The following is a 62,519-nucleotide window of genomic DNA, read 5'->3' on the forward strand; positions in this document are numbered from 1 at the left end:
GTGTGGTTTACGCCATGGCCATGGACCGGACCGGACCTGACTCAATGTTCAATAGTTTTAGATTAATTAAATATTATACTTTATACATAGCCAACTTAGCCAATAAGGTGGCTACTGTAGTCAAGTTTCAGCAATATGACCAATAACAGATGTATAACCAGATCAGATACTTTTTGCTGAAAAACTCTACACTAGACATTCTTGAAATCCTATAAAATTCTAAAAGATGTGTGAACAAAAGACAAGGCAAATAATAGTAAAATCCAATAAGAGATTTAAGAGAAAACATAATAGTAAGAGTGTAAGAGCATATTAATCCTAAACCGTTCACAGTTTCTTAGGCAATTTTTTTTTTGTCTAAAAGAAAAAAATAAGTTTAAAAGCGAACCAACCGCGGCCACCACATATCGGTAGGGTCCGCGAACAGTGTAAAAAACCTCCACAATCGATCCTTATTTTGTTGTTTCTGTCACCGGTTTCAAATTTTGATGGGGTCTATGCACTAATTTGTTTTAAGAAACCCCATTAACTACCGCGATAATCATGGTCTAAGACAGTAAGACCTAATAAAAAAAGTTTGATAGTTCTTTTAAGTGAAAGATATTTTTGAAGCGAACGCTAAAAAAATAAAAGTTTTTGAAGAACAAAACTTCACTTTGAAAATAGATAAAATGTGTATATAAGTTTTACTAGATTAATAGATTGTGTTTCTATACCTCTCAAAAAAATTCTTTAAAAAACTAGATTTATGATTAGTTGCCGATCAACTTTGTTGGCTTGAACAACACCAGAGCCAATTCTTTCACTTTTGTACTTGTAATTTTTTTTCTTACTTCTACATCTTTTCTCTATCTCTTAGCATATTTGAAACTTTTGCTATGATTTATTCTCAGATTTGTGGATTTAGCTTTTGTCGACGTGACAACTTCTGTTTGGTATTTGATCTTGTATAGTTTTGTTTGTTTGCTTTGGCATTTGTGTTTCATTTGTTCTGTTTTTTTCCTTTTTTGTTATTTGCTTGTTGATTTTAGAGTTTGTCTTAGTTTGTCTTTATCTCAGCAACGTCGAAGCAATGACTTGGTGGTCTGTGGGTTTGGTTTCTAGAGATTCTATGTATTTCACGGTCCTTTGATATTTTGATCGTGTATTCTATCTATCCAGTGTTACTAATGAAAACCCGATGATGAAAGGTCTACTCATACAAGTTCAAGATCAGTCTGAATCAAGTATCAAAGATTCTGAAGCCAAACAGAGAAGTATGATATTGTCTTTTCTTTTTTGATCAAGCACTTATTCTCGAGTTTCATTAGCAAGAGGCTTGAATCAAACGAGCATCCGGTTTTCTATTCGAAGCAGGCTTATCGAACGAACCATCCGGTTTAATATTTGACCCACTTGGTTTAAGTCTGGATTACGTTTAGCAGTTCAGCTTATTTTTTTCGCCAGATCTATTTTTTTAATCAGCTTATAAAAACTTTAGAAGAAAAAAAAAATCCAGATTGCTCTCCACACAAGCATTTTTTTTCTCCGTCGATCAACAGTGCGTTCAGGTACGATCTCTCTTCCCTGTGTTCTCTCTGACTCTCTCTCTCGGTCGATATTGTGATTGATCTTTCCCACCGTGATCGATTTTAATTTGATATCATGACTCTGACCTCGTGCTACGTCTAATTTGAAAATTTTCAACGCAATCGTCTTCTGCTTTGCATTCGATTTGTGTGTTAGCAAAAAAATAATGCCTTCATGATCGGCGGGTCGAGTTTCGATCTAAGAGTGTTCTTTATATAACAAACAGTGTTTGATTTTAAGAAGAAGCCATGGCGGGGCATAAGATTGAAACAGGTCACGAGGACACCGTCCACGACGTGCAAATGGATTACTACGGGAAGCGAGTAGCCACCGCCTCCTCTGACTGCACCATCAAGATCACCGGCGTCAGCAACAACGGCGCATCCCAGCACCTAGCTACACTAACCGGCCACCGTGGTCCCGTCTGGGAGGTCGCTTGGGCCCACCCGAAGTTCGGGTCAATGCTAGCCTCATGCTCCTACGATGGCCAAGTCATTCTCTGGAAAGAAGGCAGCCAAAACCAGTGGACTCAGGCCCACGTCTTCACCGACCACAAAAACTTCGGTCAGCTCCATCGCCTGGGCTCCTTACGAGCTCGGACTATCCTTGGCCTGCGGTTCGTCTGACGGGAACATCTCGGTGTTCACGGGGCGTGGTGACGGCGGCTGGGACACGACGAAGATTGACCAAGCGCATCCGGTTGGCGTCACGTCGGTCTCGTGGGCCCCGTCCACTGCGCCTGGGGCTCTTGTCAGCTCCGGGTTGCTTGATCCGGTTTACAAGCTGGCTTCGGGTGGGTGTGATAATACGGTGAAAGTGTGGAAGCTCTCTAACGGGTCGTGGAAGATGGATTGCTTCCCGGCTCTTCAGAAGCACAGTGACTGGGTGCGTGATGTGGCTTGGGCGCCCAACTTGGGTCTCCCTAAGTCCACCATAGCTAGTGGCTCGCAGACGGGAAAGTGGTTATATGGACGGTGGGGAAAGAAGGTGAGCAGTGGGAAGGTAAGGTTCTGAATGACTTTAAGGCTCCGGTGTGGCGGGTCTCCTGGTCCTTGACGGGTAACTTGTTGGCTGTGTCTGATGGGAACAATAATGTGACGGTGTGGAAAGAGGCGGTTGATGGAGAGTGGCAACAAGTCACCGCCCTGGAGCCGTAGTTTTTTTCCTTTTTAATATGATTCGCTATTTCTTACAAAGGAACGGAATAAAAGACTCTTTCTATCCTGAGCCTTTACGAGGGAATGTGGATGTGGTTTTACTTAATTTTGGTCGAGACATTTGGTCTTTTTTTAATCTTTTTCCTTGGCGATTTTCAAGAAATAAATTCTTTTTTTTTCCTGGTTAAACAGTTTATTGATTGTATTAGGTAATATCATAATACAAATGTTACAAGTTGTAATACGTAAAAAATATGATGTTAAAGGCTATTTCTAGATTATAGAATAAGAAAATGTTACGAGTTAGTATAACAAACGAGATTATTTCAAGACTTTGGAGTAATGAATTTATTTTTAACTTATTATTCTATCTCACTCAAAAATGGAGTAAGCTTGGAGTGAAACTCAACTCCACTTTGGGAGAATAATATATTTGGAAATGCTCTAACAAAATTTATCACGTGAATCAGAAACCTTTGTAGTAGTATTATGGTTGTTGCTTGATATTTACCTTAGTGGCGGCATTCAAAAATTCAAAAAGTTACCTATATAGCTTCATCTGCAAAGACAGAAGCAGTTCGTTCAGTGCTCTAGTATAATAACTAGTATCTCAATGTAGACTTGTATTGAGCTGTGTAGTGTTGGAATCTTGTTTCTCTGAATCTTGTTTTATTGTTTGTGTTTGTGAAACCTTTTCCCCGCTGTTTGATCCCCTGATAAAGTCATTTTAGAGCTGCTTAAATAATCAAGTGTTTATTTACATCATCAGACTGCAAAGCATCTATGGAAAAAGTTCAAAGAAGTTGCCAAATTTGAAGAAGCGAAAGAAGAGAGCAAAGACGCCTCTCAGGCCGCTGGTCTGCTTGAGAAGTTAACAGTGGAAGAGAAGGAGGAGAAACCAGTGGAGAAGGTAGCATCAGCAGAGGCAGAGAAAGCTGTTGAAGAAAAGAAAACTAAGGAGTCTGTGCCCTCAGCTTAAGATACATATGCATAGAATGTTAGAAATACACAAGACAACGCCAGGTACTATACAGCCTGGTGTGTTTAAAATCCATCCATGACTTGCCTTTCTTTAAAAAAGTTGATTCTTGTTTTATCAGTGTCATCATATTTACTTGCTGAGCCGTGTTGAGTCCATATGTTAGCGTAACAAGAGTATCTATCACATGTGACATTCGCATATGAGAGGAGATTTTCGGGGTTGTTTTGGGATTCGTCATCTAAAAGTATATATCCCTTCGTTTTTTTTCTGGAAACAGTGTGCAGTCAGAACATGCTCCATTTTTATTCTACAAAATATATGCATTGGATTGCGCTTTTTTTTATTAAACTACAAGTCGTGTTACATCACATTAGAGCCTTGCATTTCGATAAATATAGTTCACTGTAAGTATCTCCAACCCTACTCTATTTTTACTTTAAAATAGAGTTTAGAGTGAAAAATACTCTAATGGTACACTATTTCTCACTCTATAATAGAGTGAAAAATAGGTTTACTCCAAAAGTAATTTTTTTTTTTGTTCATCATTCTATTTTATACTCTAAAATAACTCTATTATAGAGTTATTCTATTTTAGAGTAAAAAATAGAGTAAAATGGTAAACTAAAATTTACTCTATATTTCACTCTAAAATAGAGTAACTCTATTATAGAGTTGAATTTGCTCCAATGATTCACTTTATAATAGAGTTACTCTATAATAGAGTGAAATATAGAGTAATCTTATTTTTTCACTCTATATTTGGAGTAAAAAAACAAGATTACTCTATATTTCACTCTATTATAAAGTGAACCATTGGAGCAAATTCAACTCTATAATAGAGTTACTCTATTTTAGAGTGAAATATATAGTAAATTTTAGTATCCCATTGGAGATGCTCTAAGGCCATCTTCAACCTAACTCCAAAACACTATTTTAGTGTGATTTTGACACAAAAATCTTCTTCAACCCAACACTAAAAATCACACCATTTTAGTGCAACACTATAATTTCACACCAAATTTGGTGTGATACTATTCACTACATTAAAATACTATTCACTTATTTATTAATAAAATAGATAATTAAATAAATGATAATAAAAACATAAATATATATAATATTATAGAATAATTTTTAGTGTGAAGTTTAGTGTTATGGTTGGAGAAGAATTTTTTTTAGTGTTGAAATTATACTAAAATAGTGTAGTTTTGATACTAAAATAGTGTTATGGATTGGAGATGTTCTCAGGAGGTTCTTCAAAACGGTAAATCTGATTAAATAATGGCGAGATAAAACGGGCCCGATAGACCCCTAGTGTATTTCCAAGTTACTTGTTAGTAAAACGGTAATACTGGTAGGTAGCGACAAGGCCGGCTTATAGATTTGGATAAGACTCTTTGCACAGCCCTCTAATTGTAAAATTGTTATTTGTATTACAATGGGACAAATTACAATTCAGGTTCGGTCAAGTGTCACAGTAGTTGACCGGACCTACATAATGGTATTCCTGGAAGATTGTGGCACTGGCTTTAATCGGGCTTGAATCTATAAATTAGGAACCCCATTAATGCATGATGCTCATTCGTCAGCATGTAGACCTTTTAAGCCACATGGACTTATCTCTCTCTCCTTTTCGTACGCACATACATACATCTCAATGTTCTGTTCATTGTGTTTGTGTTAATTTCTGTCGTGGATTGGAGATACTCTTAAAATTATCACTCCATTTCAAATTTTCAAATACAACAAAATATCTAGGAATTTTGGTAGGATGCTTTGAGAAAAATATCAGGTACGCGAAATCTTTTTTAAGTGATATCTTCTTAGATATGTATTAGGTGATAAGTCGCATCATGTGCGGGATGAATTTATAAAAACAATTATATTCGGTGATTATAAACTTTACTATACATTTTTTATTTTAATAATAGTTAACAAATATATACATACCGGATAATAATCATGTATCGGCATCTTGTGCGGGATGCACATTGTATATACAAATAATTTTATATACTATTACTTATTTTATTTTATTTTACGTTATGTAATAACAAATAATAAAAATATATTGATTAATTGAGAAACATTAATTATTAAGTATATAATTAAATTGGTGAAAACACATAAATCAGACAAACCACTCTTATTTATTTACTATCATTTTATGGTAAGTAAATCTAAATAATCACATTTATCCATTTCGTATATAATTAATTTTAAATGATACTAATATATATAGTATATTTTAATATGGCTATCTATTAAATGAGACTTCATAATCATACGGTTTTATGATCATTTGTATTTTTATAACAAATTTTTTAAATCATTGAAAACAAAATTTTCAATGTGGGACTTATAATAAGTTTATAATTTATAAATATGCTTGAAAATTCATTAAAAATTTGAAATTAAAATATTTTATGTATTCTTATATGGTATATAGTTATATATATATATATATTAAATGAGATTTTTATTCATATGGTTTTAAAATCATGTGTATCTTGTTAAGTTGTTATAATAAAAATGTTAAATCATTGATCATAAAAAATTTAACATAAGAATTTTAACAACTTTAGTAATTTATAATCGTTTTTAAATTCAAAATATAACATATATAAAAAATCTAAATTTTAATATATATTCATCACTTTGAGAAAGTTAGTATGAACCCAGTAAAATCAAAACTATTTTCTCTTTTTAAAGTATTGAAGTGCACGATTATAGCATATGATATATGCATCGTAAATCACGAAATCAGTTTGGTCAACAATTCTATTACATATGGAAACTGTAATGAACTGAGTGTTTATTTCCAAATTTGTCAAATTGATTGTGGACCATGATATTTGCTGTGATGTGTCCGTTATATGAGTTGTTTCTTTTATTTTACAATACTCCAAATGATATATTAAGCATTCCAATTTAAGCTTAGTATAAAACTATTTTAATGATTAAATGATATCAATGGCAATATGTTATATTTCTAGTAATGAATTTTTAAATAAGGGCTGAGAGAGCATGTGGAACCGTCACGATAGCAAAATGGCAATAGTGTAAATAACTTATAAAACCAAAGTTACTTTTAATAATGTTTCTCCTTTAATATATAAGAGATTTTTAGTAATCTAATAATAATATTTGAGGGTGATCGCTTGGAATTTATCCTTTTTTTTTTTTTTTTAAATCACTAACCTTTACTGGATGTAGTTTTATTTTAAAAATTTAAAGCCTATATCAAATTTCTATTAATTTTTACCATTCATACTTTAGCTTTTATTTTTAAAGTAAAACCAAAAAAATAAAGCAAACTTTTTCTTATGTAGTTTAGGAAAACAATATACATCTTTTTAGGCTGTAGAATCTGTAAAAAGTTGATAATCATAATAAAAACATCTATAAATATTTTAATTTAATTTTGGGTATTATTAAAATTATTGAAGTATTTTAAATAACATAGATAGTATTTACATATCACATTTAGAATAACATTAAACAATGATAATTTATAAAAAAAAATATTAGTATACATTATTTTAATTGATAAAAATAATTATTTTATATATACATCACATCTTTCACATATTTGATTTTAAAATATCTACAGCATGTAACTTATAATTACAACAAATTTTACTACATCAAAAGTTTCTACAAGAAAGTATATATTAACAACTTTATAGCTAAAATCAATTTAAAGCTAAATTTTGACAGCTAAATTTTTAGAGGTTAAATGTAATAATTCTAAGAAAATAATAGTATTATTATCTACAAGTTGTAAAATAAAAACATTTTGCGTGTGTGGAACCTGGACCCAAATTATACGTTATTACTAAGTCTTCCAGTATATCTAGTATAATCACACAAAAACTTGTATAAGTATAATCTATATTCATATCAAACCTACCAAAAATTAACAAAAGTTAGTTTCAAACTTTCATGTTGTTTGCAATTTACAAAGTTTGAACTACCCATGTGCGGCAGTTATAACAAAAGCTAGGATGCTTAGTATAATCTATAGATCGTAATCAGGAAGATGATTACTTACGAGTATGGTATGAAGCCACCTTAATCGATCTATACCAATGACTAGAAAATATATTGTATAGAGTACGAATTCTGTAGTTGTTAAAGTATTCAGAGAACGTTCTATGAGGTTTATAGGATCCGAGTGTACTGATTAAGGTATCCAAACTAGAAGCTTCGCAGAAACATCATGCACAACTTTCAACACACACAAAAAAATAACTTTCAACAAAATAACATCAATCAAAGGGATGCGATTGCACTTTTTCTTCTTTCCTTTCTTTATTTCTACTTTACTTTTAATTTTAAAAAATTTATTCCTTTTTACTCACGCAATCTTAGGCTCCGAATGGTAACAGCGGATTCAGCGGGGCGGGACAAACAAATTGGTTAGTGCAATGCGGTTTAAGTGTGGTTTGTGTTAGAAAAACGCATATTGCAGGACAAGTGCGGTTCATCTAAAAAAAGCGGTTTAAAACAAAATGTGAATAGTGACATGTGCAATGAATAGTGTAACTGCGGGATACATAAAATATTTATTTTTATAGACTAAAAAATCATTAAAACTATTATTATTTATTATATATATACATATATATTAGTTTAAAAATATTATATATGTGAAATTTGATATTTTATTACTCACTAATTATCTTGAAAATTAAAAATTGTAGAAATAATGTATTTATGATAGTGATTTAATGTGCTTTTAATATATGTTAAAACAATAATTTTTTTATATTTTACAAACTAAAAAATCAGTGATACTAATATAATTTTTAAAATTATATATATCTCAAATGTGAAAGTTTATATACTATTACTAAAATTTATAGCCTATTATTTTATTTTAAAATATAATAATTGCGCTAGTTTTCTTTAGACAAAATTAAATTAAGATATTTGAATTTTTTCTTCTTGTCATCAACATTAATAGATTCATGAAGACCCTGCAAACCCAGCTTTAAGATATCAATAATATTAAATTAAGAATCTGAATTTTCTTATTTAATTTATAAAAATATTTTAATTATCTGAAAAACTTTACAAAATCATATTCAATTATGCTATATTATTAGTGTTATATTTATTATTACTAATTATCATTTAAATTTATGCTACTTAATTTTGTTAATTAGATCATTTACATCTCAATTTATGTATATTATATGGACAAAATATTAGTGATTATATATGGGTTTAATGTATTTTTGATAACAAACATTTATTTTAAATAATTCTGGTTGAAACAGTACCTAAACCACACCTCATCTCTTTCTTTTCAAGCTTAACTGCGGTTCAGACCAAAAGTTGTCCCGTTACAGTTTTTTTTTTTTAATTTATAATATTTTATTTATAAAAGCACTAGCAATAAAATCATGTGAATGGTGACACTCTGCTTCACCCGCCATGCGTTACTCTTCTCCCGCACTTCTCATTCACAGCCTTACTTTTTCGTTCTCTTCTTTTATTTAGCCTTTGTTTATTTTTGAGGGTGTAATTATTCCGATCCACTTTACATGCATGTACTTTGAGATTTATACTTTAAAGGATGGTACGGATGGACCCCACAAAATGACAAGACACTTAAGAGATTTGTTTGTTAAGAAAGACGAGCGTCTGATATTATAATACTCGAAAACATTTCTTAAATTCGTCCCAACCGTGTGCATGCATATTTCCTTACGCCTCTTTGATGTGAAATCTACATTATTGAAGTTTGTAGCAACGATACGAATAAGACATAAGTAAAATGTTCACTCAACACGAATCAATCTCAAAATTTTACCAACGTTATAAGAACCATGTGATTACTATCGACTTGCTTTCTGAATACTACCGAGGCAAAATGTACAATCAACGTTGAATCAATCACAAACTTTTACCAACCTGATCGGAGTACTATTCAGTTACCTTCTATACAATAATAGGATGTGAATACGACAGTATCTAAGTGTAAACTCGATAGGGAAATCAATCACAAATATTTACCAACTAGATCGATTACTACTCACTCTCTCCAGAAGCATAGTCTTCTGTTATATTATATTATGTATGTCATAAAAGTTGATCGTTTCAGGCTTGACCTGTGAGGTTCATATTGTTTAATGATCTTGTAGATATGCAGTGAAATTCTTATAGCGAAAGTCACTATGATTAGTCTTGACTAGCTGTATGGAAGAACATCGGAACAGCAGAACAAAAAAAGCTGTATGGAAGAACAGCGGAACCGGGACTTAACACTTGAAATAACATGAATCAACCAAACAGTGAGTCTAATGATTGGGGACGAGTCTAAAATTTTAGAGACTATAGACATTTAATAAAAATTCTAATAATTTTTTTTTGCATAATTTGGAAGTTTATTTCTCTATATATATAATCTCTATAACTTTTGGGGATCAATGCTAATGTTTCATTAGCTTAGAGCATGATTAACTCCGGTCTCTTAGTCGGGGTTCTTAACTCATGATTTGACTTTTTTTTTTTAATATTTTTTGGTTAAGAGACAGCTCTTATATCTCTTATTTAAGAGACAGTTCTTAACTTTTTTGGGTCCGATTGGTAATGGCTGTAGCTTTAAATATTTTGCTGTAGAAAAAAATCTGTAGACTTTTTGCTGTGGCTTTAGATTTTATAGCTGTAGAATTTTATTGAAGCACTAAAAAATTGCTTTGGATATTTGGCTCTGCAGAGCACTTGTACAGCTGTAGGATATTTTAAGAGCTGTGGTTTCAAAAAAAAAATTAAAGCTTGATTGCTCTGAATTTGGTGCTGTGGAAATAAATAGGGCTGTGGACAGCACCTACAGCAACTACCAATCACCCCCTTTAGTTCAAATCTAAAAAAAACTAAAAACCGTGTCTCTTAACCGAAGCTAAGAACTCCAGTTAAGAAACTGAGGTTAATCATGGTACTATGCCTATATCGGGCACTGCCAATGATATGTGTAATTAGTTAGCCTAACGTGTAAATCTATCGGTTCTAAATACAAAAAATTATGAACTAAGTTTTACTGTTTAGCAAGATTAAGATGAGCCTTGTTTTAAATCTTATTCAAAAATCCAGAACTGGATTAGTCATTAATATTGTTTGATCGGAGATCTTTTGGCTATCCTCAAAGTAAAAAAAAAATAGAATGAATTCGTATTCATTATTTGAAAATCAGATTAATAATCCTGTTACAATTATTCTAAAACATCGACATCTCGGTATCAAATCCAGTACCTTTCAGAGTCAGAGATGGACCAGCCATCTAATATAGGCTACCGAGTGATAAGTGACTGATAACTAATAAGACATTTGAAATAGACGTATTATAAATAACAATAGAAATGAAGGAAAATGATGGTAATTGAAAAGTGAGAAAAACAGTAAATTCAATTAAACCGGAAGAGAACCCTCCCAAAACTGGTCGACAAGTTGGTGGATCCTCCATAAGGCCATAAGGACCTCTCACTCTTTGGCTTATTCATCTTCTTTTTTTTTTTTTTTGCTAAACTGTAAATATCATAAATGAAGAAAAGATTTTACAAAAGTATCATCTTTGGTCTGAACCAACTTGGCAAAAAGAAAGAAAAACAAGCTGGTTCAACAACTAACTAGAGACTAGGGACTCATCTAATCCACATAGCCATAAGATCTCTGAATTTCTTGTTCTCCCTCCTCGAAGAGATCACATTTCTCAATTCCTTATCAATACTTCTGAAGACTGCCTCTGCGGGTAGAGAAGTCTGATTATGAATCAAGTTATTCCGCTGTTTCCTTATTCATCTTCTTACATTTCACTCTCAAATATCTTAGTTTTTCTTACACATATTAAAAGTTAATTATGTTTTCCGGATTAAAATGGCGACTAGTTCATCTATAGCAGATAACTGGTCGACGATTGAAATTGTGACGTTTTGCGATATGTAAATGTCTTATTTTCTTTTATTCAACCATCTTAACACCAATTTTCCGACAAAATTTTGTTGCCTTTGATGACTTCTTAAAACGTTTTGCATACATTATATTTTTGCCTGCATTCCGTCACAGTTACCTGTCCCATCATAGTATAAATATTAAATCATGATTTGAAAAACATATATTGTTTATTGGTATCTCTTTCATCTTTTGTTCTTTATTTATCATTTTAGTAGTGCCTTTTATTTAGGAATGGGCCCAGTTACTCGTAACTTAGTTTGTACTCGCTACTTGACTCGTAAAGTCAAGTACTCGGTTTGACCAAGTCGAGTATCAAGTAATCTATTTAAATTACTCACAAGTACAAGACAAGTATCAAGTATTCAAATCAAACTAACTACTTGACGTTGTTTGGCTTGTTACTCGTTTTTATTGATGAACAAATTTACATTTTTAAATCATAGTAAAATAACTTGTTTATATTTCTATTTCCATAAGTTAATCAAACATATGTGATATATCATGACGTTTTTTCTTTCTTAAATATTATATTTTCGAATTGACTAAAATATAGAAAAACAATGAAATATTCTGTATGCATAATATATTTACTTAGTTTTGAATTTCGACAAATAAGCAAAAAAAAATAGTTATTAAAAACTTGCAAATTATTTACAAATAACTAGTAATAAAACAAATCAAATAACTTGCAAGTCCGTCAATTTTAGCAAGTACTTGAAATTGTAAATATTCGTTTTTAGCAAACCAAATACACGTAATTTTTTTTACTACTCGTATAAACCAAGCTGAGTACCAACTATATCAAAAATACAAAGTACCCGGCTTGTGTCCACCCTTAGTTTTATTGGTGCGCTCCTAGTTTATAAAAAGTGTTTTAAGTCTATAATTTAGAATTTTAGACCAAGTCAACCATCCATCAGTACTGTTTGTTTCGCTACTTGGAAGTTATAACACCTTATAGGCTTATAACACCTTTAATATAAAATGTTTTCAACAATTTTATGTTCATGCAGGCAGCGTGACAACATATTGGGGAACATTTCCTTTTTTATGCGCGTTTCGTTATGTAACAACGAGATCATATGATAGATAACTTGCATATTTTACATGTAATTTTTTTTGTCAACAAGAGGATTCGTATGAATATCCATGCTCCAACAAAGGAAACATCTTTTAAGGAACGTAAAACATCGTAAGAGTTTTCTACTAGTTTAGTAGTTAGTCATTTTACGTCACATTTAAAAATAATTGTCCACGAAAATTCTTGTTTCCAAAGCATACATAATATGACCGAGCCCGAGTATAAAGTATAAAATATACATCAAATGATATGAGACATGTTAATTATAATTCAAAGCTCAGACTTGTACTATTCTTTGCTTGATAGTAAATCAGACTTGTTTTTTTAGTTCTTCCAGTAAGAGCATCTCCAGCATTGCTATTTCTATCTTTATAATAACATTTAGAAGTGAAATTGCTTCAAACCACTTCTATTTTTTTTTCTATAATAAATATCTTTATTTTTCTCTATTTATATAGGAAGAAATAGCATTTCTTTATTTTTTTACTCTATATTTAGAGAGTTATTTTAGAAGAATACATTTGAGCATACTTTACTTCTATTTTAAAGGTGAAAATAGCAAAATACATTAGAAATGGTCTAACAATATGATATCTCGGTTTCTCGTATCAACAACAAAATAAGAATCGTGTAACATGGAAAATCTAAAGGTAAGTGAACCATATGAATCGAAAATTCTGTAATCAATAGTGGCCTAATTATAATTGAGGTGGATTAATTAGGTCCATCACTCAAAAGGGCTGTTAATATACATGTTTTACCACATTTTTAATGCTTCAAGCTTTAAAAACCAAGCTGCAATTGCGATGATTAACACAGAGTTAGGTCTGCTTTCCGATATCACACGAACTACGAGTGAGATTTAAATTTAGACTAAACAATTTACACACGTCATGCGTGCATGTTGAGTTTTGGTGAGAAAACGGTAGAAGAAAAGGATAATTGTTATTCTATTTAAGCATCCTACCTCTGATAAACAAATATCCTAATAGTTAAGTTAAGGAAAATCACATAAAAAAACCTTGAAAGTGTCACTTACTAGCACTTTAAACCTTAAAGTTTTTTCACTAACACTTTTAACCTTCAAAGTGACATTTTTATCATAAAAAACCTCCAAAGAAGAAAAATGACCGGCTGAACAGGTTAAAAACATTTTTTTTCAAAAATAATTATTTAATTAATAAAATAAACAAAAAAATTAATAAAAATCGAAAAATTAAACAAAAAAATCATAAATTCAAAAAATTCAAAAAATAAATAAAGATTTAAAAATTAAATAAAAAATAACAAAAAAATTCAAAAATAAATAGGATCAATTTAAAATGGAGAAAAAACATAAATTTCAAAAAAAAATGAAAATTAAAAAAAAATCATTTTTATCAACATTCATTTTCAAATATAATGTCAGAAATTATCATTGGAGATATGCCAAAACCGTATCATTGGAGATATGCCAAAAACCGTTATTTCTGACATATCTCCAATGACGTTTTTGGCATATCTCCAATGATAATTTCCGACATTATATTTGAAAATGGAAAAAAAACTTTTTTGAATTTTCAATTTTGTGAAATTTATTATTATTTTTTCTCTATTTTAATTTGATCTTATGTATTTTTGAATTTTTAGTTATTTTTTATTTAATTTTCTAAATCTTTATTTATTTTTCATATTTTTTTTTAATTTATGAGTTTTTTTGTTAAATTTTTTGATTTTATTAATTTTTTGTTTATTTATTAATTAAATAATTATTTTTTGAAAAAAAACTGTTTTTAACCTGTTCAGCCGGTCATTTTTCTTCTTTGGAGGTTTTTTATGATAAAAATGTCACTTTGAAGGTTAAAATTGTTAGTGAAAAAACTTCAAAGTTTAAAGTGCTACTAAGTGACACTTTCAAGGTTTTTTATGCGATTTTCCCATTAAGTTAATATAAATGTTTATTTGGAAATATTTTTCGTGGCGACGTGTGGTATGCAAATAGTTAATGCACTGTGCTAATAATATCTTGACTTTTTTTTGACAAATATAATATCTTGACTTAGTTGCAAAAAAAATATATATATCTTGACTTGTCTATACGAATTTAAATAAAAATACATGTATTTTGATCAGCATTTCTCTCAGCTGGATGAGAGGTTGAGAACCCGAAAGAAGAGAATTATTGGCGTTACCATTAAAGTATTGATGAAGATATCTTTAAGTAATTACAACTTCGGTGTAGTATTCAACTTCTTTCGTTCTTATCATTATGGTCCCAAGATTTGGCGCACCAGATGGCTGTATCTGGAGGCATCGATGCCACTTACGAGAAAAGCAAAGGTGAAGTAGTAGCTAATAAAGGTGCACAACCAGGGGCGAAACCAAAGAGACAGGAAGGGGTGCACATGCACCCACTACTATTATTTCAATTGCCATTAGATAAAATGGAAAATTATAATTATTGCACCCATTAATGTATTAATTTGCATACTTTATGCACCCAGTCAAATTTACATCAAGATTCACCCCGGTGCTGCGCAACATCAATACCAAAAATTCTGTTTAAAAACTTAGATATCGAGTATTTCATATCTTCAATTAAGGCTTCGCTATATTCATTAAGAAAATAAAAGTATTTAGGTTATTTGAGAAGTGAACAAAAACAAATGTTAAACAATTTTCGCATTTAATTATAATGGTTATTCAAATATCAACACTTTGAATCTTTGATGATTATTTATTAGTTTGGTTAGAAAATGGCAGAGGAGGGATAGCTAAGTTATCTCTTTTATTTTTGTAACACAACTAAGTTATCTCTGAAAACATAAAAGAGTTGGACCGGAATCCCAATCCATCGTTTTCTTTCTTCTCAGGCATTTGGTTACTCAATTGACTGACTATTCAAACTCAGTCAATTTTGTTGGCCATCTTGGAATTTTATTACTTAACCAGTTAACTATTCAAAGTAATCCAGAGTTTTTAATTTGAGAATGTATATAGTACTTATCAGATAAATTGATCCAGTATCTGATAGTGATTACATATTTCGGAGTTCATATTTATTAGATATTTAAGAAGACTCTGTCTTTATATATTTTTTTGTTTCCTTGAGACAAAATTGTAATTTTCAGTATTAATCATCTTTTCTCGCTAATTTTAGGTAAGATTTAGTGTGAAACACAATACTTTTATTGTGTTAAGCCTAAGAAAGGCCTTATATTAAATAAATGATGGTTGTTCAAAAAAAAATTAAATAAATGATGATTAGGATGTACAATCTAACCAAAAACTCATTAATAGTAAAAATTGAACAATATACATTTTTTATGTTAAAAAAAAAAACGAATCAGTCACAACAAATTGTAAATTATCATGCCTAAAACATTAACAGTAAAGCATAAAAATATTAAGCTTAACAGTATTTATTGACGGCGTACACAAAATTTAAAAATTCACAATATTTGGTTAAGTATGAAAATGAATATTATATGACCCAAATGACTATCTAAAAACGTATAAAGTTAAGTACGTATTTTTTAAGGAACTTATCTCTAATCTCTGTGTTTCATATGAGATATAGACTATAGTTTCTTATGATTGACTGATTGTACTAAGAGCATCTCCAATGTATTACTCCAAATTTTACTCCAAAATGGTGTAACTCCAAAATGGAGTTCGATTTTACTCCAATGAATTACTCCATTTTTTACTCCAAACAAAAAGAATTTTTTTTCATTTAGTTAATAATTGTTATTAGTACCTTCAACTTATAAAAATTAACAATTAACCCAACTATTTTATGTTTACAAAATTTCTAAAATAATATATTTTATTTAAACTAAATATTTATCATTAAAAATACAACTAGAGATTATCTTCCAATTTCAATTCGTGCAGATTTTATCATATGCAATTTTCTAATTCAAAAATATTTTTATGCATTAAAAGAACATAAAGAAAAAATAAAGTTTTGTTTTGTAATTTGAATTATGTATTGGGTCCTATTGTTTGTTTGTGCATATATCAAGTTCAACAAGTACAAATGTTATCAATCAAAATTTTGACCCACAAAATTAAAAAACTCATCTATTCCGTTTGAATAATACTTCACCACTTTTGGTAGTTTCGAAAACAATTTACCGAATTAATTATTAAATTACTTATTTACATTATATTATATTTATTTTATATTTTTTATTCTTAGTTTTGACTTTTATGCGTTTATGCATATTTTCTGTAAACTATAAATTAGTAATCTTTTGTGGAATATTATATTTTTTTATGTTATTTTAAGTATGAAATAAAAACATTAAAAATCAAAAAGACTATTTCATAAATATAAAAAGTTTAACTCCAAAATGGAGTAATGGGTAAGATTACTCCATAAATGGAGTAACCCTAGCTATTACTCCATTTGGAGTTGAATATGGAATGAGGTTGGAGAAGATTTTACTCCATAATTGAGTTTGGAGACAAAAATGGAGTAGGGTTGGAGATGCCCTAAGACCATCTCCAATGGTACTCTATAATTTTCTCTATATTTCACTCTAAAATAGAGTAACTCTATTATAGAGTTGGATTTGCTCCAATGGTTCACTCTATAATAGAGTTACTTTATAATAGAGTGAAATATAGAGTATTCTTATTTTTTCACTCTATATTTGGAGTAAAAAAATAAGATTACTCTATATTTCACTCTATTATAGAGTAATTCTATTATAGAGTGAACCATTGGAGCAAATTTAACTCTATAATAGAGTTACTCTATTTTAGTGTAAATTATAGAGGAAAAAATAGAGTGCCCTCGGAGATGCTCTAATGAATCATCTGTAGAGGTATGTACTGACATTTTTTTCTTACCGGAATCTTCACTCTTATAGAATCGTGATTTAAAAATATATGTTTGCTTATTAAATTGCTAAAAGAAAAAGAATGCATCATTCAAAAACTTATTTCACTCCAAAACTTTATTCATCAATATATTCTGCACTTTTTTCACCATTACCATATTTTATTGTGCGATCCCTATTTAGGCCATTAATTTGTAAATAAATAACAGTAGGCCTCTATCATACGTAATTTTGCAATAAATAGGCCATTAATCTGTAAATAAATATCAAGGTTAAATATTGCAGATAGTAATTAATATTACAGCCCATCATTAGCTGTCTTGTTACAGAGGTAGGTGATGTAGGTTATTCTATCGAACAGAATTACTGTTCCAATTAGCTGTTTGCCTGTAGTACTGTAATTATATTTACCCGAAGCTATTATTCATAAATAATGATATATCTTAAAATAAATGATATATAAAAAATTTAATAAAATATACTATTATAAGACAATGCTAGGAATGATTATTGAGAGAAATGACAAAACAACAAAAAAGCTTGTCAACACAAAATAATTTATAAATTTTTTTAATGAAAAATAAATCATAAATAAAATTATAAGCTTTTTATTTGGAAATATAAAAAGGGAGAATGAGCAAAAGCATTAAATGAAAAACCTGCAAAGTTTCTTCTTTGCACCAAATCACACACCACTCTTCTTCCTATCTTTCCTCAGAGACTCGCTTACTTCTCTTTATTCATTTCCCAACTTCTCTCTCTCTCTCTCTCTCTCTCTCTCTCTCTTCACATTATAATATTCTCTCTGTTTCTCCAAATCTTTCTCCAAACTGAAAACAACACTTTGCTTGGGGCAATGAACCAATCACCCTCTCTAATCGAACAGGGAATCTCTCGACAGGTCTGTTTTGTTTCTCTCAGTTTGCTCTGTTTTCATGTTCACTGTCTATTAGTTAAGAGTTAAAGACAATCACTTCTGTCTCTCGTATTTTTTTAAAAGATCCAAACTTTTCTTCTGGGTTTTCTATTTTGGAGACAATGCGAGTTTCAGTAAAGAACTTGTGTGGTTGAGATTCGGTTTCGTATCTGGAAGAAGAAGAAGAAGAAGAACAACAAGTGAAAGCAAAGGGTTTTAAATGTTCTTTCTTCTTCTTCTTCAATAAGTTTTTTGGATTGTTTCTCAAGTAGGACTGGTAGGTCCTCTTGCTTAACCATATTGACTTTGATATTTACCCAAAATTTAAATAAATAAATTAAGACGTGGACGCTTTTTTCATGTTTGTTGAAATTAGATAAGTTGTGAATTTGAAACTTCTAATTGTGAGTGTTGATGTAATTAAGCAGGAGACATTAGTTTTGCAATAAAAAGTCTGTATTTTTAAGGAAAAAGATTAGAGATTATACTTGATCGGTTATTGCTTTCTGAGAAATTTAATGTTTTTTTTTGTATATACATAAGCCTTGTGGATAAACATTCATAATCTTTGTTTGTTGAAATGTTTCAGCACTTGAAGAAGACTGTTTCATGTGCCAATGTTCTGACTTTGGCTTACCAAAGCCTTGGAGTGATCTATGGTGATCTAAGCACATCGCCTCTCTATGTCTACAAAACCACTTTCTCCGGGAAACTAAGTCTCCATGAAGACGATGAAGAGATCTTTGGAGTGTTCTCTTTCATCTTCTGGACCTTCACACTCATTGCTCTTTTCAAATACGTTTTCATTGTCCTATCAGCAGATGACAATGGAGAAGGTGGGACATTTGCGTTGTACTCGCTTCTCTGCAGGTATGCGAAGCTAAGAGTGTTACCAAACCATCAAGAAATGGATGAGAAGCTGTCAACATATGCAACGGGAAGCCCTGGAGAGACAAGGCAGAGCGCAGCGGTTAAGTCATTCTTTGAGAAGCACCCTAAGTCTCAAAAGGGTCTGTTGATATTTGTGCTTTTAGGGACGTGTATGGCCATTGGTGATAGTGTCCTCACTCCAACAATCTCAGGTTCATTCATTTAACCCTTAACTCAAGATTCTTCTTCTTTAGATTCAGTTTATCAAATTCTAAACACAGTTTGTTTGTTGCAGTTCTTTCAGCTGTTTCTGGAGTGAAGCTCAAGATTCCACAACTTCACGAGAGTATGTCTGAATCTGTTTGCTTACTTTCACTACATACATATATATATCAAAAGCTTAAGTCTTCTTTTAATTGCAGATTATGTTGTGATCATCTCTTGTATCATCTTGGTGGCGATATTCTCAGTCCAGCGTTTTGGTACTCATAGAGTGGCCTTCATATTCGCACCAATATCCACTGCTTGGCTTCTCTCAATCAGCAGCATTGGTGTTTACAACACTATCAAATGGAACCCTCATATAGTCTCTGCGCTTTCACCCGTTTACATGTATAAGTTCCTCAGAAACACCGGTGTAGAAGGGTGGGTTTCACTTGGAGGTGTTGTTCTCTCAATCACTGGTAAAGTTACTGAAACCAAATATCATTTAATCATTATCAATAACATCATCAAAGATTATGTTCTTGATTCTTCTACTGTGTTTATTCTCCTTAGGTGTTGAGACTATGTTTGCTGACTTAGGCCACTTCTCTTCCCTATCCATCAAGGTAAAAGCATTTTAACTCTATAAGATAGGCTTTCAAATGAAAAGAGTCCTCTTCTGAGCGTAAAACTGAAAGCAGGTGGCTTTCTCGTTCTTTGTATACCCTTGTTTGATTCTTGCATACATGGGTGAAGCTGCGTTTCTATCTAAACACCATGAAGACATTCAGAGAAGCTTCTACAAGGCAATACCAGGTACACAACTTCTTCAACGGTTTTAGCAAGTGTGGGATCTTTTATTCATAACTACAAGTTTATGTTTTGCAGAGCCAGTGTTCTGGCCAGTGTTCATCATAGCTACATTTGCAGCTGTGATTGGAAGCCAAGCTGTCATCTCCGCAACGTTCTCAATCATAAGCCAATGCTGTGCTCTTGACTGCTTCCCTCGCGTCAAGATCATTCACACTTCAAGCAAAATCCACGGACAGATCTACATTCCTGAAGTTAACTGGATGTTAATGTGTCTTTGCTTGGCTGTCACGGTAGGGTTAAGAGACACTAACATGATCGGCCACGCATACGGTAAATAAAAACCATCATCATCATCATCATTAACATAAACATAAACGTTTTAGATTATAATAATCTCTTTTTGCTTTCCCCTGCAGGACTTGCTGTGACGTCTGTGATGCTTGTGACCACATGTCTGATGAGCTTAGTGATGACTATCGTCTGGAAGCAGAGAACCATCACAGTTCTCGCTTTCTTGATCTCTTTCGGCTCCGTAGAGCTTCTCTACTTCTCCTCATGCGTCTACAAGATACCCGAAGGCGGCTGGATCCCTATCCTCCTCTCCTTAACATTCATGTCCGTCATGTACATCTGGAACTACGGAACTACAAAGAAACACGAGTTCGACGTTGAGAACAAGGTGTCAATAGACCGGATCGTCGCGTTAGGACCGAGTATAGGGATGGTGAGAGTGCCCGGGATAGGACTTGTCTACACCAATTTAGTGACCGGAGTCCCAGCTGTCTTCGGACATTTCGTCACCAACTTGCCCGCCTTTCACCGGGTGCTTGTCTTTGTATGCGTTAAGTCAGTTCAGGTTCCATACGTTGGAGAAGAAGAGAGGTTTGTGATAAGCAGAGTTGGTCCTAAAGAGTATGGGATGTTTAGGAGCGTGGTTAGGTATGGGTACAGAGATGTTCCGAGGGAGATGTATGACTTCGAAAGCCGGTTAGTCTCTGCTATTGTGGAGTTTGTTGAAACCGAACCGGGAACCGAAGGAGAAGAAGGGTGTGATAGCTTGAGGATGAGGAAGGAAGAGACTTTGGAGATAATGGAGGCGAAAGAGGCAGGAGTAGCGTATATACTGGGACAGTCTTACGCGAAGGCGAAGCAGTCTTCTTCCGTGTTGAAGAAGTTAGCGGTGGATGTTGTGTTTGCGTTCATGAGCACCAACTGCAGAGGAACGGATGTTGTGCTTAATGTTCCTCATACTTCTCTGCTCGAAGTTGGAATGGTTTATTACGTCTAAATGATGTTAAAATAAGATCAGTACAGTACATAGTAAGTAGCATAGTAGAAAGATCTAACTTTGTTTAACATAGAAGTTTAAATGTGTAAATATACATAAAGATGTGGAATAGATTATATTATAAAGTTTTAAACATATTTTATAGAGTCATAACATTTTGGTATGGTCACTTTTGGTATATATAACACGTTTAGTTTTTGCCTCTAAGCCCAGAGAGCAAGAAGTGACATAGAAGCAGAACCCAAGACCAAGGCCACAAAACAAAGCTTCTTCAGCTTGGAACCTGATTCATCCGCCGTAGTCAACATCTTGTTATGGAAGAAGTCTAACGCAATTAGGTCGACTAAGGCCATGTATATTAGAATCCCTGAGGATAGTGATCCTAATAAACCCTCCATTATCAATGCGTTTGGGTTCTGGTCATCGTAGCCGGTCGCTGCGAAAATCATCATCCCAAGTACTATCCCGAGAGGAGTTGTTACTGCGAACATCAAGCACATGTAGACCACTGTCCCTGCCTTAAACCCGGCCTGAATAATAATAAAGAAAATAATCAAAACCAACCATAACATTTTTTTTCTTGGCATAAAAAACCATAACTATAGACTACAGTGGTAAACTATACACTGACTATGTAACTTCTTTTTATTCATTCTAAGATGTCATGAAAAAACAACTATAGTGGGAACGATACATGAGACACACGAATGTTGTGATATTGCAGGGTCACCAATCCAAATTTCGGTTCGATACAGAAACCAAAGTGACACATGAATTTCATTCGGTTTGGTTTTTATAAAGGTTTGTTTGGGTTCATATATAGTTGTTATGCATGATCGTATATGTTTATATTCTTAGAATCACCTTATTATTTGTCACTATTGCCATATAGTACATGATTATGAAGAAATAAACTTTTAAAATATATTTAGAGATCACATATTCAAAGCTCTCTTGAATATACAAGCCTACTACTAACCCATCATATTTTATTCGTTAAATAAACAGGAATGAATACCTCTAGTTTAGAATGTTGACATTATATGAAATGCAATATCTCTAGTTTAGAATGTTGACATCATATGAAATGCTAAAATGTCAACATCTATATATAACTGTATCTAACAAATATACTTCTTCAAGGTTTTTTATTTATTTTTAATTAGTTTAGTACTTATATTTTAGAAGTCAGCAGACTCAGCACTAACACACACATCCGTTCTTCTCTGTATCATTAAATGTTCTCCTAATAATTTCAACTCTAATACAGTAGTATTAGAATTTTGCATTAATTAGTTTAAGAAAGAAAACAAAATGAAGAAAGAAACTGACCTGAGCGATGCAACCACCAAGGCCCAAACCTTCGAAAATCTGATGAAACGAAAGAGCAGCGATTAAGGGTCTAATGGTGCACTGATTCTGTGACATTCCCATGGTCACGCCAATTATCACTGAATGAAATATAATCCCTATCTCAAGCACTTGTGACACTAATCTCTGTTTCATCTTCACAATTTCCTCCTCGTTTCTTTCTTGTATTTCCAAATCAGCCCCAAACTTTCCTTCCTTCATTTCCAAACCCCCAACCGCCTCACCACCAACTGGTATGTACTCCATCCCTCCACCACCACCACCGTGTCCCATATGTTCACTCGCCGTTAAATCAACTAACAACGCCGTGATCACTCCGATCAACGTCACCAGACCGGCGAACGGAAAATCTTTCCACGGATGTCGAGACGACACCTGGCAATCGGCGAGAGACTCGAACGCCTCCGGCAAGACGTGGACTAGCGACGTCGAGAGAATCACGCCGGCGGCGAAACATTTTATGACGAGGACGGCTTTGTCGTAGAGAGGCTTCCCTTGGAAGTAACGAGCGAGAAGAACAGGTCCGGAGATTCCGAGAACGCTTGTGAGGAAGATGACGAGGACGGAGACCAGCTTTAGATGAGCCGCCGCGTCTCCGTCTCTACATGCCGCTGCTCTGATCGCCGCCTCTGTTCCGGTAGCGCAAGAGGCCATGATTACGGAAGAAGACGAAGGCGAGGGTCGGGAGAGAGAAGGGTTGGAAGTTAGAAGAGGCTAGTGCTCGGACCACGATTGTAATGGTAAGAAGTCTTTTTGTAGGACCCACTTACCACGTCAAAACTGCTATTAAAGAAGGTGCGTTGTTGTGTAAGACTTCCATTTTCCAAATTGGAAAAAACTAAAAAGGAAATAAAATTATCTTTCTTTCTTTCTTTCTTGTTTTTTTTATTGTAAATTTGTATTGCCTTTTGTTTCCATCGTGTTTTCTCTTTTGCTTTCTGGGTAGAAGAAAACGAACTTGGAAACAAAGAAGAAGAGGAAAATGACGATGACATTTGAGATTACTTGTAATCTGCACTAAGTTCTAGTTTTGTCATGGGCCTTTAAAAGCTCATTGCGCCTGAGCCTATCGTTTCTGCTTTGAGAAGTTTGATTACGACGTGTTCTTTTTCGTTTCCAGCTCCTATGGGTCTCATCTTCCCAATCAATTAGTTTTAACTTAAAGCCCAATGGGGATCATCAAGTTGTGTGCCCAAAAAACCTATTTGTCAACGCTTTTGGCCCATTACTGGCAGGCAAGTAAAAAACTAAACTGTGAAAAACTATATACCCCCTATATATAAATAGAATTTTTTTGTTATAGCTCGTAATTTGTATTAATTAAAAAAGTGTTAATACTGAGTTGTCACGTAATTGCTAATTTTGCTTACGTGGCGACTTGAGAATCAATTGAGAATTTTGTTAGTCCAAAATTAAATTGCTAAAGAATGTTATATTATATAGTATGTCTACTAGCTTAAGATCCGCGCAATTGTGTGGGATGAATGTTATATATAAAATTAATTTTTTATCTATTATTATTTATTTGTATTCATTTACGTAACATTTATATTATTAAATAAGAGTAAATACATAAATAAAAAAATGCATCTTGTTTACTTACGATACTTTTTGGTATATAAATCAAAATAATCATTTTATTTATTTTATATCGTATATAACTAAATTTCAATGACATGGACATAGAAATATAGTATATTTTTATATAAATATTTATCATTGAGAATTCATACTCATATGATAAACAAAAAATTTCTAATGTGTGATTTTTTGAATGCAAATTTTAAAATTAAAATATTAAGGTTTTAATACTTTCTCAATACAAATTTAGAAATTATCATATTTAAGTATTTTTCTATGTTATATAGTTTAATTTTAAATATATCAATATATAATATGAATGTCTAGTAAATGAGATTTTATATTCATACGATTTATGATCATATGTATCTTGTTATTACCAAAAAGTTTAAACCATTGATCATAAAATTTTAGTGTGAGACATTTAACGTTTTTAGTAATTTATAGTCATTTTAAAAATTCAAAACATAACATATAAATTTTTTATTATTATTATTATATGATTAATGTGGTTGTTTAATATCTTTTAATAATAGAAAATTAAACAAAAAGAGCTAAGATACAAAACTTATTATCAAATATTTATATTCATAATCATTGATTGTCATATATACGTTAATCATATTAAGAAATTCCGTACCTTTTATTTAAGGAATGTGCAGAATATTCTTTTGTATACTATTTATAAATTTAATAGTTCGTTTAATAAAAAATATAATATAAGTTAAGATGGACCAATCTATTTTCTAAAAATTCTGAATTTCATTCTCATGGTGACATGTGGCTACAAAACAATGTTGTAATGTTTTCAATTAATATATAAGGGATTATAGGCCATTCATTTATCAAATTGAATTATTTCCTTAAATAAAATCTACAGAATTACCTAATGTGATTAATATATATATGACAATTAATGATTTTAAATAATAAAGATTTGCTAACAATATGTATATTTTCTATCATTTTTTAAATTATTTATTATTATAATAAATTACACAATTACATTAATCATATAATAAAATATTATATTTTTTTTGTATATGTTGTATTTTGAATTTTTCAAAACGAGTATAAATTACTAAAGCTGTTAAAAGTGTCACATAAACTTTTGTGATCAAGGTTTAAATTTTTTTCTATAATAAGGTACAATGATTATAAAATCATATGAATAAATAATTTTATTTTAATAGGTGCTTATGTTATATATATATATATATATATATATATATATATATTTCATATCGTTTAAATTAAACTATATATACATCATATGAAAATACATACTTATATTTTGATATCTACGTTAAACATATATTGAAAAGTTGATATTTTAATTTTAAAATTTTCATTGTTTTTTTAATGATTATAAATTATTGAAGCCACTAAACATTCCACATTAAAAAAAATCGTTGGTGTAAAATTTTGTTAATAAATATGCAAATAATCATAAAATCATATGAGTAGAAACCTTATTTAATAAATATCCATATTAAAAGTATACTATATATCTATGTTAATATCATTTAATTTTAATTATATATCATATACGATAGATAAGAGATTGTTTTGATTTATTTATCCTAAAATGATTGCGAATAAACAAGAGCAGTAGTTTAAATTATATGCGCACGCCAATTTATTAAATAATATTAACTGATTTCTTAGTTATTTAATATATAATTAATATTTTATTATCTCGTAATATACAGAAAAATACATAATAAGTAATAAATATAAAATATATATTCTTCTCAAAGCGCGGATCATAACCTAAGTATGTATCTCTTTAATAATTTTAAAATATTTTCTAAATCTCAGGACAAAACAAAATAACAAAATGAGAATAAACTCAAAATAAATATTTATATCGAGCAATAACCAAAATGAAAAAATGGATAAAAAAATGAAAAGCATAATTAGGATTGACACGTGAACGTAAACTTTTCATAACCATAACTAAATTTTTAATGGCTAAATCATAATATAAAACCGAGCTCTCATAGTTTCATTGTAACCATATAGTAGGCCTTAAATTCTTCAGTCTAAACGTTAGGTTCTTATGCGATAAATAATTTTTTGACCTAAAATATTTTTAAAATGAGATGAGCTCATTAGTAAACAAATTATATAATTAACAAAAAAAGTTTTTAAAAAATTAGTTAAGGGCCAAAAATATTTATTCGATCAAGAATATAAATTTAATTTTTTCATACGATATTTCTTAAATAGTTTTCATATAAATTTGCCATGCGCAAGACACATATTTTATCCTAGTTAGTTCTTATTGTGAAAAAGGATATTATTGTCTTAAAAACATCCTTATTTACTTAATGCACTTTTCAAATCTTAAGAACATCCCTAGTGGGAAGCTCTCCCCTTAGAGTTCTAAAAATACCGATATGTGTGTGTACATTACATATATGTATTTTTAAAACTCCAAAGAGAAAACTCTCTGTTGGACATGCTCTAAAACATATCATGCATCCCTACATGTCGATCTTGATTACAAAGTTATTCTTTCTAACCACGATGACCACAATTGGTGGGATTCGTTCAATCCAACGAATGTGACCTTTTACTAGTTAGCTGAAATTTAAATCACTTCCAAATTCAAGCATATCAAGATAACTTAAGGTTTCATACATGTATTTTTTCAGGCGATCTCATGACCGATGCAGTCACTAAGGTTCAATCCCTTGAAAATCTGAAGAAATGACATAGGAGGATCAAAAGCCTAAAGATATACGAGGTTGATTATGGACCAAAGCTTTGGCAAATCCAGATGTATGTTTAAAGCTGGGTATGTTACTATATGATGTAAAATGGTACGATGGTTAAAAGGGACCACAACAGTTTTCGCAAATGGTGAAACTTGTTGATGCATGGTCAAAACCACACGGCAGGTACTCCACCCATTTTACTAGACATTACATGTTCTTCGTTGGTGATTGATATATTCACATATATCATCATAGACCATGAAGTTCTTACAATGTAAACACAAGATTGTGCGACTTCTAATACATGATTGACACTGCAAAAACGTGCCCAACCTAATATGTCAAAATATTGTGTAGCATATGTGAATTTTGGTACTTTCGCAGTCCATTCTCGTAATACCTATGTTTTCATCATATATACTTAGTAATGTAAAGATTACACTTTTTATTTGTTCAAGTCCAAAACAGTTTTGATAAATAATTTGATAAATTATGAACCAATTAATTGGTTCGGCTTGCGCAGAAAAATGGGCATGTAAAGTACACTCAGCTTCCTTGTTCGGCAAGATGACATCAACACCTAACTGCTGTCTGTTTTATCCTTCTAGGGTAATCAGATTATGACGATTGATTTGAAGCCTCCCACACCACACAAAAGTGAGCGTGATTAGGTGACTAATATTTCCTCGCCATATAAATATTGATTAATGTCTAGTGGTTGATCGGAATCTCCTTATATTAATGTTATCAAAACCGAAACATTGTATCAGATGGCTAGGTAATAAAATTGACACGTTCCTAACATGTAAAGTACATGATTAAATAAAATGGACTATAAAGTTAGAACTAATTTATAACATAAAAACAAATCGAGATTTCTCCTATGGAAAGATGAAGGAAACTGGTTTGATGTATTTAGGTTAGAAGAGCCAATTATTCAATTACGTCCACAAGTATAGTTGGATAATGATCTGAATGCTTTAAAGAACAGATGAGTGACTCTCAACTCTCAAGTCTTAACACAGTAGCTTAGGTTAAAAAAAACTTTGAACTGACAGGACCTTCTAGCTGTATTAAGCTCGAGTGGAAAAGCACCTGCACGTTTTGTCAAGTCTGCAATTCCGAAAGAGAATAAACCTACTGAGTTTCCATCAGATCGACGTTTAATTGAGGGACATCAGGACATGTAATTCAATATCAATCTCATTGAAATAAATTCTGTTTCAACTACTCTTTTATTTTGTTTTAGCCCCAATAAATTCATAATTTCATTATAAAATATTGATATTTTTGTAGCACTACTTATATCTGTCGTTGTCGTCATGCATATATTTGGATCACTAGAAAATGAAAATTGAAGTGAGTAATTATACTATACTATGAATTAAACACATAGTCCAAATAATAAATAATTGAGTACCCACCGTATCATCAGTGAATTTATACTATGTGAAGTCATAAATGATAATAATGAAGAAAGTAAATAAACTATGAAAAAGTTTACATATAAATTAGAAAAATTTATGTGGAAACAATCTTGAATATCGGGCTACAACAAATTTGAGATAGTGTATAATTGGTTTAGTGGGTTACAACATAACCAAATGAATCATTGACATTCTTTTTTTGTAAAAAGAAAAAAATATATGTAAAAGTTAAAATTTGATTTTATATTCAAAAATTTAAAATTTAATACATGTAAAATATTTAATTCCCCAATTATTAAAACATTTTTTTTTACTTTTGTTAAATTATTTATAAACCTCAAAATCTGAATTTCGAATCTGGGTTAACTAAGCTACTAATATAAGTATGGAGTATAAACGTGTTTTAAACACCACCACATATTGACATAAAAATAAAACATATACTTTAACAATAAGTAGGTAATAATTTGCCGCAGAGTAAAATATTTGATTAAATATTTGTTAAATAAATGTTTTAAAATTATTTTTACATGATAACAAATATATGTATCTCTTATATGGTATATAGTTATTTTTAAACGATATATATCTGATTTATATGGGAGAAAGTACGACTTCTAATTCTTGTCTCTTTAGCTAGTTAGTCAGTCCAATTATTTCTGCTCCGAGGAACATCAATTTTCGACGTGAATGCTAACCAGTCCATCAGATTCGTGGTCATGTTCACTAGGTCTGAACAGTCCGTCTCATGTGGATCAAGGTTATCCTTATATTCATATTATTTTATGATTGTTTGTATCTTGTTAAAAGAAGATTTTAAGCTATTGATTACAAAATTTTCATTGTGAGACTTTTAATAGTTCTACTAATACATAGTCCTTTTAAAAATTCAAATGTAACATATAAAAAAAAATCTAAATTTAGTTAAATCGTTGATGTAATTTTAAATTTATTTTAATAATATAAAATTAAACAAAAATGACATAGGATAAATTTTATCAAATTCTTATTATTCAAAAACAATAAATGTCCTATATATTTTAAGTCACAATATGTAATTCTATAGTTTTTATTTGAAGGAAAGAAAGGAGAATATTTTTTGCAGATTACTAATTAGATTTATAATTAGTTTAATAAAAAATACATAATATATTTAGATGGACCAAATAATGAATGACATGTATTGTAATTATTCTTGTAATTTAATTCTATTTCGCTAAGTATTATAACAATCATTTTATTGATGACACATGATATATCTCACATGTGCCGTTGAACAAAAAAACATGTGCCATGCAAGGAGTGATATGTTTTATAAAATATTTGTTAAATAAAAAGTTTTTAAATTATTTTTAAATAATAAGAAATGATATGTAAAATATATTTTAATGATTTGATCAAACTAAAATTGTAAAATATTTAGGTTTTATCAATTCAAGCATGATACATATTTCTAAATTTTGAAATTAAAATATTTATGTATTTCTATATGTTATATTGATTAATTTAAATGATTAAAATATATATTTTTTAATATGAATATCTATTATATGAGATTTCATATTCATATATTTTTATGATCATTTGTATCTTGGTATAACAAAAATTTAAACAATTGATCACAAAATTTGCAGTGTGAAACTCTTAACAGTTTTAGTAATTTATAATCATTTTTTTTAAAATTAAAATATAATATATATGAAATATCTATATTTTTATTATCTAGTTAAATGATTTAAATTTTTGAATAATTTAAAGTTTATAAAGTTTATAAATGATATACAAATTGTTATGGTTAGTTTAATGAGAAGTATAGTATATGTTTAGATGAAGCAATTTATTTCTCTAAAACTCTAATAAGAATTATAGTGATTACACACAACATATGTCACATGTCATAGAATTTCTCAGTTAATATATAATGAGTTCATCATATTCCAGCCAGTAAGAGTAAATACATAAAAAGGTAAACGTCAATAAAATTGTGGGAGCCATATGAATGTATCACATGGAGTAATTCGACTTATCAGGGAATGAGTTATATCTATCTTTAAATTAAAGGACGGCCCATCAATAAAAATTTGGTTCTAAACCTAATGAAAAGGGAACATAAAGGACCACATAACCGGCACGACCAATCTCCTTCGTATTAATTTCATTTAATATTGAGATATCTACATTACAAAATTTTATGATTACAATCTGATTCAAAACAAAATTTATTCATTAAATAAAATACATATGGAAAATGACTATTCTTTAACTACTTTACAGCTCTCAAACTAGATAATAAGAATGCCAAGGACAACAAATGGTGGCACCTACTTGAGGAAATCTTTTTCAGATTTTATATGGAGAACGATGATTACCTAAACTATCACACCTTTGTTCTCGAATCAAGACAAAAATAATAATTAACTAGGGTCCATTTCTCCCGCGATGTCATGCGCCAAACAAAATGCAGAGAAGAACTCGAACCCCACAAGATGTCTTGGATTCATAGATTAAAGATCTTAACGTTTTGTGAGTCGATGGGGTTTGATTGTGTTTTGTTGATTGATGAGTGTTAATTTTGTATGCTTTCGACAGTTGGGCATTTGGCGGTTGCCATTCAAGCGCGTTTAGCATCTGATTAAAGACCATAATGTCATGGAGTAGCATCATTAATATTATGTCATTAGTATAATTTACGAGATAGCGAAATAATTTCATATATTTTTCTATTCTGTAAGTTATCAGCCAAACATGCAGCCAATTTTCCTAGCTAGCTTAACTACACATCTCTTGGATCCACAAAGAGACAGCGCGATTTTGAATTCAGGAACATATTGGTAAAGTCATTCAAACTAGTCGTATTCTCTTCACGTTTCAACGGTTTGATGCACCATGTGTCATCATCACACGAAAGCATTTTCCAATGAGGAACACATCTCCTCAGAGAATAATCACTGCCGTTGCTTTCTCCGTCGACCTCTACCACCACGACCTTACACTCCCCACCGTCATCTAAAGCAGCCATGTTACTAACGTGCTCACACAATGCCCTAACGAGTTTCCCACGTAACGGACCTTCCGCGTGCACACCGTAAAGGAAATAGAACCCAAACGGCGTAAACAGATCTGGCAACGCCGTTAAGCCTAAAAACGGCAAGAATCTACCGATGAAGTTGCAAACTTTGGTGAGAATCACAAAGCTCAAAGGAGCTTTGCCAATCCTAAGTTTGAATACTTTGCTACTGTTCCATACACTAAGAATAGCCCAACTTATGATCTTGTCGTTGTTCTTGTAATAAGCTACCCATGTCCCTATACTTAACTTGTTCCGCAAGATTTTGACTATGTCGTCCGGGAAAAAATCTGTCTTTGATACTACGTGTTTCCGGTACCATGACGCAGCTTCTTTCACCTGTCACTTACAGATACAGAATTGATATTAAATGTCCATGGGAGCCTACTCTAGTTTAGTTAACTTTATGCTATACAATTATGTCTGGTGACTGCTTAAGCTCACATTTGAGTGATAATTTTTTTACTATCTTTCCTAAATCTAGAAAATATAAATGTAAACGAGACCATAAACTAATTTTCATGAAGATTATTTTCCTACAAAAAGGAGCCCAATATGCAATATAAAACGTTCTGAATTTTATATGAATGTGGGCTGTAGTTTGAAATATTTCACGTTTCAAAGATTTTATAACTAATCAATGTGTAGTAAAATCACCTTTAGCTTCCTTATTCCAATATCAGAAGGTAGTTTCAAACCTCTGGGGTTTACCGGATTAACCAGAATTGCCGGGTTTCTGAAGATGACATAGGCAAGTTTTCCGACGAAGAGACCGAGAGAGGCCTCATTGTCCTTTTGGGTGGCCATGTAAGCATAGTCAGCATTGTGAGACATGAACCATTCCTCAAGCTTTCTCACGAGAATCGAACCAATGCCATGGCGTCGATACGGCGGCATGACTCTAAGAGCAAGAACGTAACCCACATTCACTGACTTATCTTGCAACTTAACTGGCTTTACCGACCCTTGTATGGAACCAACCAGCTTGTTCCTAACTTCTGCCACCTATAAATAATGTACATAAATTTGATAAAGTTATATCAATCCAATACTTCACTTATCGTTTTTACTTTTTGTTAACATATATATTGTTGGCACAAATTTTGTTTTAGATTTACACCAAAAAAAAATTTTGTTTTAGCATTATTAAATTTTTTTATAAGATATATATTCTCGTTTAAGTTTATATAAAACAAGGAATAACAAAGAGAAGAAGAAGAAAATAAGAGCGATGCAAAGAGAAATTCACCAGCATAATGAAGCGAGGAGTGTTCCGGATTCTGCAAATGGGATCGCCTAATGTGTCTGTGAAGAGAAAAGTTTGGTCGTTACCAATCTCACAACTTTTTTCCACACAATCCATTTCAGTTCTGTCCCTACGATCATTGTAGCATCGGATCACCACCTTTTCATCATCTTCTTTCCACCATTGCCCCACCATTTTCACACTCTCTCCCTCTCTCTATATATATCGAAAATGAAATGACAAGATCAGGTATACGCAGTTCAAACAAGGAGAAGACCCATCTGACAATCTGATGTTAAATTGCGGGATATTATAGAGGTTGAGAACTTCACATTCAACTTTTATTGGGGGCAACTTCACGTTTATCTAATTAATGTGTCCTTATATAAGAACTGTGTGGCTATGACTTATCTTTGCTATTAATCGTTTAGTTACCACAAATTTACATGCGACCAGAATTATAAGTTTACTAATTAATTCAAACCATATTAAATATCTTGCATAGAAATGGTCATATATTGTTTGACAAGTGGTTAAATGTATTATGCTTGACCAATTCTCTGTAATTGACTAATTGTTTTAAATCTTGGCTTGATAGAAAAAGGAAATTAATTTCTTTATATATATATACATACCCGTACCATGAAAATTGACGAAGTACATGACTAAAGACATAAGTATATCTCTGTACAAAATAAGGTTTATTTTTATAAATAGGAAACTATGAAATACGGAATACCTTCTGTAAAACCTACTCTCCGTAGTTCTGTATTTACAAAACTCTTAGCTTATATGATTATATCCTAAACAAAATGGTTTCTTTTTTTTTTTTTTTTGCCATCTTATTTTATTAAAAAGCCAAAGCCCACATAGTACAAGGGCCATTCAAAAAACATACAACTGATACAAAACTTAAACTATAGCACAAAGTAAAAGAGATAACAGTTGGGCTTCGAAGCCCAGTAACACTAAACGTTGACCAAACAACAACACTCGACAAACATACGTCGAGATTCTTATCGAGAATATGACACGTGGTTAGCCCTCAACCAAACGAGGTACACGCGTCATCCAGGCCTTCCACTTTCCTCACCCCTAGAGAGCACGCCGGAGAAACTAAACGGCGCCGGTAAACACACCGGAAACTAGAAACTGCATCACAACCCTTCAGTGCCTGGAATCCTTAAGCGGAGAGCATCATCGATCAATTCGAGATCTCATCCACAGCCTCCAAGCCACCAAATCCGAGATTAAAACCAGCCCCACGGATTAAAGAAATCAAGCAAAGACCGATTAAACCCAGAAATAAAACAACCAACACTAACAGAAAAGCTAAGTGCCGACAGACCATCACCGAAGAAGAAGGTGTGGTCTCCGGAGTCAAAGCCGGTCGCCCATCAATCGAAAGATGCGACACCGGAGCAGGGGCCGGACATGCAACACCGCCGGAGCCGTCCATGCCGGGAAGAGAACACGAGAATCGAAGATTAAACGTCGCCATAAAACAACTTTTCCCGACCGACGGTGGTACAGAGAAACCACACCGCCGGTCGGAGATCGCGATTCCAAAAATCTTTTCTAGAGAGAGGTCGGAGGATTTTTTCTCTCTCTTTACTTTTTCTTAAACAAACAACAAACAAAAACAACAACAACAACAAAATGGTTTCATGTGCTATGGCGTTGAAATAATAACTCTTCAAAATATATAATATATTTATTTTTAATTCATTCTTGATTGTTTGTAGTTTTTAGATTAGTTTTTGGTTTTTGTTTTTTTCAAAATCCATTTTACACCCAATCAAGATTTTCAAAGAATGGATTCCCTAAAATGTAGAGAAACTAGTTTTTTCAAATAACTGTTTTTTTAACATAAAAACCAAAAACAATGGTTTTTGACTATTTACGTTGGCTTTTGAGTTTTTATTTATTTTTATTATTTTCTATATTAACCCATAATATAGGAGTTTTCAAAAAAAGTGTTTACAAAAAACCCCATTAATATAGGAAAAGAATAATTTTACTGTTAAGGATCAATTATATATCTACGCTAATTGAAACTAATATTAAATATAATAAAATTAGTATACTGTGAATGATATTTTACCTAATAAAAATTGATTTTTTTTTATAACAAATTGATCTTCATAAAATATTTTGCTTTACTATACTGAAATACACTATAACCCATATACAATTGTAAACTTATTAATAAAATAAATTTAATAATAAAAGTTAACTATTAAATAATACGTAAATATTACTGTTAATTAATTTTTGTATTATTTAGAAAAACTAATTTTCATCATTATACTATTTTATGTTTATAAACTATAAGACTTTATGACCAAAATAATACTTTGTAGATAACATTTTTAAAAAACTTGTCAATAAAATAAAAGTAATAATTAAAACTAGTTTTATGTAAAGTCAAGTCAAGTTTTTAAAAATAATAGACAACTTCTAAAATTAATAAATTACTAATCAAAACTTAAAAAAAGGAATAAATATACAGAAAATTCAAAATTAAAAAAAACTCAAAAATCAAAACCCAAAAACCAGAATCTAAAATCACCATTCGTGATTTTGAAAAAACTAAAATCTACTGCAAATACAAAAACCAAAAACTAAAAACCAAAATCTAAAAACTAAAATCTAAAAACCAAAAACCAAAAACTAAAATCTAAAAACTAGCAAAACAATCATCACCCTAGGTATAAAGTAATCATTTGTAACTTTAATATATTTTAATTTTCTAATTTAGTTGTATTTAAATTAGTTTAATTTAGTAAACTAATTTTCATTTTATGAAATAATAAATTTTATAATATTTTATATCTTTATAAGAATAAAATCTAATATATTTTATTTTATTTTATTGGTCTTAGTCAAAAATATTTAACTTATAAAAGATAATTATTAAACCTAATGACTCCAATTTTAATCACTCAACTAAATTATTTTATCCAATTAAATTTTAAATACATTTCAATAATTTAGGAGAAATTGCAACAAATACCACATTCATAGTACCACTTTTCATGTTTACACTAATCACTTTTATTCTCACTTTTAATGAAGGTTAAAAGATACTTATACTTTTAAGGTTAACTAATCTAGAGTTAAGGTTTAAAGTTGAGGGTGGGGTAGGCTTTTTGGAATGTAAAATTTAAGATTATTATAAATATATAAATAGAATACTTAAAAAATATTTTAAAAAAAATTAAAATATTTTCAAACATAATTTTTGAGTTTTAAAAAGAAATTTTGAAAGTAAAATTAAAAAATAATTAAAAAAATTCAAACGTTTTTTTTTATACAAAGTGCTAATTTGTAAAAGTAAATTCGAAAACATAAAAAAAATCATTTTATTTATTTATTTAAATAATGATTTATTATATTTAAAGATAACAAAGGTATAATAGTCTTTTACCACTTAATGAAAAATATATTTTTGAAAATGTTCATTTATTGGTGATAAAGATGAAAAGTGATAATATGAAAGTGGTAAACATAAAATTGCCACAAATACCACATTCATAGTACCAAATTTCATGTTTACACTAATCACTTTTACCCTTATTTTTAATGAAGGATAAAAGATACTTATACCCCTAGGGTTAATTAATCTAGTTTTAGAGTTTAGAGTTGAGGGGTGGGGTAAGGTTTTTGTAATGAAAAATTTAGGATTCTAATAAATATATAAAAAATACTTAAAATATTTATTTTTTAAATAGTTTCAAACATAACTTTCGATTTTCAAAAAGAAATTTTGAAAAAAAAATTAAAATATTCAAAAAAAATAAAAAAATATTCAAAAAAAATTCAAATTTTTTTTTATAAGAAAGTTCGAATTTGAAAATATATAATTCAAAAACGTAAAAAAAATATTATTTTTTATTTTTTATCTATTACTTATTTAAATAATGATTTATTATATATATAGATAACAAATGTATAAGAGTCTTTTTGCCACATAATGAAGATTTGAAAATGTTCATTTAGTAGTGGTAAATATGAAAAGTGGTAACATGAAAGTGGTAAACATAAATTTTCTCCATAATATAGGAACTTGATTAGGTTTATCCTTATATTGAGTAATAAACTTAAATATAGCTTTATTTATTTAACTATATATTAAAAGTATAAATATTTATAATTGATATGATATAAATATTATTAAAATATCTAAAAATCATGTCAAAATGTAAATATCTATACTAAATTGATCATATTACAATAATCTTAATATCATGTAATAAATTTTGAAAACAATCTCTTATATATTAAAAGAGAAACATTACAACCTTTTATCTATGACACGTGTCATCACTATAATGACTTTTAGTATAAATAGAGAATTAAGTTGGTCTATCTAAACAGATAATATATTTTTTATTAAGCTAAACATAAATTAGTTATTAATGTACAAAAGGATATTTTCACTCTTTCCTTAAATAAAAATTACAGAGTCACATAATATGTTTAAAATATGTATTGTAATTATTAATTTTGAATATAAAGATTTGGTAACAATTTTTATATCGTTCACCATTTTTTAATATTATATTATTAAAATAAATTACACCATCATATTCACCATATAATAAAAATATAATTTATTTCGTATATGTTAAATTTAGAATTTTAAATTATTCAAAATTACTAATATTTTTATAAGTCTCACATTAAAAATTTGTGATCAATGTTTTAAATTTGTGTTATAAAGAGATATAAATGATGATAAAATATGAATAGAAATTCTCATTTAAAATTTATTTATATTAAAAGTATATATATTTTAATATTCTTTAAAGTAAATTATATACCAAATACATAAATATTTTAGTTCTTAAATTTGCATTGAACAAGTATGAAGAACTTAATATTTTAATTTTGAAATATTCTTTAAATTTTTTAATTCGTGTTTAAATTACGAAAATTATGAAAATTCCACATTGAATTTTTTTTCCAGTAGTTTAAGAGTTTGTTATAAAAAATACAAATTATCATATTAAAAGTGTACTATATATATATGTTATTATCATTTAAATTTAACTATATACCATAGAAAATTAGATTAATATAATTGTTTTGATTTGTTTATTATAAAAATTTGTAAATAAAAAGAGTCATTATATTTATTTATGTGTTTGGGCCAATTAACTATATATGTAATAGTTATTTTCTTCTCAAATATAAAATATATATTTATTATTTTATAATATGTAAAATGTAAAATAAATAATAGTTCACGTATAAAGATTTGTATACCGGATGCTCGTTCTGCGCAAGGCGCAAATCTTAACCTAGTATTATCTATTTATATAAAATAGAGTTTGCTCCACATAGAATTCCAGCTAGATAAATCAAAGCTTCTGGTGTCGACACGTGTCCAATATTGAGAACTCACCGTTTCATTAATCGTTATTCATTTGGGCCGCAAAAACATCAAAGTTCCAGTGTTCGTCTCTCTTCTCTGTCCGGCCGCGACCTCTGAACTTCATCACTGAATCTGAAGCGGTCAGAGTTATGTGTTTTTCGTGTGGTGTTAAAGCCTTATTAATTCAATCTCCATCAATCATCAATCATCTTCACCACCCTTAGCATTCAGAAGTGGATCTCCCAGATTCCTTTTATCTCTGTACGTTCTTATTTATTTGTTCATTCCCATAAATCTACTTCTACTTCCTGTCTCCATATGTTTTACGGATCCTTTGTTAAATTATGTCATAAAGGATTGATCTTTTTCTTCTTAGTGAGCATGTGTGTGTATCTGATCTTATTTTCTTGTGTCGATCTGTTCTTATGTCTCGATTGCTAATTGAAATCCAAAGCGTCACACTTTGTCCTCTTGATCTGCTGTTCTGAGTACTTTTGAGCTGATCTGAATTTCTTTTGTTTATTTAGACCAATTGAAGTCGAGTTCTTCTGATTGTAAAATCAGGAACCTAGGGAGAGTGAGAAGCTACATTGCCTTATACCAGCACCTAAAGCATATGTTACGCTTCTCTCTTGGCCCAAGAGTATAGATTATGTGCCTTATGAAGAGATGACAGCAAACAAGAGGCTACGTTCTGAATGTGAAGGTAACGAGAGGTGTTGATAAGGCTGAGGGAGAACTCAGTCAACAAGAGATCTATGTTAACGCTAGGTGAAACAACATGCAATAGCTTCTTCTTCATCTCTGCAACTCTGTTCTACTCTGTTGTATTGTACTCTGTTTTCAGAAGCTGATTATCCCAGAGTTCATTTCACCTTACAGCTCATATGCTTTGTCGATTGCTTTAATCGGTGTTGGAGACGGGCGATGGGAAGACATGAGGAAGTTCGACGACAAGATCCCTAAGCGTGAATTTGACAACTTTAAGGTATCATCTCATTCCCAGTTTTCAGTTCCATCTGTATCCAACCCCTTTTCTTTGATCTTGACCTGCTCTCTGCAAAGTTTGTGAATTTCACAGAGATCATGAAGAGAGATTCATCAGAGTCAGCCAAAGAAGCTGCATTTGCTCTTGCTGCTCTAATGGAGATTCCCTTTCAGTATCAAGCAGCAACTGACTCAGCCTACAAACAATAAACAAAGGAAAGAGTATTTTGAAATATCAAAAAGTAAACCTTCAAGAGAATCAGTTAGAAAGGTAGTTCGTGAAGAAGAGAAAGAAGTTCTGTTGCTTGATAATGATAGTGGTGGCTCTTACACTATGGAGATAATGCTCCTTTCCATGAAAGTATAAATCTTTCACTATGATTATGATGTTAAATATGATCATTTATGCATAGTTTTGGTTTAATATTTTGGTTTGTGCTCATTAAGGTGATGACAACAGTTCAACATGGTACGACGAGGGCGAACTACTATGGACACCTTCGTTGCCACAAAAACTGAGGATCGGTATTGTTCTATCCAAAGGTCAATTACCTGGTGGGCACACTGTCGTACATGGACCATTCGGTGAGTCAAAACCTTATTCTACACCAACTACTCGATCCATATCTCTTTGTCTTAAGACTTAGGACTCGAGAGTCATCTCATAAAACATTCTTAAGAGCAGAGTAGCAGAATCACTCATATTTCATAAGTTTGAATTTGATGTTAAGATTCGAGCATCAGTGTCTTAAGTAATCAAATTTTGATGTCACTCCCTAACTTCAAACTTAATATTCCCATCCCTCAAATCTTATTTTCTCAGTGTTGTGTGCAGGATGATGTTGTCCTAAGATTATCATCTCTAAGTTTTCTTGATGCTGTATCAAAGACATGCATTGAGAGGTACGGTACTATTCTCAAAACACTAGACTTTGATTCCATTTTCATAACACATTCTTTCTGCAGTTTTCTGATTCTAAGTACCTCTGCTTCCACTTTGTGATTCACTCAGCTGAAGAAGCATCTCATCACTGCTAGCTATGTTGATGATGAAACATCCATGCTACATGAGATGGCTAAGAATGCCTCGATAACGGTTCTTGGTGAAACGACATCCCACAATAGTGTGAATCTCACTTGGCCTTTAGTGTGAATCTCAACCCTCTTAATAGTGTTCGTCAGAGGAAAAATGTGCTGAACCCTAAGCCGCTTATCCTGATCTCATGTTTTAGCTCTGTAAAGAAGTTGCACACAGTGTGAGATTTCAGTTGCCATAAACATTTAAGATAGATCTTAATCAAAATATTTTTTCTACAATCGAAAGGCTGTATCTCTTTATTTATTATTATTTTTTTTCTACAAGTGATGAGATGCTTTTTTTTTTGGCTGTATCTCTTTAATATACTACATATGTACATCTCTTTAAACTTTGGGGCCATTACAGATGCTTTAGGCTGTGATCTGAAACCAACCGCAGATTTGTTTTTGTGGTGAATGATAAGGAGCTTCTTAAGATCTCGCTGGTCTTGGTCTTGGCCGTACTTTCACGGTATACAAGAGCAAAATTATATTCATATAAAATTTCAACATTATAATTTTTTAAAATTGTATTAAGCACTACATAATCCTCATCATCTTATTCTTTTTTTTTTTTTTGGTCAAACTGAAATTTTATAGATGCTACTCTCCACGAATGGAAGAAGTGTTCATGAAACATGAAAACAAAGCCACATAGGCTAAACAAACAACTAATACAAAGAAGCAAATACAACATAGAAGGATACGGGCATACAAAACGCTTAAACAACTAATGAAGTCGAGAAGTCCTCTATTCTCAACGACCATCAAGCTGTAAAGTGAGACGACGCCTTGGAAATTAGAGACCACAATCAATGATATAATTTCCAAGATTGAAGCAGCAACAAGTGCACAATCAACAATCTTCAACATGGCTATAAAGCCTTTGATTAGAACTTCAGTGTTAGAAGTATCTCTAATCTTCAACATTACACTCCCTGCAACAAAACCACATAAAGTAGATAATGAAATTGGGAGAGGAACAAACTCCATAACGGAGGAAGCCAGACAATGAATGGATATGTGATGCATCAATCCATTAAGCTGCCACAACTGAAAGGACTTGAGTATCACAAAGATGGAACTGCATACTGCAGTAAAGAAACTGCATACTGCAGTAAAGGGACCACGAGAGAGTCCAAAATACCAAACCAAGATATCAACTCATCATCCAGCATTAATTTAGAGAATCTTTCTGATAAAACCTGGATAAATGGACGAGGAAGAGAGACAGAGATGGTGATGGGGATCGACCAACCCATTGTTGATTCAATGGATACAATGACAATCATACTCAACGGGCGAGTAGAATGTATGAGATCACACCAGCAAAGAACCACACTACAATCTGCAGGATACCATATTTGAAGACAAAGCTTGTATCACCAACATACACAAGAGAAGCAACCTCATCACAGAACACAAAAGCCATATTCAACAAACAAGATTCCAGATCTGGAGCTTTTGAAACCGGTTGAGAAAAGGCGCAGGATGTGTCAAGGAGCAGAAGAAACACGAGAGTGAAAGGTGCGTCAGGAGGATCTGGTGGTTCTGGCGGAGAGAGAGTTTCAGGTGGTGGTTCTGGCGGAGAGACAGCTTCAAGCGGCGGTTCTGACGGAGAGAGAGCTTCAAGCGGCGGTTCTGACGGAGAGAGAGTTTCAAAAGGCGGTTCTGGCGGCACAGAAGGAGACGTACGGGGCGGCGGGTCGGGAGGAGGACGGAACTGCGACGGAGGAGGCGGAGGACGGAACCACGACAGAGAAGACGAAATCACCAACGGAGCCATGAGAAGGGTTAGCTGCTTCATATGCGGGAAGGCTGCACAACCGTGATGAAGTTGCAGAGATCCATGGAGGCGGCACGTTGGGGACTGAACCCGGGAGAGTTTCACTTATTTGTATTCCAGCTATCCAAATAGTACCCTCATCATCTTATTCTATATACGAAATTTAGTAATAAAATGTTTAATAACCAAAAAGTTCTTTTTAATCAATAGTTCATTTACAGTCTAGCAAAAGATTTACATCAATCTAAAACTATTTTAGCACACAATATATAATATTATCTAAAATACATAAACTTCAAAAAAATATAAGAATAAAAATGAAACTTTTTATGATATTATATTTACACATTTTATCAAATGCAAATAAAAAGGGTAAAGCTGATGAATGATTCCACCATTTCAAAATAATAACAAATATTAAACAGAATTAAAAAAAAATCGCAAAGTGACATGAGAAATGCATGAAATATATGGATTGTTATGAACGGCAAACCGACATTTATGGAGCTGACAAATGCTGGAGATAGATCAAACGTTCCTTATGCAACATCTATATATTAAAAAAGAAGTGTTATGGAACAAATATAATCTTTATAATGCCACCAAGAAAACACCATCTCAATAATATGAAAAATCGATGTGTTGATTGTTATTACTATAAACAAATGGAAAAGTTCTTGAGTTGATTTTACGATGAGTAACAAATGTCTACACTCATCGACCACTACTCAGTTTTCACATTGTTCAATTTCAATGTTTTGTTATTTTGATTAACTTTGCTTTACCTTCTTCACATTACCTTATTGCATTAAATATAACATTTTACATTTAATAAGAAATGCAACTTCAATAATCACCACTTCCACTCCAATAACATGCAAAAAGAATATGGTTTCAACTTACTCTTATAAGATACACAAAATATTACCCCCAACTGAAGTCTTCCAAACCCAAAATATTACAAACCACAAATAATGCACCGAATACGAGATCAAATTTTTGTAAAGGAAAAAACATGAAGACCATTCGAAGCCCTCACTCACAACATATCAATGCCACAACTCTTAAATATAGAAATAACTATTGTAAATACGCAAACTATATCTTATCACATATAATCCCTCTTCAATTAAAACTTTCTAAATGACAAAAAGCATTATCATACGCATCTACTGCAAATGCAAACCTGAAACACAAACCAAAAAAATCATACAAAAAATACTAATATAGATCACAAGTAAAGTATGTCCCGCCCGTAGGGTGGGCAGACCCTAGTATATATATATATATATATATTCGCTTCACTCCTGCTTTGCCACGTCATAAAGTCGGTTCCTGACAGGCCGACACGTGTCCAGTTTAGATGATACTCAGTGTTTCACTTAATCACAATTATTAATGAGCTCTTCTCTTTTTGTTAATAAATATTTCAGATCAGTGTTTTGGGCTTAACATAATTGGGTTTCTGGGCTGTAGGGTAACACATGAGGGGGTCCTACATGAAACGGCTTCTTCTCCAAAAATAATGTCGACGAACGAGAGACATATCATCTGTGTTTTAACAACTCCGGTTCAAACCTACGGCCAATGAAGATTTGCTGCACCGGCCACGCTGAATTCCGATCAAGATCAGTTGGAAGGCGTCGTATTTGGCTTTTCGATTCCACTTCTTCTACCCTTAGTTGAATTTTGGAACCGTTATGGAAGTCGGTTGGATTCATGCATCCTCATTGACTATCACATTAAATCATTCAATGAACCCCCTCATTAAACATTTTAACTCAAATATAACTAATCTTAACATAAATAATCCTTGGACACCCTAAAATTCTCAAAACCCATAAACATTATTATATACTTTTCTTAACAATATTTTACAAAATATACATACAAAGGGAATATACAATTACATCACAAAAAAGAAGCATGAATTACTTTAGGAATGACTTTAAATTTTGAGTCATATTTGCAAAAAAAAACCCTTAAATAAGTTAGTTTAATTATGAATATTATAAAACAAAACATTTGAATTAAAATAAATATTAAAAATATAATGTTATTTATCAGAGAATAGTGAAATTTACTGTCATTATAATTCAAACAAAAAAATAATTATAATAATTTCTTTCATTATTTTTTCATTTATAATATTTTTTAATCTATCATAATTTTAAATTACTTAATAAATTATTATAAAATTATTTTTATTATAACTTCCCCCCCTCCCCCCGTAGGGCGGGCCGGTCCTAGTATTATATATAAAAATGTGGTATTGATACAATATCTTACTGCAATTTTACAATATATAGATGTTTGTCATTAGAAACATTAAAAATATATTAAATACTAATAACATAAATGAATATTTTTTTTATTAGTTTTTTTACTGTGTAAGTTTATGATAAATTACCATATATGTATTGTTTTAGTTTGAATTTATATAATCAAATTTTATGTCATAATTGTGTTAAGCAATGTCATAATTATATATGATCCATGTCATCATTTTTAAAAGAACACTAGATCTTGACCCGCGCCCCCGCGCGGATGTTAGATTTAATTTGCGTTCAATGTAAATTTATAAACCATTGATTTTATAAAATGTCAATTTATATTTTTATGTTTTGTATCTGTACGTAATATTATATTTATAATTTTATAACTTGATGCAATTTGATGTAATTATAATATTCATATATTAACCTATTGATTTTTTTGTTTATTTATTTAAAAATGATTTAATTTTTACAGTAGGTTTTTATGAATTATTATTAATTTTATGATATTTGGTTTTCTTGAAAATTGTATTGTAGCAGATTAATATATACTATATATTATAGTTTGTGTTTTTATTTCAACAAAAAGAAATAACAATTCATTGTAATTAATTAATTAATTTTTTTGATTTTAAGTGAAGTGGCAGATTTGTAAATAAGAAAGAAATGCAATGGCTAAATGTATGAATAAAAAGAAATATTGAATCTGCTATCTGTGTTTCCAAACAATTCTTATTTAATTTGCTATCCAAGTTTCCAAACGACAGAATCTGTAAATAAGAAAGAAATACAGTGACTAATTATGTAAATAAAAAAAAATAATCTGCTATCATTGTTTCCAAACAACTTTCATTTAATCTACTATCTAAATTTCCAAACAGTACCAAAAGGTACTTCAGTTTTAATAATATAGATATCATCATTTCTTTCTTTGTTAGAATGACATGTGGTGAAGAAAACTAAGCAATAACTTCTGAAATAATGTCTACTAGAGCTATGCACGCCTGTACGGATGTTGATTTTTACCTTTTAATAAATTGTTTAGTGTCATTTTTAAACATATAAGTTATTTAGATATTTTTACGTTCCTAAAAATTTACCCAGACTCAGAAGAATCCAATTTGAACTCTGTCCAAAAATTTATAATATCTGAACATAGTTTAGTTTTATTGTATGTGTATGTAGATATTTTTAGATTAATATGTTGATTGACAAGTGTTTAAATGTATTATAGGTGACTAATTCTCTGTAATCTTATTATATAAAGTTTGGTTTTTCAACGTTGCTAATTAACATGATCGCGACACATGTCAATTATATATTTAAGATTGTGACATATGTTAATATATCTTATAAATAAAAATATATATACTAAGATATTAACAAAAATGAATTTTATTAAAAATTTTATTATAAATATTATTTAATAGTAATTTTCCTTTATATAATAAGATATTGTGACATGTGTTTGTATGTATAAGACAAAATATACAAATAATTTAACAGAATTGTTTCTATTAAAAATAAAATAGCTGTATAAAAATATAAAAGAAAAACTAATTATCAAATAATTAGTTTCCCTTTTAAAAGTCTAAATAAAATAAAAATGTAACATAATCGTATTTTTCTTATAATTAACTAACTTTACTTTTTAATAATTTTGTGTTAAAAAAAATATAAACCATAATGGACTTCAAATATTTCACCTGATATCATTGTGACATGTGTCAACTAAAAAACTAGATTGTGAATGTATCAATAAAAACTGTCATTATATGAAAATAACTTCTTCTTTTCTTAAAATCCTAAATAAAAGAGATTTCTAAAAATAATTATTTTCTAATCTTAACCAATTAAGATTTGTTTTTTCTTACATCCTGGCAAGAGAGCATTGTAAAATTTTATTTAATAGTAATTTTACTTAAAAATTAACGATAAACATGATAGTAACAATTATTTAATTCACAAGAAAAATTATAAAAATATTAATGATATTGAAAAAATGAATATTGAAAATGGCAACTTTTAAAAAAGATTAATATTAAAAAGATTAATATTAAGAAGATTAATATTAAAAAGATTAATATTAAAAAGATGCAGGTTGTGTTCAGTTTAAACTTTTAGGTATAGTATTTTCTCTAATCCGATGTACAAAGTTTATAAGAATTCATCTATGCACCATGATTATAAAATAAAAATATTAAATTAAATTTATATGTGAAAACAGGTTTTAATTATAAAACAAATCTCAAACAACATATGCAAAAAACAATAATAAAAATATAATAAAATAATTTATTATTTTATGACTTTTATTAAATTAAAACATCAAATAGAACCCGTAGCAATGGGCTCATATCTCGTTGTTTTATAATCTTGACTTGAAAGAAAAAGGAATTATTGTGGAGTGGCGCTGGGGAGTGGTTAAAGGTTTGGATGAGTTGTTGGCTGAGATAAGACTCCGATTTTGGACAGATATTGTGCGGTTCGGTCAGAATCTGGCTTTGTATTTTTCTAAAAGAGAAGAAGAACCGAGTAGTGAAAAAACACAGTAGATTTGGTGTGCGGAGATTTCGCTTGGAAGACGTCAAGGAGGTGACATTTGGGGTAAAGTTGAGTGGTGCAATCATGTTTTGACTGTTGGGCAGGTTTCCTCTGTGAAATCTATGTGTGTTATGGTTTAATGCATGAACTCTCTCCTTCAGGCTTCAACTTGTGTTTTGTTTTTCTTTTTGTTTTTTCATATGTTTTCAGCTTGGCGCCAAATGTCTCCATGAGTTTACTTTCCATTAACCAAGTCGTTTCTTGTTCTTCCTTTATGGTATCTGAAATTTTCTTTCATTGCTATTCAGGAAAAAATATATTTAAGAAAACTTATATCTTTGCCATGATGTTTAGAGCATCCTGAAGAAACTCAAATTAGGTATCTCAAGTACAAAATATTAATACCCCCCATGAAGCTGAATGCGTTCAGCGATAAACGAAAACTCAGGTTTTGACAAGACACATGTTCAGATGGTGGGTGACGTGTGGATTTTACCCACACCAGCAATAGTACATGAAAAAACAAAGAAAAACATTTTAAAGAAACAGAACCGCACACATTTGTCTCTTTCAAAAGAGTTTCATCATCTTCTCCTCCTCTGTTTTTGGTTTATTTGATAAATACTCACCTGAAATAGATGGAGACGAGAGGAATATCGACATCATTGTCATCTTCATCCTCGCAAGCCACAACTACATCAAGATGGCGACGGTAAGGCGGCAGCTCCACTTTAGCGATATCCCGAGCTAGATCCACTACTTTCTTGTCCATCCTCTCCTTGTGCCTCGGGAACATACTGTTGAACAGGAGGCAGCTTCCACAAGAGATGCTGTACGCGTTAAGACCTTTGTCCTCCAGCCACTGTAACACCTCACGCAGTGTCGGGTTTCCTTTTAGAACCCATCTGTCCCAAACGGTCCAAGCCATGTCGCGGTGCTTCACCACCTTTGGCGGAACCGGTTCAGCCATGGAGAAGAGGGGAAGCGCCAGGTTGGCAAATGTGTTCCTGTAGGCTTCCACTTTGTGTCCTCCATCGAGGACCTTGTAGAGCTCGAGGCAGACCAGACCAGTGGCCATGGCTGTTGAGGTCGCAATGGCTGGGATGATTCTCCCTGCAATGAACTTTGCTTTCAGCTTGTCGACTTCAGGTATGCTGTAGTTCCTCGCCCTCATGTTGGCTAGACCCGCTATCACATCCATGTGATAGTTTGTATCATCATCCTACAAACACACAATATGATTCAAAATAACAACACTCCTTGGTTAAGATTCAACCTTTGTTATCAATTAGATTTCATTCAGTGAGAATAGCATCAGAGAATATTTACCTTTTCGAATTGAATTGGTTTCATCCTGAAATCTGGAGACAAGTTATGCCTACACTTCTCGAGCTTAGCAATGAGGTCGTTGATGACTGCAGCGTCGTCCACCGAAGCAGTGGTTAAAGTGGTGGCTTTCTCATCTGTCACAATCTTTGCATCTTTTCTTGGCTCAAAGTCTGGGACTATCACATTGTCAATAGCTTCAGCTGCTGCCTTTGGGTCTTTAGTCCACTCAGGCACAGGGATCCCAAATGTCTCTGCTCTTAAAATAGCAGTGGCCGTGATGAAATTGAGGAGACTTGGATCAGAAGAGGAGTACTGGAGCGGACGTGGGAATCTTTTAGGAGCAGACCAGAATGGAGCTCCAGTGCTTGTCGCAGCATCTTCAGGAAATGTGTATATCAATTGCTTTACGCGGTTAACAAAGTAATCCTCAAACCTGGTCACGTGAAATAGAAACACATTAATGAGACTCCACAAAGGACTTCTTACCTCCTGACAACGTTTTTTAAACTTTTTAATGGTTTCCTACTTATTTTCCGATTAAACAATTCTGAATCCTGAAATGCTGCACGTAAAAGAACTAAATAACCATAGAAGCACAGGTTAAAATCTTTCATTCTATCATTACCACTGCTATTCTGAACCTACGTACGACTTGTACTAATTAAGAGTGTGTCAGTACCTGAGTCGAGCCCAGGTTAAACAGTCTTGGAAGTTCTCACACTTCTCCTTGTCAAGGCACTCAACAATCCTCTCCAATGTGTCCCTTGCCTGAGCATCGCCAGCACTCATCATTGAGTTAGTGTACTCAACAGGGCTGGAAAGATATGCATTCACTTCAGCGGGAGTCTTCTCAAGCAGACCTTCAAACTCAGAGCGAGCCCAAGTTAAACAGTGATCAATGTTATGTGGAAACGAGTGCACTGTACACATGGGGGCCTGTTTCTCTGGTGGATCCCTTGACGCCCCGTAATTTTCAGTTAGATGTGGAATAACCATCTGCGTGTTACACTTTGCACCAAGAGTCCCAGACTCAAGGAGCGGCTTCTGGAAATACAAGCACCTAGAATCAACATAGAGCCTCGCATTGACATTATCCAGTGCATTGACGACAACAGTTAAGTTCTCCCAGAAGGCATCGTCAAATACATTCTCTGTCTCAGCGCCAACACGGTTTTGTAGCGCCTCAATGTTGAACTTGGGGTTTATAGCTGCAGCAGCGGAAGCAGCAACCGTTGATTTAGCCTGTCCAATGTTCCAGTCACGGAACAGAAATTGACGGCTGAGGTTACTCTTCTCGATTATATCATCATCAGTCACTGTCAGCTTCCCTTGGTCTCCACATGAAACTCCCATCAGAGCCATATTTTTCAAGAACTCGCAGCCAAGAGCACCGGACCCTACTGTGAAAACTTTAGCATCTTCGAGTTTCTGCTGGAACTTGGCCCCAAATACAGATATTTGGGCATCGTACCGGCTATTCCTTGGTGCAACGTCACTAGAATCCAGAGGTTCAGAGGGGAGTGACTCCACTGAATCGAAGTAGAAAAACTGATAAAGAAAATAAGAAGTTCAACATCAGGTGCCATTAGGAAACTAGAAACAATATGTGTCAAAAAAAGAGCGATGATGCGTATCAGTTAATGTTCCTTTATCATTGGATTTCTATCTCTAACTTTAAGAAACTACAAGATTCCTAATTATTTTTATATACTTTAAACTACTTTTAACGTTTTAACATATTATATATGGATGAACGCTTGGATGTAAAACTCCTCCAAGCAAGAGAGTGCTTTGATGCTTTTTCGGGTTAGGCAAGGAGAGGAACATAGCTCTCTTGAGATTTGTTTAATTTCTGTTCTTGATAAGGTTTTAATAAAAGAGCTTTGAGTTTTATTTGTCGTATCCACAGTTTCTAACCCAAGTACATGAAAAAAGAAATATCACCTGAAAGAGGGGATGGAATTTTCCAGAGCAAGCTTTGACAACCTCCTGTCCAACAATACCGCCAAACATTGCAGCCATCGGATTCAGGACAGCCTTGGCTCCAAAGGCAAAGTGTCTTAGAAGCTTATGGTCGACATTATCCACCTTCAAATCACCCTGCCCCGTATTGATGGATGTGGCAATAGATATAAGCTGCTGAGCGTCCTCTTCCGAGCCAGCAACAGGAAATCTACCAGCTTCAGATGTAAACCGATCAAGCGCCTGGAATGCTAAGTGAAGGAGTGGAGGCCGATCAAACTTAGAGAAATCACTAAACAGAAAATCCCCTGGATCACTAAGAGCTTCCCTCAACGGCTTGAAATTCAGCAACTTTGGCTGTTTCACCTGAGTGACAATACCACCCTTCACATATGTTCCATAGCCTGTAGTGTCCTCTTCAAGGGTGAATGAATATGGCCGTGCACTTTTTATCTTCCTTGGTTTCCCATCGTTCAGTTCGGTCATACCCTCAACTTCAGAGAAAACGACAAGGTCACCATCTTGAAATTCAAGTCTCTCATCGTCAACACAAGAGATAAATGCCTGGTTTTCATTAGAGATGGAGGCAATGATGCCTGTGTGTGGTTCCTCTCCATCAACATCGAGAACTGCAAATTCAGGCCCAAAATCACAAAAGACGGAGCCAAAAAGACCCCTGACATCAGCCTTGACAAAGGCGATGGGAGGCTGATGGCTGTGGCAATAGTCATTAAACTCAATTGCTTTTTCCAAGCTTATGTCAGAGAAAACAACAACCTGTTTCACAGGAAAGTAGATAAATCAGCGTAAACCAACCAACCAACAAGAACCACCCACACAAAGGTACACACCTATAAGCATAAACAATAGAACCAGAAAAAGTCTAAGAAGACAGTAACCATTTCTTTATGTCTTATCAATACAATTCCAAAATTATCATTACTCAAAATATATCTATCTAGCAACAATCCAGTACACAAAACGATTCAGACCAAATAGAACCAATAGAAAGCAAGTCTACATACCTGGAAACCAGAAAGATGCTCTTTGGTTAAGCTTGTGGTCAAGCTAGAGACGACCACAGCATTGTTAAGATCCTGCAACTTGTGAACAGAAGCATCCGCCCTATTCTTGCCAACATCATCCTCAGAGAAAACAAAGTTGCTAGATAAGTCCCATAGCTCTACCACTCTTTCATCATGCAGTGTCACAGACTTCACACCAGCAAGAATTAGATTCTTGGCTGAAACAACCCAAATAATAATATAACTATACGAGTTCCAAGACCACCATCTCAATGATAAAATCAAAAGAATAGCATACCAATCTCAGCGCCAAGGCCGTGCATCCCCGAGATGAGAACGTTTGAAGCAAAGAGACGCCTCATCGTCTCACGCCCGTACACGGCGAGCTGCCTGCTGTGCAGATCTTCATCGATCTCCTGACGGTTCGAATTACCAAAAGCCATGTCGCGCTGCTGCTGTACGACGCTACCGCCGCTGCTAGTGCTACCAGAAGCTGCTACGATCGAGGAGTTCTCAGACGCGGAATCAGTGATATCGATGCGGCGTCTCTTAATCGGCGAAGAGGACGATGCTAAATCGGAACTGACGATCTCGCTAGCAACAGATGATGCTTCACTAGCTCGCTTGTGAAGCATAAAGTGGTGGAGGAACCTGAGGAAAACGTAAGAGAACGCCATAGAGATCAAAACGAGAGGAGGTTCAAACATAGAGAAAAGAGATTCGTAAGCGATGATGGAAAGTGAAATACCTAAACCCTAATTTTGGAATCGATACTTCGGAGACGGAGAGAAGCGATTCGAAAACGTACCTTTGAGGAAGACAGTCGAGAGAAGATTGGAATCGAAGAGAGAGTGATGAGATCTGATCTTTTTTATTTTTATTGACGAAGGAAAAGGGGTTCGGTTGGATTTGGAATATGGAAATGCCTAAGCGGTGTCGTTTTACGACTAACCTTTGATTTTTCCTTCTTAACTGCGTACTTGTGACGGCAATTTTCTGACCGGGTACGCGGGGTGTTCATTATTTAAATAACCGATCCGGTTCAGGTTGGTCAACTCTACTGGACCGGTCTAATGAATCCACCCGCACACGAACCCGAGACGTGGAAATATTAAAAAAGTTATAATAGAAATTCCCTAGAATAATCTTGTCGCAAAAATAACCCTCAATAAAAAAAATAATCAAATTAAATTTTATTAAAAAATAAATAGATTTTTAATCATAGATTTAACTAATCTAGATTTAGAGTTTATAGTTTTTTTTAATGATAAAGTTTATAGTCAAGGGATGAGTTTTTAGAGATAGGGTTTTAAAATTTTAAAAATAAAAAATAAATATTGAATTTTTCAAAAAAAAAAAAAAAGCTATTTTGATATTTTTTAGAGATATTTTGTAACAAAAACTTAAAAAATGCTATTTGAAAGAATTGCTCATCAATTTTTCTTTTCATGTATTATTGGCACCAATAACATTGTGAATGTAACCGCTGACTAGCTCAATTACCGGATTTTCTTACGGGTGTAAAGCCAATATTAAAACCGATATTTGTAACTTAGTTAATATAGGTTAGTGTTATTATTGTGACAAATGTTATCAAGGTACAGAAACAGTAACGTGCATGTCTAGGCTAAGAAAAATATCATATGCTCTACTTTAAATTATATATAATGATATTGTGAATTCAGTTGTTATTTTGTAAAAATAATGGGTCACAAACACTACTTCCGGTCAAAATGTATCTGCTGGCATTTGTGATACTTTTCATTACGAAACCAATATATCATTTATGTACCGTACCATGATAAGCATAAATATTTCTCTAATTTTATACTCTTTCCGTTTAACTTTATATCTTTCTGTTTCACAAAGATAGACTTTTTAGCGTTTTCATACATATTAAGAAAACACATTGCATCAATATAATAAATGTATCGTTTTCTGTAAATTTCAATTTTCAATATCTTCTAACCAATAGTAATTTAATAAAATCAATTAATTTTTTTAAAGTTTATAATTTTTTCATAGAAAACACAAAATATATATCTTTGTTGAACAAAATTATTTTCTAAAACAGCTTTATTTTCGAAACGGAAGGAGTATTTAGTTATTTACATAGTTAAGTTTCTTAGAACAGTTTACTACTTTTGGAGAATAAATGACCAAATTGTGTGCTTGATGTATATATGGATTAGTTGAGACGTTCAGTTGTTTCTTTCATTTCCCATATAAGGGTGGTGGAGTCTAATCAGTTCGTAATGATAAGACAAGTTGGATTCCATTTCAGATGTAAACTAATTATTAAAAAGAAATCTACGGTTCAACAAAACTAGTCAGGTGAACTTTAGGTAGGGACATTAGCCACGTGAATTCAACGTTCCTAAATTTCTACTCTTCTGTCTCTTCTCTTACATAACTCTCTTTCCCACCATCTAGATTCTAAACAAAAAAAACCTCCACACTCTTTCTCTCTTTCTTTTAAAAACATCTCTAAATAAAAACACTCACAAGAACGTACTAAATAAGTAGTAAAACTCCATGGAACCAGTCACTTATGGGTCATGCAGACCCGACCCAAAACCCTCAACCGCGTCAGCACCACCACCAAGCCGTTACGAGTCACAGAAACGCCGCGACTGGAACACGTTTCTACAATACCTAAGAAACCACAAACCCCCTCTAACGCTAACGCTGTGCAGCGGGGCTCACGTGCTCGAGTTCCTCAAGTACCTAGACCAATTCGGAAAAACCAAAGTCCACGTGACAACATGTTTTTTCTTTGGCCACTCGGACCCAACATCTCCTTGCGCTTGTCCGCACAAACAAGCTTGGGGATCTCTCGACTCTTTGATCGGACGACTTAGAGCCGCTTACGAGGAAAACGGTGGACGGCCGGAAACGAACCCGTTTGCTGCACGCGCTGTTAGGATTTACCTTAGGGAAGTCAAAGGGAGTCAAGCTAAGGCTCGTGGAATTACTTATCAGAAAAAGAGACGGCAACCTACCGTTACCACTGTCAGACTGGATGTGGTTTAAACGAGTGGAATCGTCTTCGAAGACGGGAGTAATGGTGATTCTCCGGCTGCCTCCGGAGCCTTACTTCCATAGGTTTATATAATAATCATACATATTTTGCTTATTTTTCCCCATATACATATGTTGTATAAAATCATTTCTCTTTATTAAGGAAACCTATACTATTTTCACTGTATTAGCAAGAGTTTTTCTTTTTTTTTAGTGTATTTATGAGTCTCTCAAAAATTGAAAAACCTATCTATTTTTGCTAACTAACTAATACTTTTCTATAATTGTTTTATTTATCTTAAAAATAAATGAATCACTGCATAAGTGACATCTAAAAGATGAATTTCTCATATATATATGGGAATCTCTCAAATGTGAACCACTCTACCATTTTTTCTTATTTTTCACTATTTTATTTATTTTAATTGTGAGAAACTATGTGAAAGATCTCTAATGGCCATGCTCTTAGTTGATCGTGAAAAGACAATTGTACGGAAATTATTCAGTTGCCTCATTCTAGTATTTTGAAGTTTGTTCCTAATTTATATGGGTCAATTTTGTTATATGAAAAATTACTTACGTCTATTCAAACTGTTGATGGATTACCGAAGATGAATGAAGGAGATATATCAGTATATGTACAAAAGTTGATGTCTATTTTGGATTTATTTGATTGTTATTTGGTTGAAGAGCAGCTTTCATTGATCACATAACATTTTGATTTTCATCTAACATATTTTGTCTCTATCCCCAAATTAGGTCCCATCATAAATTCTTAAATTAATTTCGTGATAAACTACATATCCTACTATACAAAGTAATTAATTATGATATGGACGATGTTAATATGTCATCATTATATTTTGGGAAAATTGGTTTTTTAGAGCAAAAAGATGATAACTAGATCTTTTTAGACTAATATTTATTTTGTGTCATTTTTGCCTATAATAGCCTTAATATTTTTGAAAATAAATTTAATAAATAGTTTTACAAACAAAAAAAAAATTGAAAAAATAGTAACTATTGATAAAATACATATATGAACTTAGTGGTATTTTTCAGTTCTAAAAATGTTTAAATCATAATTTTCAGATTCAATTCTAAATAAAGGAGAAATGACATTCTACGAAATAGAAAACAAAATTCACTTTTTTCATTGAATCTACAATGTTTGAAATACGTGATCTACGTAAATAAGAGTATTCTAAAAATATTAAGAATACACATTATGCGCTTAACCTACCGATCAAAAATCTTTAGATATTAAAATCTATACATTAATATAAATCTAAAACAAGTAGAAACCGACTTTTACAAATTTACTGTAAATCTAAAACATGTAGAAATCAAAATCTACACATTACTATAATTCTAAAAACATGTAGAAACTGATTTCTACAAATTAGATGTATTCTACGGATAAGAAACCAGTTTCTAAAATGTAGAAACAAAATATTTGGAAATATTCACTTTCATATTTTTTAAAAAAATCGATTAAAAAAACAGAAAAAAACGTGGTAACCTTCTTCTCACGCCGTCTTCTATATTTGATTGATTGTTCACAAAATTTTCACAAAATTTTCACATTATTTCTACCAAATCAGTGTGAAATTGAGTGAGTTAGGGTTTATGAACTTGAGACTTTGATTTCTTCCCCCTTTGTTCGTGAAAGAGATGATAAATTATGGGTTTCATCCCAAAGAAATCAAGTTTAAAGAGTTGAAATCGTGTGTGGTCGGTTCAAATCAAGTGAGAATCAAACCAGATATAACCGAAGAAAACCAGAAAATCAATTTGGAATACTTACCTGGGCACGGGATCGATCGGTCTATAATTTGAGATTGGTCGATCTGTATGAAATCGACTTTTGTCGATCAAGTGAAGTAGACCAGGTCGATCAATATATGCTCCGCGTTTTTTTTCTTCTGCATAATGATCATGATCGATCGATCCGTTCGACCTTGTAATTTTGGATCAATCAATTCCGCTTGATCTAAAAATTATAATTTTAAGGGCATTATTGTCATTTTAAAAATAATTAACCTAATGGAATATAAAATATATGAGATTAGTCTAAAAAGACATAATTATCATTTTTTTTGCTCTAAAAAACAATTTTCCCTATTTTCATTTACTTTTCTTAGCAACATTATCGTGTACTTTTTATATGTCTTTTTGTAAGTAATTTTCGAGTGAATTGGTCAAAGTTATGACCACCATTATAACTTAGCTCGAGGTGCTTCGGGATATATCAAAATGCATTTCCAAGTGCTTTCAGAATGAATATATCAAATGCTTTGAAATGGTAGCATTTGATATGATCTAGTGAGATTTTATTCAGATACATATTCTCATCTTCATCGATCCCTTTATATCTGGTCGGATACAAACTAACAATCTTACCTGATTTCCCTGCAAAAACATATTTGGATCCGTCAAGGATAAACATTACCACACACTACTTTGTATCATTAAGCTTTAACATTAACTAAGACACCAAAAGGGGAACAAGCCTATAGAGTCAACGCCCGTAAGTTTTACCAAAAATGAAACAGGTTTTTTAATACAGAAAACTAATGAAACTCATCAAAGAATTAGAAGAAATAAAAACTGACAAAACCTAGCTAGCCAGATCGATGGAAAAGGCAAAGACCCGTATTAACATAGTAGAAATTAAGTATGTAACCGAAGCTCAACTGAGATGGTATTCAAGAAAATTAGAAGATACAAAAAGCTTTACTGACTAACCTTCTAGCCCCCAAAAAAGTGATAGACCTGACTTGTTCCCCTTTTGCTCACTCTCAGCCATAGAAATCGTCTTGCTATGAGGAAAGAGAGACGAGACTCCATCTTATATCACCCGTCCTTCACATTCAAAAGGGCAAATTTTCCCAATACTTGTTGAGATTATCATATGGCCACAGTTTAAATCACTTTTCCTCTGAACAATGTTGAATACATTTTGGTTTAACAATTGGTCTGTAGATGGAGAGTCATGAATTCTATATTATACTTTTTGAAAAAGAATGTTTTAATACTGATCCTACAGAACTTTGAAAAAAAGATCACATGGTATTGAAAGAACAACCTAAGACCTGCTTAATTATTGTACAACACAAATCCGCCAGCTAGCTCTATCACGGTACACTAGAGTGTTGTGTATTGTTAGCCGGTTGTTGAGGAAGACAGTCCAGGGATCCATGTACCTGAATAGTGTGTTTTGAGCGATGTTAACCCGCTAGCAGAACAGACAAGTGTTGCAGAAAAGATTTTTAAAAAGGCATTGTATTTAGTCCATTATGAATTTCCAACAACTCTCACGAACCTATGGATATAATTATTCCAATATCTACTATACTTATGGACACAGCTCTCTTCCTAAGAACTAGCTTGTTGGTAGTGACACATCTCTAGGACAATCAGGGCTTTGGTAACGTCAATCATTACAGCCGATTAGACCAATCTCTTTGTTTTCCATTAACTCTAAGAATTCTTATCAGATGATTATGTAAAGCTAATATTTAACAAGCAAGATCTTATAAGTGTACCTGGTGAGAACCATTGGCCTCAGGGTACTGGTGACCTTGGCTTCCATAAATATCATCTGAGTTTCCATAACTTGCCACCAATCCAGGGCCTTACAACAACAAGTTACACAAAGTCATAAGCTGGTTTTTGCAGGTAAACGTTGCAATCTAAAGGTTCAAACTTTATCAGTAAACACAAAGATTACTTGGGGTTTGAGCTGCCTCAGCAGCTGCTTTAGCTTTGGTCTCCAAGTCAGCCAACTCTTCCTCAAGTTTCACAATTTCACGATTCAAGTGATCAATAGTCTTCTCCATACCACGCTCATGGTGAAGATTACTCGCTCGCGTCTTCTTCTCCAGATCAAGAGCAGCTCTGCATCAACCCCCAAACTCATCACTAAGTCCAAAAACAACAAGACGCGATTCAATTCTATTCAATTCAATTAAAGTATTCACCTTCCTTTACTAACTTCTTCTCTAAGACTCTCAATCTCCGCCTTAACCTCCACGGCACGATCCGAATTAGGTTTAGCCTTAGCGATCTCCCCGTTAAGCATCGCCAGCTCCGCCGTTAGCTTCTGCCTATCTTCAGCTAGCCTCTGCACGTCCGACCTAACCTGATCAAGCTCAGCTCCGATTCCGTTAACCACACGAGCCTCCGCCTCCATCCTCAGCGAGTTCTGGTAAACCTCGCGAACCTTCGCTTCGGTATCGGACTTGACGGCCGCGGCGGCTTCGAGGAGCCGAGCGAGCTCGCGCTTGGCTAAATTGAGCTGATCCTTGACTCCGAGGTGCGCTAATGCTAGCTTCTGGTTGTCCGTCAGGATGGATTGGATCTCGCGGTGCTGAGCTGCGATTTTCTCCTCGAGGAGGGCGGATCGAGTACGGTTCATATCGGATTCGGTGAGCTGAGATTCCGATACTCTCAAGGAGGAGGAGGACGGGAGATAACGGTCTCTTCCGGCCATTCTCAACGGCTAGTCTCCGATCTCCGATTGCGGTTGTGCCCTTCTCGCTGGCTAATCGTCTTATCGTTCTACGCTCGTTGCTAAGATAAGCGCTATAATAAACACCTAAAATGCGCACTAAGAATAGCCACGTGTTTGTTTATACAGTTATTTATATATGAGAGTCATTTTTTTTCTGGGCTATTGACTTAGCGTTGACTTAAGAGCTGCTTGGCCCATCTTAAGCCAAATTAGAACCGGTAAGGCCCATTTATATAGCGTGAGAGTGAAAGAACACTTGGCAGTGGCACTGGATATCGAGAAAGTAAAAGCATGCTAATCGGTGGAATATTGAAGACTATCTCACGTCTCAACAATAAAATAATGAATTAAAATGAAAATTAATAAAGAGGAGGATAATAGAAATTTTTCGTTTGAAAAACTTTAAACAAAGTTTGAGAAACTCTCAATATCGATTATACCATTAATAAATAAAATATATAAATTAATTAAAATATATATTATCATTATATTTTTTATCATTATAGTTTTTAATAATAATTGGTTAAAAAAATAATAAATAATAATTTATCATTATAGTTTTAAATTAATAATGACTGTATTAATAAGTAATTATAATATGTTTATGTCCGTAAGCGCGGACAAAATACCTAATTATATTAAGATGATACGTCGAAATAGTTTTGTAAAACACTATTCAATGCTAATGTTTTAAGAAAACTGTGGATTTCTCTCTCTTAAATATTCAAATGATATGATGACATAAAAAATTCAAATTATATAACTTGTGTTCATTAAATTTGTTGCCAAGCGAGAAACGATTGATCATGCTTACATAAGCTTACTGCAATTGACATACTTTGGAACATAGCAGCATGCCCTAATCTTTATGTTTCAGAGTCAGAGCTCTTTTTGGGTTAAAGTTGTAGACACCCAAAGTAATATAGAGATTTACGAAAAAAGAAAATGTGTTCATGTTTTAAGGTACCAAGTCCATAAAAGCAGACTTGGTTCTCAGAGGTATAACATTATAGTATTATACCCTTTAGTTGCTAGTTTACTTTTATTTTCATTGTACTGTTTTCGTTTATAGTACTGATGTTATAATACTTTTGATGTTATAATACTTTGATAATATATAGAAATTGTTCTGTTGTATGTTATTGTTTGGTCACCATTATTGTTTTGTATTTAATACTTAACTAGATTATAACCCGCGCGTCCGCGCAGATATTTTCTTTCGTTTTCATATTTTTGAACTTTTTTTATATTTTTGAATGTATATACTTTACACACTTACGAACTGAAACTATTTGTTTAGTATGTTTTTAAAACCAACACGATTTTATAGCAGAAATCTATAGTAGTTTTATATATTCTAGTAGTTTATATAAATATTTGTATTGTTAGATTTCATTTGAATAAAAACTATATCAAATATTTATCAATAAACAAATTTGCAAATAAATTTTGTTTTCATAACAATGTGTTATTAATTCTTTTTTCATCCAACGTGATATTAATTTATTATTTACATCATTCGTATTTTACATTTTTAGTTCTTAGTACATATTTGTGCTAATCAAAAGTGGTTAATAATGTATAATTCAAACAAGTGGGCCAAGCTCCAGATAATATAAAACGACTAAGCCTAAATTTGGTACTAAACAGATTAATCCGGGAAAAGAAGAAAATAAACATACATAATGTTTTCCTTTTGAGTTTAATGTATTTTTTCGGTGAATCAAAATTTAGCTTCTTACGTGGTATTAATTTTGCTATAAAGAGATTTTTGAGTTAAGTTACGTAGTATTAATTTTGAGATACACTATAAAGCAAATATTAATTTTGTGTTAGGAAGTTCAACTATTGCTTTCCTTGTGAGTTTTATTGTTTTATTACGACTACTTGAATTTCTCTGTTAGCACTACTTGATTGAATTTCCAAAGTGAAAACCATTTACATATGTGTTTAGTATGCAACAATAAATCTGATATCTCTTCTTCTTTTTGATCTATGAAGATTTCTATGACCCAGTTGAGGAAGATGAATTTGAACAGGATGTTAAGGTCCATATATTGTTCCCAACTGAATCTCTTCTGGTAAGTTCCCAGCTGTACCTCATATACATTTGAGTTCTTTTGCATGATGCATGAATTTTTTACACCCTAAAAAAACAAAGTAGTATAAGATTCGGCATTACTTGACATACGATATATATATATAATGAAAACATATTTACCTTGGATGAATTTTTACACCCTTGAAAAAAACAAAGAAGCATAAAATTCAGTTTTATTTTTCATACGATTTATGTAATGAAATCATATTTACCTTACAGTTTCGTCTGCAGTGATGAACTCAAGAGAGTAAAAAAAAGTCTAGAACTGAGACCCAGTATATATATAGATGGGTGAAGAGTCTAGGTTAAGAGGGTAGATATGGTGAGTTTAGATACAGCTCGGATATCCTCTGCCTTCAATTTTTTAAAGTTAATAGTATGATGGGAGATGGCGATAGAATAGGCGATCTAGGGTTTCACGCTCTTGATGCCTTCTCACCGATGGGATCCAGGAATTGACGGCGGGGTTGTGTTAGGAAAGAGGAATCATAAAGGGCGGAGTAAAAGAATTTCATTCAGGGGATTTTCTTCAAATCTCCGATGTTGTGGATCGGGTACAGGAAATTGGTTTAAACGGATTTTTTGGAAATCAAGACATCTGCGAAATGGATCTCGATATTGGCAATTATACCGGTGAATTCGCATGATTACTCAGGTATTATTTTTGATTACTCAAGTATAAGGAATCTAATCTATTATAAAGAAAATGGAGGATTCAATAATGGATTTGATTTGATGGAGATATGGAGATTGGTGATTTGCGGTGGCTTAACAGGGACTGGGGGCTTGGAGTGGTTAACAGGGAAATGGGTTCTCTGGTTGGTCTCATTAAACCAACCACAGAAAACAGAGTTAATCATAGAAACGGACCTTAAGGGGAATCACATTTTGGCTGGAGCTGATGTAAGGAGGCTTATCTGGCACGTCGAGGAGTTCGGCGTTTTTTCTAGAATTGCATCACTGCTGCTCGTTTTTCTTAAAAATACAAATTCAAGGAGCCAAGGATCTTTGGAAGGGATATGTGGCGTGGAAAGGAGAGAGAGCTCACGTTTTTTTATTCTAGTTTTGTTAGCAAATGATCGTGTTGTGATATTGGGTTGAGTATGTTTATGTTTTCGGGGTATTGGAGTTATAAAGGAGACGCTTTCATTTTCTTGTGTGTATGTTACCGTTTTATATATTGGGGCAGGAGATGGATGTATTTTTCAGGGTCTTTGTTGGGATATGGGAATCTTTGGATTGGAGGGTACGTACATATACGTAAGGAATGGAATCTTCTCACCCATGTTGATAGCTCAGAGGGAGGAGTTTTCTTTTCTATTACAACAGTAGTTATATTTTCTGCATTCTTCGTGCAAAAAGAAAATGGCAAAATATGGGTGTTTAAGGCCTCAAACAAAGAACAATAGGAGTTCATGGAAATAGGGTATCT

At 32.3% G+C, this 62,519-nt stretch overlaps 6 protein-coding genes, 2 long non-coding RNA genes and 1 pseudogene across 16 annotated transcripts; 5 read left to right on the forward strand and 4 right to left on the reverse strand.

Annotated features, from left to right (window-relative positions):
- The first annotated feature begins 1,487 nt into the window (after window positions 1-1,487).
- Window positions 1,488-2,832, forward strand: LOC125603068 (annotated as a pseudogene).
- Window positions 2,833-18,105: 15,273 nt separating this feature from the next.
- On the forward strand, window positions 18,106-21,805 carry LOC106451446 (potassium transporter 1). Its single transcript, XM_048774319.1, has 8 exons — window positions 18,106-18,478; window positions 19,083-19,575; window positions 19,659-19,709; window positions 19,786-20,046; window positions 20,141-20,193; window positions 20,269-20,383; window positions 20,456-20,710; window positions 20,797-21,805. Exons 1-8 carry the CDS (start codon window positions 18,434-18,436, stop codon window positions 21,666-21,668), a joined length of 2,145 nt encoding a protein of 714 aa, XP_048630276.1. The 5' UTR covers window positions 18,106-18,433; the 3' UTR covers window positions 21,669-21,805.
- LOC106451450 (zinc transporter 6, chloroplastic) lies at window positions 21,720-24,010 on the reverse strand. The gene is made up of 2 exons (XM_048774320.1): window positions 23,001-24,010; window positions 21,720-22,198 (listed from the first exon to the last, which is right to left on the reverse strand). Exons 1-2 carry the CDS (start codon window positions 23,691-23,693, stop codon window positions 21,872-21,874), a joined length of 1,020 nt encoding a protein of 339 aa, XP_048630277.1. The 5' UTR covers window positions 23,694-24,010; the 3' UTR covers window positions 21,720-21,871.
- Window positions 24,011-30,594: 6,584 nt separating this feature from the next.
- On the reverse strand, window positions 30,595-35,088 carry LOC125603069 (probable N-acetyltransferase HLS1). Its single transcript, XM_048774321.1, has 3 exons — window positions 33,087-35,088; window positions 32,495-32,842; window positions 30,595-32,176 (listed from the first exon to the last, which is right to left on the reverse strand). The coding sequence occupies exons 1-3, from the start codon at window positions 33,276-33,278 to the stop codon at window positions 31,544-31,546; spliced, it is 1,173 nt and encodes a 390-aa protein (XP_048630278.1). The 5' UTR covers window positions 33,279-35,088; the 3' UTR covers window positions 30,595-31,543.
- Window positions 35,089-38,477: 3,389 nt separating this feature from the next.
- On the forward strand, window positions 38,478-40,812 carry LOC106451445. 3 transcript variants are annotated; one of them, XR_001289584.3, is made up of 7 exons: window positions 38,478-38,724; window positions 39,028-39,234; window positions 39,346-39,451; window positions 39,529-39,811; window positions 39,898-40,035; window positions 40,286-40,353; window positions 40,463-40,812. It is a non-coding gene; the product is annotated as an uncharacterized LOC106451445 (long non-coding RNA). The 3 variants fall into 3 exon arrangements; XR_007335216.1 differs by having other exon boundaries at window positions 38,505-38,724; window positions 38,991-39,169; XR_001289582.3 differs by having other exon boundaries at window positions 38,507-38,724; window positions 38,991-39,234.
- A 6,640-nt stretch (window positions 40,813-47,452) lies between these two features.
- Window positions 47,453-52,414, reverse strand: LOC125603070 (ubiquitin-activating enzyme E1 1-like). Of its 3 annotated transcripts, none has more exons than XM_048774323.1 (7): window positions 52,258-52,414; window positions 51,748-52,100; window positions 51,450-51,667; window positions 50,407-51,201; window positions 49,142-50,010; window positions 48,463-48,895; window positions 47,453-48,355 (listed from the first exon to the last, which is right to left on the reverse strand). In XM_048774323.1, the coding sequence occupies exons 2-7, from the start codon at window positions 52,082-52,084 to the stop codon at window positions 47,759-47,761; spliced, it is 3,249 nt and encodes a 1,082-aa protein (XP_048630280.1). In that variant the 5' UTR covers window positions 52,085-52,100; window positions 52,258-52,414; the 3' UTR covers window positions 47,453-47,758. The 3 variants fall into 3 exon arrangements, with proteins under 3 accessions (XP_048630280.1, XP_048630281.1, XP_048630279.1); XM_048774324.1 differs by having other exon boundaries at window positions 52,198-52,376; XM_048774322.1 differs by lacking the exon at window positions 52,258-52,414 and having other exon boundaries at window positions 51,748-52,141.
- A 1,462-nt stretch (window positions 52,415-53,876) lies between these two features.
- LOC106454898 (protein LIGHT-DEPENDENT SHORT HYPOCOTYLS 6) lies at window positions 53,877-54,657 on the forward strand. Its single transcript, XM_013896977.3, has one exon. The coding sequence runs from the start codon at window positions 53,985-53,987 to the stop codon at window positions 54,480-54,482; it is 498 nt and encodes a 165-aa protein (XP_013752431.1). The 5' UTR covers window positions 53,877-53,984; the 3' UTR covers window positions 54,483-54,657.
- A 2,728-nt stretch (window positions 54,658-57,385) lies between these two features.
- On the reverse strand, window positions 57,386-59,096 carry LOC125575066 (protein FLC EXPRESSOR-like). Of its 5 annotated transcripts, none has more exons than XM_048774328.1 (5): window positions 58,454-59,096; window positions 58,204-58,370; window positions 58,019-58,107; window positions 57,566-57,676; window positions 57,386-57,411 (listed from the first exon to the last, which is right to left on the reverse strand). In XM_048774328.1, exons 1-4 carry the CDS (start codon window positions 58,963-58,965, stop codon window positions 57,608-57,610), a joined length of 837 nt encoding a protein of 278 aa, XP_048630285.1. In that variant the 5' UTR covers window positions 58,966-59,096; the 3' UTR covers window positions 57,386-57,411; window positions 57,566-57,607. The 5 variants fall into 5 exon arrangements, with proteins under 5 accessions (XP_048630285.1, XP_048630283.1, XP_048630284.1 ...); XM_048774326.1 differs by having other exon boundaries at window positions 57,559-57,676; XM_048774327.1 differs by having other exon boundaries at window positions 57,386-57,449; window positions 57,559-57,676.
- A 2,221-nt stretch (window positions 59,097-61,317) lies between these two features.
- LOC125603071 lies at window positions 61,318-61,944 on the forward strand. The gene is made up of 2 exons (XR_007335218.1): window positions 61,318-61,742; window positions 61,829-61,944. It is a non-coding gene; the product is annotated as an uncharacterized LOC125603071 (long non-coding RNA).
- Window positions 61,945-62,519: the final 575 nt, after the last annotated feature.

This window comes from Brassica napus, unplaced genomic scaffold, assembly GCF_020379485.1.
Source record: "Brassica napus cultivar Da-Ae unplaced genomic scaffold, Da-Ae ScsIHWf_3084;HRSCAF=3898, whole genome shotgun sequence".
Taxonomy (NCBI): Eukaryota; Viridiplantae; Streptophyta; class Magnoliopsida; order Brassicales; family Brassicaceae; genus Brassica; species Brassica napus.

What these genes read in the sequence shown, in the direction of transcription:
- LOC106451446 (XM_048774319.1), top strand. Translation starts at nt 18,434, where the DNA reads ATGAACCAATCACCCTCTCTAATCGAACAGGGAATCTCTCGACAG. An exon ending in AACAGGGAATCTCTCGACAG is followed by an intron (nt 18,479 to 19,082) that starts GTCTGTTTTGTT and finishes GAAATGTTTCAG; the next exon opens with CACTTGAAGAAGACTGTTTC. An exon ending in CCTCACTCCAACAATCTCAG is followed by an intron (nt 19,576 to 19,658) that starts GTTCATTCATTT and finishes TGTTTGTTGCAG; the next exon opens with TTCTTTCAGCTGTTTCTGGA.
- LOC106451450 (XM_048774320.1), bottom strand. Translation starts at nt 23,693, where the DNA reads ATGGCCTCTTGCGCTACCGGAACAGAGGCGGCGATCAGAGCAGCGGCA. An exon ending in TTGGTGGTTGCATCGCTCAG is followed by an intron (nt 22,199 to 23,000) that starts GTCAGTTTCTTT and finishes ATTATTATTCAG; the next exon opens with GCCGGGTTTAAGGCAGGGAC.
- LOC125603069 (XM_048774321.1), bottom strand. Translation starts at nt 33,278, where the DNA reads ATGGTGGGGCAATGGTGGAAAGAAGATGATGAAAAGGTGGTGATCCGA. An exon ending in CTCCTCGCTTCATTATGCTG is followed by an intron (nt 32,843 to 33,086) that starts GTGAATTTCTCT and finishes CATTATTTATAG; the next exon opens with GTGGCAGAAGTTAGGAACAA. An exon ending in TTGGAATAAGGAAGCTAAAG is followed by an intron (nt 32,177 to 32,494) that starts GTGATTTTACTA and finishes TGTAAGTGACAG; the next exon opens with GTGAAAGAAGCTGCGTCATG.
- LOC125603070 (XM_048774322.1), bottom strand. Translation starts at nt 52,126, where the DNA reads ATGGCGTTCTCTTACGTTTTCCTCAGGTTCCTCCACCACTTTATGCTT. An exon ending in AATTCCATCCCCTCTTTCAG is followed by an intron (nt 50,011 to 50,406) that starts GTGATATTTCTT and finishes TTTCTTTATCAG; the next exon opens with TTTTTCTACTTCGATTCAGT. An exon ending in TTAACCTGGGCTCGACTCAG is followed by an intron (nt 48,896 to 49,141) that starts GTACTGACACAC and finishes TCACGTGACCAG; the next exon opens with GTTTGAGGATTACTTTGTTA.
- LOC106454898 (XM_013896977.3), top strand. Translation starts at nt 53,985, where the DNA reads ATGGAACCAGTCACTTATGGGTCATGCAGACCCGACCCAAAACCCTCA.
- LOC125575066 (XM_048774329.1), bottom strand. Translation starts at nt 58,965, where the DNA reads ATGGCCGGAAGAGACCGTTATCTCCCGTCCTCCTCCTCCTTGAGAGTA. An exon ending in TGAGGCAGCTCAAACCCCAA is followed by an intron (nt 58,108 to 58,203) that starts GTAATCTTTGTG and finishes TGTTGTTGTAAG; the next exon opens with GCCCTGGATTGGTGGCAAGT. An exon ending in AGGCCAATGGTTCTCACCAG is followed by an intron (nt 57,860 to 58,018) that starts GTACACTTATAA and finishes ACTACCAACAAG; the next exon opens with CTAGTTCTTAGGAAGAGAGC.